The sequence below is a fragment of the Primulina tabacum genome, chromosome 5, assembly GCF_025594145.1.
Source record: "Primulina tabacum isolate GXHZ01 chromosome 5, ASM2559414v2, whole genome shotgun sequence".
In the NCBI taxonomy this organism is placed as follows: Eukaryota; Viridiplantae; Streptophyta; class Magnoliopsida; order Lamiales; family Gesneriaceae; genus Primulina; species Primulina tabacum.
Window position 1 is genome coordinate 28,440,800 of NC_134554.1, and position 72,089 is coordinate 28,512,888.

The 72,089-nt window shown below is 37.5% G+C and overlaps 2 non-coding genes across 2 annotated transcripts; both read left to right on the forward strand.

The window, feature by feature from the left end:
* Positions 1 to 35,952: 35,952 nt before the first annotated feature.
* On the forward strand, positions 35,953 to 36,059 carry LOC142547900 (small nucleolar RNA R71). Its single transcript, XR_012820795.1, has one exon. It is a non-coding gene; the product is annotated as a small nucleolar RNA R71 (small nucleolar RNA).
* A 5,297-nt stretch (positions 36,060 to 41,356) lies between these two features.
* LOC142547901 (small nucleolar RNA R71) lies at positions 41,357 to 41,463 on the forward strand. The gene has a single exon (XR_012820796.1). It is a non-coding gene; the product is annotated as a small nucleolar RNA R71 (small nucleolar RNA).
* The last annotated feature ends 30,626 nt before the right edge of the window (positions 41,464 to 72,089 follow it).

A 72,089-nucleotide genomic window follows, 5' to 3' on the forward strand; every position in this document is an offset into this window, starting at 1 on the left:
ATTAAATCCAAACACACTCCTGAAAAATATTTTGTGTTAGAAAGTTTTTTGAAAATATTAGTCGAACCCTCAAAAAGTCTTCCGATTCGATAAAATTTACGTACCGTTAAAATTAAAATCCTTCCGGTAAAAATACCCAATAAATCTCATTTTTTGAAAATACACTTAAAAACAACTTAAAATAATTAATAAAAATTAATCATATAATAAAAATAATTTTCTTGAAAATTCTCTGGTCTTCATTATTCGCTCGAACGCAAAATGCATCTACAAACCCTAATGCATGAACTTTTAAAATTTCAGGAATTAAATCCTACCATGCAATAATTATGCATAAAGTGCATAAAAAAAATTAAACACATAATTTAAATAAAAATTCTAGATTACATGCATTCAGTTTACATAAATTAAATTCCTGAACCTTACAAACCGTTTCCTAGAAATAGTCTTAGATTACTTTAAACTATCCGGAGATCTTATAGAGATCCAAAAGACAGTCCAAAACTATGACAATTAGCTATACTGTGTACAACGTAATATTGAGGAAATAATTGAGAAACAAGAAGAAATTCTCGGAACATTAAAGGATTTTCAAACAAGAGTCCAAATTTTAAAACAACAACCAAGTTCTAGAAAAAAGATCTCGGAAAGAAGATTACCATAATCCTTTGGTACTGAATCTTTATTATACCAAAGAGAGAAAACCAAGGAATGCCAAACCTTTAACTGACGAAGAAAAAATGATTAATATAATTAAAACTATCTCAGAAAATAAATTAAGCTGATGAAAATTACAAAAAAGATTGGTCTAGTATATCTTCAAGACTTTGCAGAGTCTTTTTTCATCTCAAGGTCATAGATCTGAAATGAACACAACAGGGGGTGAACCTCTCTCAATAACTTGGTCATCTTCCCATAAACTGCCAAGGAAAAGAGTGAAATATCATAATACAAATATGGGAGGACCCAAAAAGATTTCCAAATAGGTGGAGAAAAACACCCAGCGGGAACACGATCAAGGAAAAATCGAATTTTCTTACACCAAAAACCCAATGGGAAGTCTGTTCTAGAACCAATACATCCTTATGTGATTATGCTTGACCTCGATGTACTAGACTTCAAAAACAAAGAGATCTCATAGACGACTAAACATAGGCTATGAGAATTGCAGCAAGAAGACTTGATCTCAACAAAGAATGATTCATAAAACTTTTAGAAATGAGCCAAATGGGATCAGTCAAAATCACATGGGACATGACTTCCAAAAACCAAAGAGTTGGTCTTAGCCGTATAATCTCTTAGTGAGATAGTTGGAAAAATGACTACTCTATTTAAAGCACAATTTATAGAGGTAGTATATATTAACAGTCAAGACACATAGAAGAAAAAAAATACTCAAGCTTTGTATAGTCATGAATTACATGAAATATGTTTAGTGGATAGATATACTATATTATTTACTAAATATAGATAAAATTCAGTGGTCGAAGAAAATGTAGCAATGCAACTTTTCTTCGTCAAAATGTCAACTCTCTGGAGAGAAACACTAATTAAAGGAATATGTCCTTGGCAATCCAGATGTTTTGGCACGGGCGGTCTCTTTTCTCAAAGGAAATTTGGCAGAATGATGTCCTATATAAGCATTAGAAAAGAATTATAAACAATTAAGGGGTACTAATAAATGTTCTTTTATGCTGTAAAAAAATGTCTTCTAACAATTATTGGAAATAAACCACAAAGGCAGAAAATGAAGAGCTTCGAATATCATCCTTATGCCTGAAGTGGAAGTAGTTCTTGGAAATCAAGAATAGTATGGTCTGGAAAAAATTTAGATTTTACAAATTTGAGCAAAGAAATGAACCATCAAGAATTAAGATGTCATCCCAAGCATCGAACTCATTTTAAAGTACAAGAAAAACGCCAACAAAGAAAACTTTTAGAAGAGCTCGAACTCGAGAGCTAGTGAAAGTTTTAAATATTGTAATTGTTGGACACGTGGAGCAAGATGTCATATTTCAACCAAATGTCCAGAAAATGGCAGAAAAGAAATAAAACGCTTCGATCCAACTCCGGATATTGAAGAAACGGTTTATTACCAAGATCTAGTTCAAATATACCAATTTGAATATATTCCTTCAGATGAGAATATATGTGAAAAAAAATATTGAATTAGGAAGAATGTGATGGAATATAATCAGAATCTGATTGAAGACAAGGGTTTTCGACACGAAACACATGAAGATTTATCTGGTTTTTTCATCCATACAAAAATATATCATAACATCGTTCAAAATATTATGAGGGAAATTCCTAACCTACAAAGATATTAACGATTTTCTGCATGACAGATAGAAAAGTTCTTAGAATATCTTGGCCTAAGAAACATAAAGCATCATCCAATATATATAAGATCTCAAAAATGGAAATGTCAATTCAATGGAACTTACATGAAACAGGATGGAAGTGCAATTAATTCTTTATGAAGAAATTAATGAGGAATTACAAAAAAATCAAGATAGAAGTAGCACGAACCATGTACTGGATTCATATAAGAGCAATCCAAATTATGATAATAGCTATTTTTAAAGAATGAATATATTCACCCGTTGACATTTCTATATGCAATAAACGAATAATTAATCTTCAAGATTCAATACAAGGAACAATATCAGGAAATCTATGTGCAGAAAAAATTGTACGAGTAATTTAAACAAAAATTGTCTGCAACCTGACAGATCGAGATTCCAATTGAGCTTTAACATTGCATCAAAATTTCAAATAAAAGAGGCCGATGAAAAATGAGAATATATCATATTCTATTACCTATCAAATTTCATATGTTATATCTAATATACATCACTCAAAATTGTTTATTAGAAATGAGTTTATTGGAATACCAGAAATATTTGAAAAAGTTGATGAAGAAATTTTTCCAAAAAAGAATCGAGTTTCCTTTAATACAGAAAATAGATATTTAAATATAAGACAAACCGATTCTACAAAAGAATTAAAATCTTAAACTGGAACCAAGAAGACTATCTTTTCAAGGAGATAATAATAACAATCGCGGGTGGATAAAAACACATGTCCAAGAAGCCCAATAGGTACTAAAGTTTTCGATAACAGGAAAAATTAAATGTCCAAAAGGATAAAGAGAATTTGAAATATACTTGACATTACAAGAAAGATAAATCAATTTTCTTGTAATAATATATATTATTTGGAACAAACTATTATAGGCACGCATCAAGGAATGATCAATATCGATGAATTGGAAGTTCATATAATAATAATCTCAAGAAAAGAACCATATCAATTTGTTCTTGGGCTAGAGTTTCTCGAGGAACAAAAACTTTGGAAACGTCTAGAGAATGAAATGGAGTTAATGGCAGAGGATAGAATGTGAAAAATACAATGACTACGAGCATATTCTCGATATACATCCCGGTATGAATGTTATATGAATAATATAAGGCAAAATGTTTTAATACTTATATTGATTCAGGAGCTGGAATCTGTATAACAAAATGATGAGTTTTTCGAAAATAATTAGAAGAAGAATTACCTCATATTGTAGGACGAGTTCAAGAAAATCTTATGTAAAAAGATTGAGATGACAAAAATATTAATCGGAGGTGCTGGATAAAGATCGTGGTCTAAGGTTGAAACATCACCGATGTACTTTCGTGAAACATGACCATACATTTTGCTATGAAATAATTTATTGTAAATATTTAAATCATACACACAAGAAAATGAGACAAGAATATTAGTGTTCACAACAACATGTGATCACAAAGTAAGTCCAGAGACTAAGAGATGCATTTTATAGAAAATTTTCAATTCAGGCTCGTAGAAAGCATGTCGATGAAGGAAAAATTTTAAACAAAAAATGAAGGATTTAGATTGTTTGGAGAAACAATGCTTCAATTAAAAGCATGTCAAAACCTCCAACTAGAAGAAATAGAATTCATCGTGATAACTCTACACTAGAAAGATACAAAATTTGAATCAAAAGTATCCCTAGAAGATGTCAAGAAAATGATCAAAGAAAACTAAAATGAAGATATTTTGATATGGTGGGTTATAACCAACTCCAAGACAACCTTAAAATTAAATAAGACAAGAAATATGAGTTCATCATATGTTAGTTTATCCCAATGAACAAAGTAGATCAAAAAAATATGTAGATTATTATCAAAGAACATATAAACTTTTGTTTAATCAAAGGAGCAATATCATCATATAGCATTCCAGGTTTTCCGATATGATATCATTGTGTAATAAAAAAGAACAAACTCATGTTAGTAATTAATAATTATCAAGAAATTAATAAAATTATTGAGTTTGATGGGTATTTTATACCAAGTAGAGAACAATTAATCAATTTTATATGAAATGTAAAAATAATTTCTAAATTTAATTGTATGTTCGGATTCTATCAAATTAGGATTAAGAAAGAAAACAAGAAATTTACAGCTTTCTTTGCACCATAAGGTCACTATATCTGTGATGTATTACCAATGTGATTGGCTAATCACTCCAAATATTTCAAATAAAGATGGATAATCTATTTAAAAATTATTTTAAATTTATGTTTGTTTATAATGATGATTTTAATAACATATAAAAATATGAATGAATATATTAAATATTTAGAGATTTTTTCTAAGGTGTAAAAAAATGACTACTCTTATCGAAAAAGAAGAAAGTAAGGAAAACTGAATTCCTTAGGAATTGGAAATCGATGAGCCAAAAATAATTCTGAACGAACACTTTATGGAAAATGTACATAATTTTTCAGAAAAACTCAAAGACTAGAAACAACTACAAAGTTGTTAGGAGTTGTTAACTTTGCTGGAATGTTTTTATACAAAATCTAGCAAAACAAATGAAAGTGTTTAGTCAATTATTAAATAAGGTTGCAAGATTCCTATGGACAAAAGTATACACAAAAGAATTAAAAAAATTAAAATATATTTGCAAAATCTCCCGAAAATGGTTAATCATCAAGATGAAGATTATCTGGTATTATATATAGGTGTCACTGATCAAAGGCGGGCAGCGATTTTTACAAAACTCATGTCAAATGGAGAACAATCATGCAGATATTGCAGTAAACTATTCAGATGCGAAGCCGTAAGATGGCATATCAACGAAAATGAATTTTATTTAGTAAAAATTGCTATTGAAAAATGACCATTATTTTTACTTGTAAAGAAATTTACATTAAAGATTGATAATACACATGTAAAAGCTTTCTTGAAAAATAAAATTCAATATAAACCCGAGAAAGCTAGATAATTGAGATGACATGCTTTGTGTCAAAATTATATTTTGTATATTTTTATTATTAAATCTCATGAAAATTTTCTTGTAGATTTCTTAACAAGAAATGAACAACGATAATTTCGATGTCATCATGAAAATCCAGATGCATTTGAGGAAACACTTTGAAATGCACTGTCGCTAATCGAATAACAGATTGTTTATAGGACTACATTCAGCTAAGGCATGTGTTGTAAAAGCCGATCCTCTAGACTATTGAGAAGCTACTGGTTTTCCAAATAGAGAGTTTTCGATTACATGACTCTATACCTGGAGCAGGGGATTCAAGTATCTCTAGTACAAGTCCTATTTGGGATCATCTTTAGATGAATCTGCCAAAGAAAATATTGAAGCTCCAAATTCTTGTCTTGAGCCTTAAAGTCAATCCTTCATCTCGGGGAAAGAGATATCAACCTTAAACCTCAAACTGACAAGTGAAAATCTAAGATTGGTACTAACGAGCTGATAGTTTCTCCATTTCAGGTATATCAACAAAACTGAGAGAAATTAAAAATAAGAATAGGTATCAACCCAGCCATAATACTAATATAGCAGGAAAATATCATCGGATATGGATGAAACCAAACTCCTATCCCCAATGAGGTAAAGACATGATATGAATTTGGGGCTATTGTCTCAGTTTCTATTACATCGCCCACCTTCTCAAAAGTCTCTGCACTACCAAAATGGATTCAGGAAGCTGTTCATGTAACATGGGCAAAAAAGGCTATTTGTCCAGATGAGACATTATAAAGCTCAATTTTTTTATTACAACACCATAACTAGTCGGGAAAGGCTCACACGAATCCTTTCATTTAATTAAGCTTAGGAGACCAGACATGACCATCCAGAAGTTCATCTAGGATCCTCAAGAGAATGGAACACCTCTTGTTTCATCGTTTACTGAAGACGACGTTTCCACTCAAAAAGCATGAGGATTATGAGTCTGTCTCACAGAGATGGACACAGTCAAATTTTCATTTAAGTTTTATCAAAATTATATAAATGGATTTATTGTGTTAAATACTATGACATGGAAAACTTCAAATTTTTCTGAAGATATATTTGAAAAGAAAAGAAATCTTCTATGGAACAGAAAGCTGCAGAGTATTAAAGAAACGCGTCGAAAATTCTACAACATGGATCATGTGGGAAGATGGCCAAAATGATTCTATCTACCCAGAATGTTCGAACCAGAAGGAGCCCGAATTTTGAAAGGCTTCTTGGCCCAGATCTGATCGAAAACATAATTCGGAGACAAGTCTAAGTGATGAGGGACCACATAAATCACGATTTCCTTGAGGATCATACAATAGCAAAAGATTCCTCGATAAAGGGAAAAATTGACGTGATCCAACCATTCCATTAGTGGAGGATGAACACTCAACCACCACAACATGATAGACATACAACCAGTAATATACCAACTAGAAGATGGTGGTAGCCACAACTAGCAAATCAATTTACAATTTTGAAATACGGATTTAAAATCCGCTATGACATCTATATATTAGAACAGAAGGAAGATGAATATATCATTCAACATCTTCATTTTTTTTTCAAAATAAAATTTGTAATGTTTTTCGTTTATGCATATTGTAATTCCAGCTACGATAAATAGCTAAACAAGTTTTTCTTCATCTATAAGAGGTTACAATGTAATAATATGTTATATGTTTGAATAAAAGAGTCAACGCTTACTGCCCCTCTCATGTATTAATTTCAAAATTAAACTTATTTACTATACATTCTGAGGTAGGAAATGATACATGAAACTAGAGTTTGAAGATTTATTTGAAATTTTTACATTTTCCTTTAGGGATTCTCGGTACCAAATTCAATAATTAAAAATAAAATATAATTTTGCAATTTGAATAATTAAATCACTAATTAGTATGATATTAATTAGTAGAATAAGACGATGAAATGTGAACTTTATTTTAATAAGTGGTCAATAAAAGTTAAGAAATTTTATCTTTGAAATTATTGATCTTATATAACATAATAAAAACTATTTTTTTTTGTCTTTATTCAAAACAGTAATGTGTATATGATGCAGCTAAAATAAACGTCTAGCGTAGACTGGGGACGTAAGATATACCTAGTTGTTTAATTGACCCACCTAGCCGGTAAACAATCCCACCTAGCTGATAAAGAAATCCACGTAGACAATATACATTTAACCTTGCGGGACGTCACCTGCGTCACTAACACTCGTCAAGACGGCACTGGGAGGGTTCCTGGCGTAGACACCCCGACACTTAAATAAGCAAGCAGTTCGAAGAAAATCCCTGAAAACTTGAATTGTGTGGGAGTTTTTCTATTTATAGATTTTTAGGAGTGTCTAATAGGTTTGGGCTTTCGCAAACACAATCAAATTTTGAGCCTCAATAGTGTTAAAACTCAACAAATAACTAATTGAATTAGACTTATTAAATCCGGCTTATTATTATTAATCCAACAAATAAATAATCGAGTTGGATTAAATTATTAGATTGGGCTTGTACCGATCATAAGCCCCCAACTCTCGAGCAACTTCAGGTAAATGGACGTGATCGATAATATATGTTATGTATGGAAATTAATCAATGAAAGATCAAAATTTTTATGCACGTCTTGGGGAATGATTTTTTTTTTTGTAGTAAAATCGATTTTCTTTATGATATATATTTGGAATGATTTTATTTCCTTTGATTTGAGATGGGAAAAAATATTTCCAACTGCAATAAATATGAGTAGGCATGAAATAAACCAAAAGAAGACAAAACAATTGCAAAAAGAACTATGAGTGGACCGAAATTGCTGACATGAGTACACATTGTCTTTTCCATCTTTTTTTACTTTTGTATTGATTTTGAATTTTCATACTTGCATTGTCATTTTCATCTTTTTGTATTGTGTCTTGTTTTAAGACTTTTCAAACGTGTCCTACTGTAATTTTGATAATCATTTTTCCCTTCTTTCATGTTTGAACGAAATGAGATGGCTTCTCTTGAGTGTTTTTTTTATTGTTTGGGTTTTGAATTGGTGTCAGGCGGAATGAGTGAGATGGTGGAATTGCTCGATTTCATCTGTTGATGTGTTGTATTTCTTGTGACATGGCGGATATGGAGACGAGTCGTTCACTGCTGGAAGGAGGGATGATTGTTTCTGTTCGGTTGAAAGGGCAGTGAATCATCAACGTTTATTTTGGTTGGGTTTGGAGGAAGCACTGTGAAAATCTTATTGTTCATGTCAATGAAGATGGTGGTGATGGTCATTATGCATTCTTCTGCGACCCTGGCTGTGGATGTGTAATTGTGTGCTTTGACATGGATTTCATCGGTATTGTTGGTGTTGTCAAGCGGCTGTGGCATTGATGATCGTACAGTTGCTACTTGTGGCGGAGATCATACCGCATGAAGATGTTTGTGTCTGTGGTGAGTTTCTTCTCCAAGTGCAGGTTCTCGGGCAGTGACGGCAGCGGCGGACCTTTAATCAAAGGTGGTGTTGCTTTTTAGCTGTTAGGAGAAAATGGCATTCTGGTATGCAATCCAGGAGACGGAGATGGTCTTGCTATGATGTTCGGGGATCGGAGCCGTGTTGGATGAATCGCCCGTTGGGGGAGACTAGTGGCATGTTGGTGACAAGATGCAGCCACAACAATGACTGCTGGTGATAGGAGACTAGAGTCTATTTATCTAGGGTTTCATGTTGCTCAACCCATCCTTACTATTATTATTATTCTAAAAAAAAAACATATGGGCTTTATATATATTTTAAGGTTCCGGGAAATTTCATGTCTTTCAGTTTTTGAGAGATCTATTGATTTTATACTTGTTCCCCCATCTTTTTTATGACCCCGCAATTAAATGATGATGACTTTAAGTTTTTTCCATATAATTTTTTATTTCCAAGACTGGTATCGTTTTTGAGTATTTTGATAAATAAGAAAAAGATGGAAAAATCTGTACATGTTGTGTTCCTCGAGGGAATGAGTATTCCTTGCTAATGGCCAATCGTTGGTTTATCTGAATTTTCATAAGTGGCTCTAGCGCTAGTGATGATTCTGATAGTTACTCTTCAAAGTCGGATTAATCCTCTGACTTCTCGGGTGGTTCGGCCTCTTTTAGTGACTCACGACTCGATCTCTAGCCTCTCGTGGGTTTCTTGGGGGATATAAGGCATTAGAGACTCCCTTTTTGGATGGTGACCCTGAATCTAGCGAACTTTTAGGCGGTGACAATAGAGACGCTCTGACTATCCAATATGTTGGGGGGGGGGTGGTTGTTTGCGCGAAGTACTTGGAATACCACCTGAGTGTGACATTAAGGTTCCAGGGCCTTGAGATGACTGCCATAACCCACCGTTGTATCATTTTACCGTTTTTTGAATACTTTACTGGTGGACTGTTGTTTCCTCCGCAACCACTATTAGTGGAATTGGTCAAAAGCCCTGGTTTAAGCTTTAGTCAATTGACCCCAAATGTCATTATAGTTTATTCGAAATTTTGCCGTATGTTTACTTGTTTCATCATTGAACTTTTATAGAGTCGTCGCGTTGGTAATCCCACGAGGTTGGTCAAACCCCATCTTTTTTCTTTTTTCTCTCTTTTTTTGGGATCCTTCGATGACCACATGTGTAGGTGACGATATAAGCATACAAATTCAGAGTATTTCGCATAACAAGTCATCGCTGATAATGGAGAATAACTGACACATTTATTAAACATCATAACAGTTGATATACATGGATAAAATGATGACACAAGAATGAACAAAACATAAGTTATTATTCTTTTATTCAACTGCATCCCTCTATGCATAAAACTTGTTCAAATTTGCTACATTACATGGCCAAGGTATTACTCTCCCATCTTGGTGTTAGATGCGATAAGTTCTCATCTTGACTATCTCTACCACTTTATAAGGGCCTTCCCATTTTTATTCAAGTTTTCCGATAGGGCATAAGACATCAGCTTTTCTCATCACAAGTTCTTCTACTTGGAAGGATCTTGGATCTACACGGTCATTGTAAACCCTAGCCATGCGTGCCTTGTTTCTCTCTGAATGGATTGATGTTTCCTCCTACACTTCGTCGATTAAATCCAAGGACGCTCGAAGGGCCTGATCATTCTCCAGCTACGTGTACTATTTTACCCTTAATGAGGTCTCTCCTATCTCAGCGGGGGATACAGCTTTAACACTTTAAGCAAGATTGAAAGGTGATTCCCCTTTCGACGTGCACGGTGTAGTTTGGTATGCACACAATACGCATGGCTGTTCTTCCACCCAGTTTTTTCCTTTAGCATTGCCGAGACGAGTCTTCAGATGCTACAAAATAGTTAGGTTAGTTACCTCCGTTTGCCCATTAGCCTGTGGGTTGCCAACCAAAGTAAATAACTGTTTGATAGAGAGACCCTGACACCACTCATTTAATTTTGGTCCCGAGAATTGGGTGTCGTTGTCTGAAATAAGTGCTCGGGGAATCCCGAATCTGGATACTATGTTTTTCGGCAGAAAATCTATGATGTTTGTAACGTCTCGAAAATTTGAAGGTCCACGTGAACCACATGCATGAAAGTTATCAAATTTTTTATGTATTTTAATTAAATTGTTTTAATTGTATGAATTGATTATGGTAGGCATGTTTACATGTTTAAAATGTAGTTTTCTACTATAATATATAAAATTGTGTTTTTAAAGGGTATTCCAGACACGATTGAGGAACGGAGACCAGTGACCTTATAAGGAAAAATATTTTTATTAAATGAATATTTTTAATTATTTAACATATGGTATATTTTAATATATATTTTGGAAAATGGGGTATTTGATGTGTTTTTCTGCTCCGAGTCGTATGTTAAATCGACAATCAATTTTTGACGAAAATAGGGACTTTTTGGAGGCTCGGTTAATATTTTCAAAAAAACAACCCAAACAAAATATTTTAATTACCATCTGTTAGAACATTTCATGTTCGCAATCTTTATTTTGATGTTAACAAAATTTTCTATTTTGTTTCTAATGATTTTACCTAAGTGCGCTGAAACTTGAATTGATCAGATTCGAACTGATCAGGTATCGAGCCAAAACTGAAGCTATCGAGACACAAAACTGAAAGCGCCGACTGATTGCCCAAACTGAATCAGTTCAATTGATATATCAAAAACAAGTTCAACCGATTGTCCAGCTCATAGGCTGTTCAGCACAAGAACTTCAGAAACCCGACCAGCTGATGAAGATCTCAACTGATAAAGAGCTCTGCTGACTAGTTCAACTGAAGCAATGAAATTAGCTCAGCTGACGAGCCAACTGATTTCACCACACCAGTTCAAGACCAGTTTAGAACATCAGTTAGGAGCCGACCAGTTTACAGAACACAACAAGCTTATCTGAGTGGAATCCAGCTGTGAACAATGGTATAAAAGCAATTGTATGATCAAAGTACAATAGTGAATGTAGCAGCAGAGCTTAAAGCCAAGAACGAATTCAAACTTCAACGAACATATTTGATGAGTCTTGGTGTACGGTCACATTGTCTCTATAAATACAAGATCAAGACTATCAACAAACAAGTGTATGAAGATCAGAAAAGAAGAGAAAAATAGGGCATGCCAACTACTTAGTATAGAAGCAAAAATCTCAGTGTGTGAGAACACTTTCATGTTGTATTCATAGATCAGTTCTTACACACTCACACACCATCACTCACATATACAGAGAGTTAAGCTTATTGAATAGTTGTGTGAGTCTTGCACAAAGACATTAAACTTGTGTATGTTGTCTTTAACACATAGACGTTAAACAAGTGTTGGCTGGAAGGTGTTGCCTTCAGTCTAGGCTAGGAGTTCAGTTAGGCAGTAGTGTAAGACATAAGCTGAGTGAGTTTGTACAAGGCATTGTATAAATCGAAGTCTTCTAGTGGAACCTACCCGAGGTGGTAGAAGGGGTGACGTAGGATCAGTTGAAGTCTCCGAACATCCATAAAATATCTTGTGTATTTAACTGCTTAACTTTCGTTTTAAAACTGATTTGATCAGTTCAGCTGATATTAGTTTAGTTCTCACCATAATTGAACTGATACAAGCTTGAACTGTTCCCTCTTATTTCAGTTAATCAGTTTACACAAGCTAAAATCTTTAAACTGATCACCTTTCTTAATGAAGGATTACTTCGAGTATTTTCTGCTTGGTTTGAATACCAAACTCGATTTAATTCATCGGTGTTTACATTTTTAGAACATGAGCTATTGCAGCTCATTGAGAATATTATTTTTGAAGCACCCTCGCAGGTGTTAAAACTGATCCATCACAATCAATGGGCATATTATACTAGTTTAATGGGCCTAAACTTGTACCATGTATCTTATATAATAAACAAGGCCCTAAAAACCTAAACATATACACAAAAACACACGCAATCACCACCTAGAAACATACTAGGACTCTCCATCAGCAATAGAACCACACACACACACATGTTTTTGGGATGAAAACCACATGGAAGTCGAAGGAATTCAGCAAGGTCCCTCTCCACCGACGTTCTTCGCATTGCAAGTCGTTTTTTATGCGTAATAATTGCAAATGCACGCCTCAATCTTCCTTCGCTCATCTTTCACACCATATTATATGTTTTGATATATGATTGCATGAAAAACATGATAAAATTTGTATATTTTCGTTTTTATGGCATAAACATGATAAAACTAGAGTTTTTATCTTTTAAAACTCTTGCTTACGATGCACAAAGGGATTGCCATGGTAGGATTACTATAAGGGACTTTTTCCCGCATGTTTAAGGGTCCTTAGGTGCATGTTTAAGTGCTGGACGAGATAAGGTAACATGATGAACGAAAATTGGGATCAAATGGGGCTAGGGTTGTGTTTTTGGTCCTAGGCGAGGGAGACTGCTAGTTGCTGTTTGGGATGGGTTCAAGGGTCCTAAGGGAGACTAGTCATGGTCTTGGAGGGGCTGTGCAAGGGCTGGAAAGTGAGGTCATAGGCTGCACATCGTTTTGGGTGGCTAGGGCATGCAAGGGATCGGGTTTAGGGGCTGGGGCTGCTAGGCTCTCTAAGTTTGGTCCAGGAGTGTATTAATGGTTCAGTCTAGGTCCTAGGATAGCTGGTTAGGGGATGGATGTCGCATATTTTTTGCTTGCAAGCTCATGGTTGTCAAGTTTTAATAATATGGAAGTAAAGTATTTTTCCCACGAGGAGTGTGTATATAAAAATATATCAGTTCTTGTAATTAAAAATAGTCACGATTTTATCTAGAAAATTCAATAAAAGGTTTGGTTTGCCGAAAATGAAGTAATTGAAAATAAATATTAATCTAATAACCGAATAGAGAAAATATCTAGAGGAGTGATTTCACTAAGTTTCCACGATAATGATTCTTGGTTAAATTTATACTCATGAATTCCAATTATTTAATGGCCACGAACACTTAAATATTTTATTTCCCCTTTCCTAGTGACGAATAAAATGTATCATTAAAAATTCAATTCAAACATTCCTATTAAAAATATAAGTTTAAACGACAAATTCAAACAATGTTCTTACCTAGGACTCGCTAAAGTTATATGCCTTCTGAACATTATAAATATTCAACGACGTGTCTCTAATGATCTATAATCCTAGTCCCTCTCTTGAGTTATAGAATCAATCAGACAACAAACAATTTATGGTCAGTAAATTGCAGTCGAATAAAAACAAAGAAACACAATTAAACCAAAATAAAATTCAATCATATAAAGAACCGAGTATAATTATCGTATCCACAAAGCTACATCATCCTCTATACTGGAAAATTAATTCATAACGAAATCTAAACAAAAACAAAACATGTTCAAAGATTTAGACATCGCACCACAAGAAATTAAAGAAGCGAAAGATTAGATGACAAATCAAAAGTGGCGTCTCTGTCCCCAGATTCGTCGTTCTTCGTCTTCGTGATCGATCTTTGCGCTCCGATTCTTCGTCTTGTGCGTCCTCTTGTCTGTCCTTGCATTTTCTCTCCAAAAACGGCTCTCCATTTGCTTTGAAACCCTATTTTCCTCTTATTCTCGTGCACGTGCCGTAAACGAAAGCCCATTATGTGCTTCTCGCCGCCATTAGCGCCACGGCGCTGCTCAGGCGCCCGTCTCTCGAAGGTGTTGTGCCTAGGCGCTCTTGAAGGTGTGGCACCGCACAGCGCCTAGGCGCTTGTCTCTCAGCAGTGTTGTACCACGGCGCTGATCTAGGCGCTTGTTGCTTCGCGACGCTACCTCACAGTGCCTAGGTGCTTGATCCTCGTAATTCTGGCGCTGCGGTGCTGCGGCACCATATTCTCAATAAATCACATCCAGAAATGCCCCTAATTGTCATCACTCAACCAATAGTCGTTTACCTCCTGCACGACACAAAAACAACGAATACAAAGCGTAATTCTGTTCGAAACTAACATAATTTAAATGGATTAACATATAAATTAAGTGCAATTCTTGCACTTATCAAACCCCAAACTTGAACTTTTACTAGTCCCGAGCAAAATAAAAGTAAGAATTCAAACAAAACTTTAATTCTAACAGCTATAAGTCATGGATATGCAAGCATTGACATTGGCCTCCGACTTATACATTTTCATGTAGTTTATATTTACTCAAGAGTCAAGTGCGTGTGTAATATTTTAGTGTTCATTTACCAAATCGAATGCCCAAATAAATCCACAGTACCAACTCGCCTTATAAACTCAAGAAATCTTCAGCTCAGTGCAACTCACACTTCATTAAAATACAAATTCACTTACACAGATCATAAAGACCTTATTGGTGATTATTTGGCTCATAAGATATTCAACACAATTACACCCAAAAATGATGTCACACAATGAGATGCTGACATGCAAATGATTAAAGTTCATACTTGATAACTATGTTTCTCAGGTATCCATAAGCTTGACTTGAACAACTTTTCTCCACTAGTATATTGGATAGATGTGACAAGGTTAATAGGTTTTGTAGGCTTGTAACGTTAGGCTATGGCTCATGGCTACAATAAAAGGTATGAAAATCAAAATTTGAGAGAAATATTTAAATTTTCCTCATTTTCACTCTCATTTCATTCACCATCACCTTTTTTTTCTTCTCATTCATATCCTCCATTTCTCATATTTTTTCTTTTACACCACTTTTTGATTCATTTTTTTTTACACATTTATTTTTTCTATTTCTTTTCGAGGAGTATTTGAATCATTTCAATGCCAATGAACTTATTTATCTCAAAATTAGGTAGGATAATAAATGTATAAGTTTCATTTGGTAGTTGTTATGGGATATAGAATAGATACAAGTGGCGGCTAATTATATGTCATTGACACACACCACTTGATTTTTAGTAGGCTTGAAATGGGACACAAGGGATATTTCTTGTTTATTTGGTAGGCTCGAAGGCTCAAACGGTTCCGATGATTGCCTAAATCATTCATATGTCACATATTATCCGTATTTCGCCTCGAAAAGGGGTTAAACAAGCTCTAGATTACCGTCAATCCATTATTCATCTCATACAAACCAAATCACATGCATTGTTCAAACCAAATGATATATGAGATAGGTGCACAAACAAAAGTCAAGCATCTCAATCAACTCGAGGCTCAATGGGTTAACAATTGACGATAAACAATGAAAACCGGCCCAAAGATATTGAGAAAAATTGCCTTGATCATCTCTGTGTTTGCAAAATGTCTGTCACTGTCATGTGAGAATTACGAAAAATCAGATTTCCATTATGTATTTAACATTACAGGTATGTAAATTATCTCTAAGTATCGATAATATCAACATACATGACAGTGCAAAAAATTTGTCACTCCCAAGTTATCATGAACACATTTATTCAGAACCACAACTTCATTTTCATCATCGGTCACATAAGGACTTATCCATGACTCTTTTCCAATGACTCTATAATGCAGTAATAAAAATAAAATTATTTTATTTTTTGTGTGTGCAGGGAGTAACTAATAATGCAGTGCAGTCCTCAAAACGAATTAATAACTCAAAATCAAATAAGCGAAGCAAAAAACAATAAGAGAAGCAAAAAGAAAAAAATTAACGACCACGCCCCAAACTTAAGTACGTGCATTGTGCTCAATGTACAATAATAAACCAAGAAAAGCATGAGATCACGTACCTTGTACAGCGAGAATCAGGACTCGCTATCCTCGCTCGAGTCATCCTCCTTGTCCTCATTATATTCAGCATCATCTTCTATGGGTCGGTGTGAAAATGCTGACAGGGGTGGAAAGCGCTAGTCGCAGGGAAGCGCTGCAAAAGCACACGAGTAAAATTGTGAATGTAATCCATGTGCTCGAGTGTGATCCGCCACTGTCTCCTCATCATGCGCTCTAAGTCATCGAGACACTCATGTGCGGTTTGTCCCTTCCCTGCATGTTCCTGTCGTGCGTGTGGTACCTGTGGGACGGGATGTGACTGTCCTCCACTCCATGAAACCTCACCTGGATGACTCTCAACCTGCCTCTGTCTTTTATCTCTCGGGAGCTTCCCAACAAGTAAGATATCGCCTTTTTTGTGCAACACTAGCTCACTATCATCCCATGTAACCCCCGCTAATTGGCAGAGATCCGTGATGGTCGAAGAATTGGGCATGCTAACTGTGAAGGTGCCCCGTACAGTGTAATGCCCGAGATTTTGGTTATTATAATCGGAAATGATTTGTTGATAATTGAGGTGATTATAGATTGAACGGATCAGACCGAAAAAGCCAAAAAGAAGAATTGATGTATGTGCGAGGATGAGCCCTCACGCATATGCGCGACCCCGTCAGGCGCTTATGCGTGAGATAGGCAGAAGACCTCGCGCATATGCGCGGAACGGACCGGCGTATATGCGCGAGGGTGGCAAAGAGTTGTGAAGAGCCTCGCGCATATGCGCTGAGTGAGGGAGCGCATATGCGCGTGTTGCGGTGATGCTACGCGCCGAGACATATTGTCTCGCGCATATGCGCCGAGGTAGGTCGGCATATGCGCGAGACGTGCAACGTATAGATCGAGCCACCTAGCCTTGAACATGCAGGACATATATATATCAAAGTTCATTCCTTTGAAGCATTCAGAAAATTAAAGAAACGGAATTCAGAGGAAAGCTTTGATTCTTGATACTAGAATTCAATTTGTGAAAGATCCGTTGGTCAGATTTTCAATCCGACTTCGATACTGTGTTTCTATCGACGAGAGCTTCAACTGAACGTAAGTTTTATTGATTTCTATGATGTTTTGAAATTATGATATTGAAGGAATCGGATATGACTCATATATGGTGTTCTCGATATGTTAGACATCGTATAATCGAAACTGGATTGAAGAACGGATACCGTATGAAATTGTTATGATTTTCAGAGTTGATTTGATTGAGATGTGATATCAGATTTGTGTTCTTATTAGTTATGAGACGTTGGGATTAATATCTGACTGATATTCTATCGCTGGGTATATTGAGATTGTGCAGCTATGCTGTTGAAACAGAATTTGATTGAATTCTAATTATATCCAGTATTGATTTGAGTGGTGTATTGATCCACGTTATTGTCATTGCCAGATTTAGTATTCACATATTTGGATTCGAGACTTCGACTTTAGCAGATTAACAGAAAGAAAGGTATAAATTAATGTTGATCTGGGATTGTACAACTCGAGTTTTATTTAACTTGAGTTTCCCAAAATCACATACTGAATTGCCATTGCCTCGATATGTTGCAATGTTTGAGATTGATAAGCTTATTCTATTGATTTATAGTTAAGCATATGTTATGTGAGGAGTCATGGGCGGATATGCCTAGTCCTTGGGCTGATGTGCCTGATATTTGGCGGAGATGCCAATTGGGCGGATATGCTTAGTCCTTGGGCTGATGTGCCTTATATTTGGCGGAAATGCAAATTGTTAGGATATGCCAAGTCTGTGGCGGATATGCCAAGACACCGGACGTTTGGTCATATCGATGTTGTCTAGGAGTAGAGCAACTCCTATTGTCGAGATTCGATATGGACAGGACCAAAGTCCGTAAATAAGAACGTACCGCCACCGCGATCGGGAGAGTAGGTGGGAGATTGTTGCATTCTTATTTAGATCAGGATCCCTAGACTAGGAATGAGTCGAGTCAGAGAGTATGAGTCAGAGTTTGATTTACAGACTAGAGATGAGTCGAGTTTGAGATGACGAGTCCAGAGTTTTTTTAAAGCTTTATATCGATTCATGTCTTTCAGATTTGATACATGTTATTGATATTGATTTCATGCTTTTATATATGTTATATGATTGCATGTATACATGATTTATACTTGGAATGTATTTCTCACCGGAGTTATCCGGCTGTTGTTGTGTCTGTATGTGTGCATAACAACAGGTGGGACAGGATCAGGATCAGGAATAGGATGATAGATTACGGTTAGCGTGGAGATCCGGGCTCAGAGGTAAAATATGATTCAACACTTGATGTATAGTTGTTGAAACCTAGATTGAGATAAAGAGATGTTGTACAAGACCTGTACTTTTATGTTGACATGTATATCAGATTAAATACATTACGTTTCCGCACTTGCATTTTAGAAAAAAAAATTTTATGTCCCACACTACTTAATTGTTATATTGAATCTTAATAATGATTAAGAAAATGAATTAGCGTCCTGGTCCCCACAGCAGGTGGTATCAGAGCAGTAGGTTCCTTAGACTGAGATAGGAGCTACTGAGCGGGGTAGAATGAGTTTTTTTCCTTGCTTTTATATGTTAGCATGATTTCTTGCTTTTATACATGTTTACCTGATTATCTGATTTGATTATAAATATGTATTATTTGAGAATGAATCAGAACCGATTCTTGATCAACAGTAAGATGATCAGAGGAGGACTGAAACAGGTTTGTTGTATTTGGTTACTAATCCTTTTGGTATCAGATATACCTCCTCGAAGAATCCCAGAACAGGGAAGTACCTTGAATACTCCGATGGATGAGACGGTAACACCGAGGGAAACACTACCGAAGAGCTCTTAGTTGTTTGAACAGTCGACTTTGAAGGGCACTGAGACATCTGGTGATTTTGAGAGTGGTGATAGTAGCACTGGGAAGAAGAAAGATCATTTGAAAGCCAGAAGAAGACAGTTTAAGAAATATGGTAGTGGTTCATCCAGCTCAAGTGGTTCACGACAGAGCCAGAATTATACCGGGGTCTATTGTAGCACATGCGGAGGGAGACATCCGACAGAGCAATGCTACGGAGTATATTGTAGTTGCAACATTTGCAAACAGCCGGGACATTTTGCGAGAGTATGTCCACAGAGAGGTTCCCGAAGATCTCAGGGAGCAGAATCAGCTGGATCAGTGGCTCAGACTGATAGACGATCACTAGTTGTTGACTCTTTCCAGCCACCATCGACTACTGCTCAGTCACAACGGAGGCCAGGAGGAAGACAGACAGTTAGCCAGCCTCCGAGACAGCAGGCCGAAGTATCTGCTTTGACAGAAGAACAGGCTCAGGAAGCATCAGATGACGTTGTTGCAGGTAACTGTTATTGTGTGATTATCCTGCTTATGTATTGAAAGATACAGGTGCTTCTCATACATTTATATCTGAGCGATTTGCATTGATTTATGCATTGCCTGTTGAGTTTTTATCTGCTGTAGTATCTGTCTCTTCTCTTTTTGGGGAAAGTTTTGATATCAGTGAATGCTGTGAAACATTGTATGCTACAGTATGACGGCCATGAGATTGAGTTAGACTGTATTGTACTTGGGTTATCTGATTTTGATTGAGTATTCGATATTGATATGCTGATCAAGTACAGAGTGACCGTTGATTGTTTCCATAAGATTGTGAAATTCAGACCTGAGATGGCTAAAGAGTGGAAATATTACGGTAAGGATTCTGGATCGAGAATTCCTTTGATATCCGTATTGTTTATGACTCGATTATTACAGAGAGGAGCGGAGAGGTTCTCTGTGTATTCAGTTGATTTACTGAAATCGAGCCCATCATTGGCTGATTTGCCAGTGGTATATGCGTTTGCTGATGTCTTCCCAGATGAGATTCCGGGTTTGCCTCTGATTCGAGAGATAGACTTCAGCTTTGAGTTGATGCCAGGTACAGTTCCGATTTCTAGAACTCTGTACAGAATGGCACCGATTGAACTGAAAGAATTGAAGGAACATCTGGAAGATTTACTGGCCAAGGGTTACATGAGATCGAGTGTTTCTCCTTGAGATGTTCCAGTATTGTTTGTTAGAAATAAGAATGAGTCAATGACACTTTGTATTGACTACGGGCAACTGAACAAGGCTACGGTAAAGAATAAATACCCTTTGCCTCGTATTGATGACTTATTTGATCAGTTGCAGGGTTCTTCTGTTTATTCCACGATCGATCTGAGATTTGAATATCATCAGCTGAGAGTCAGAGATTCTGATATTTTGAAGATAGCGTTCAGAACCAGGTATGGACATTATAAGTTTATTGTCATGCCGTCTGGGTTGATTAATGCTCCAGCTGTATTTATGAGTTTGATGAACTGTATATTTCAGAAATATCTTGATGATTTCGTGATTATTTTTATTGATGATATATATTGATTTATTCGAGTAATATGAATTGATCATGCCGAACATCTGAGAATTGCATTGAGAATTCCGAGAGCTGAGAAATTATATGCCAAACTGTCGAAATATGAATTCTGGTTGAGACAGGTTGTATTTCTGGGGCATATTATATCCGGAGACGGTATTTCTTTTGATCCCAGTAAGGTTTAAGCCGTGATCAATTGGCCGAGACCGACATCTATATCAGAGATACGCAGTTTTATGGGTTTAGCAGAATAATATTATCGATTTATTACAGATTTCTCGAGTATTGCTAAGCCTATTACGCAACTGACTTAGAAGAATGCTCCATTTGTTTGATCAGAAGACTGTGAGTCCAGTTTTCTTGAGTTGAAGAAGAGACTGATCAGTGATTCGATATCGACTATCTTGTCAAGTACTGGTAATTCTGTTATTTATTGCGACGCTGCTCACAGAGGATTGGTTTGTGTTTTGATGCAGCGAGAATATGTTATTGCTTATGCCTCAAGACAATTGAAGCCACATACGTTTCGCTTCCCAATTCAGAATCTTGAATTGGCAGCCATCGTATTTTAACTGAAGATATGACGACACTATCTATACGGTTAGAAGTTTGAAATCTATTCTGATCACAAGAGACTAAAATATCTATTTTCACCATCAGAATTGAATATGAGGCAGAGAAGATGGATTGATTTATTGAAAAATTTTGATTATGAAATCAAATACAATCCGGAGAAATCTAATACAGCAGCGGATGCACTGAGTCAAAAGGTATATTCTTTATCTTTATCGACGTTTGGTGTTTCAGATATGATAGGAGATTGATGTCTTTCTGGATTGATATTTGAGACAGATTGTCAACCGTTGAGACTATATACTATTCGAGTTAAACCAGAGCTGATTTTGAGAGTTAAAGCGGCTCAGAAAGTTGATCAGAACGTTCAGAACTCGATATCGATGGTCAGAGTAGGGCATTGATCCGAGTATCAAGTACGTGACAGTGTAATGTATGTGAATAATCGTATTGTTGTGCCAGATATTTATGAATTGAAACGACAGATATTGTCAGAAGTGCATAGCAGTCGATTTTGTATTCGTCCTGGTGGCAGAAAAATGTATATTGATTTGAAAAGACAGTTTTGGTGGAAACAGATGAAAGCTGATATTGCTGAATTTGTATCCAAATGTCTGAATTGCCAACATGTAAAAGCAGAAAGAAAGAAACCAGGAGGACTGTTACAGAGTTTATCTATTCCTGAATGGAAATGGAATCACATTTCCATGAATTATGTAACGAAGCTACCGAGATCCTCCCGAGATTGTAATGCGATTTGAGTTATTATTTCAGACCGTGATCCTCGGTTTACTTCGCACTTTTAGCAGAGTTTACAGCAGGCTCTATGTACGAAATTACATTTGAGTACCGCATATCATCCACAGATCGATGGACAGTCGGATCGGACTATCCAGATATTGGAGGACATGCTTAGAGCTATAGTGCTTGATTTTAGCACTAGTCGGCAAGAATCTTTGCCACTTTGTGAATTTTCGTACAACAGCAGCTATCAGACGAGCATAGAGATGGCACTGTTTGAAGCATTGTACGGCAAGAGGTACTGATTTCCTCTATATTGGGATGACGTATCTGAGGTACCTGAGATTGGACCTGATATGATACGAGAAATATGATAGAATGAGTGAAGCTAATCCGTCAGGAAATGAGGATAGCTCAGAACGAAAACTATTCCGCTTATGAAAATTCAGTGGAGTCGATATGGCATTGAAGAAGCTACTTGGGAAACTGAATCAGATATGAGACAGAGGTTTCAAGAGTTATTTCATTGATGTGAGTCTTCTTATCTAGATTCTATTCTTCATTCCTTATTGTATCTGATTTGTTATCTGAGTTGATTGCCTATGATTTCGTTGACGAAATCAGATCTTAAGGGGGGAGAAATGTAATACCCGAGATTTTGGTTATTATAATAGGAAATGATTTGTTGATAATTGAGGTGATTATAGATTGAACAGATCAGACCGGGAAAGCCGAAAAGAAGAATTGATGTATCTGCGAGGATGAGCCCTCGCGCATATGCGCGACCCCGCCGGGCGCATATGCCCGAGGTAGGCAGAAGGCCTCGCGCATATGCGCGGCACGGACCGGCGTATATGCGCGAGGGTGGCAGAGAGTTGTGAAGAGCATCGCGCATATGCGCCGAGTGATGGCGCGCATATGCGCGAGTTGCTGTGATGCTACGCGCCGAGATATATTGTCTCGCGCATATGCCCCGAGGTAGGTCGCGCATATGCGCGAGACGTGCAACGTATAGATCGAGCCACCTAGCCTTGAACATGCAGGACATATATATATCAAAGTTCATTCCTTTGAAGCATTCAGAAAAAGAAAGAAAAGGAATTTAGAGGAAAGCTTTGATTCTTGATACTAGAATTCAATTTGTGAAAGATCCGTCCGTCAGATTTTCAATCCGACTTCAATATTGTGTTTCTATCGACGAGAGCTTCAACTGAACGTAATTTTTATTTATTTCAATGATGTTTTGAAATTATGATATTGAAGGAATCGGATATGACTCATATATGGTGTTCTCGATATGTTAGACATCGTATAATCGAAACTGGATTGAAGAACGGATAACGTATGAAATTGTTATGATTTTCAGAGTTGATTTGATTGAGATGGGAGATCAGATTTGTGTTGTTATTGGTTATATGACGTTGGGATTGATATCTGACTGATATTGTATCGCTGGGTATATTGAGATTGTGCAGCTATGCTGTTGAAACAGAATTTGATTGAATTCTAATTATATCCAGTATTGATTTGAGTGGTGTATTGATCCACGTTATTGTCATTGCCAGAATTAGTATTGACAGATTTGGATTCGAGACTTTGACTTGAGCAGATTAACAGAAAGAAAGGTATAAATTAATGTTGATCTGAAATTGCACAACTCGAGTTTTATTTAACTTGAGTTTCCCAAAATCACATACTGAATTGCCATTGCCTCGATATGTTGCAATGTTTGAGATTGATAAGCTTATTCTATTGATTTATAGTTAAGCATATGTTATGTGAGGAGTCATGGGCGGATATGCCTAGTCCTTGGGCAGATGTGCCTGATATTTGGCGGAGATGCCAATTGGGCGGATATGCTTAGTCCTTGGGCTGATGTGCCTGATATTTGGGGAAATGCAAATTGTTAGGATATGCCAAGTCTGTGGCGGATATGCCAAGACACCGGACGTTTGGTCATATCGATGTTGTCTAGGAGAAGAGCAACTCCTATTGTCGAGATTCGATATGGACAGGACCAAAGTCCGTAAATAAGAACGTACTGCCACCGCGATCAAAAGAGTAGGTGGGAGATTGTTGCATTCTTATTTAGATCAGGATCCCTAGACTAGGAATGAGTCGAGTCAGAGAGTATGAGTCAGAGTTTGATTTACAGACTAGAGATGGGTCGAGTGTGATATGACGAGTCCAGAGTTTATTTACATCTTTATATCGATTCATGTCTTTCAAATTTGATACATGTTATTGATATTGATTTCATGCTTTTATATATGTTATATGATTGCATGTATACATGATTTATACTTGGAATGTATTTCTCACCGGAGTTATCCGGCTGTTGTTGTGTCTGTATGTGTGCATAACAACAGGTGGGACAGGATCAGGATCAGGAATAGGATGATAGATTACGGTTAGCGTGGAGATCCGGGCTCAGAGGTAGAATAGGATTCAGCACTTGATGTATAGTTGTTGAACCCTAGATTGAGATAAAGAGATGTTGTACAAGACTTGTACTTTTATGTTGACATGTATATCAGATTAAATACATGACGTTTCCGCACTTTCATTTTAGAAAAAAAAATTTATGTCCCACACTACTTAATTGTTATATTGAATCTTAATAATGATTAAGAAAATGAATTATCGTCCGGGTCCCCACATACAGCCTACAAACGAAGTTCTTGGATCGGTTGACTACTGGAATAAGTGTTTAGAAGTGGGGGTTGAATAAACACTTTCGATTATGTATCTTTTGAAAAATACAGTGTCAGTTTTGTAAGAAACTGAAACTGGAAATCTTGTCAGTCAAGGACAATCAGTTTAACTGGGAAAACAGTTGCGGAAGTAAACTGATTGAAAGATAGAATATGTAACTGAAATAAAATGACACACAAGAGTTTATGGATGTTCGGAGATTGATCCCTTCTACGTCACCCCTTCTATCACAAGGATATGATATTTACTAAAAGAATTTGATCAAATAAGTTTGTATAGACCCACTTCAGTTTTGGACTTAACAATGCCAAAACTAAACTCTTAGTATACACTTTTCTTACAGTTCGTAAACTGATCTTAGCACAACTTGAATGAATATACAACAAATGACTTGCGCTATTTCAGCTCGAAATTTAGCCTTGAATGCTATTGATATTTTTGGTAACTGTGAGCTTATGAATGTTTTTGAGCAGCCTAACAACAAGATGAATAAAAGCTTGTATATATCATTCAACTGCTCTTCTCGCCTATTTATAGGCAACTCTTCAACGGTAACAATAAATACAATTTGATTCTTTATAGCCGTTGTTTGCCACTTCAACATTCTTCTGACATTTGTACACTGTAGACTCTGAAATGCGGCGTTCCACTACGAATTGCAGTCTGTTTGTACTATTTGTCGTTTGTCATTCTCAAGTGATGACGTGTACAGTTGAAGGATCAGCTATCAGTTTGATTCTGCTCAACTGATCAGTTCGATGTAGATAAGATTCAGCTGGCTTCAGTTGCTGTTGATAATGTACGCATTAATCTTTAGCTATTGGCAACTATCAGTTAAGCTCATTATCCTTTGATCGGTTATTCCAATAAGTATAAATTCTTAGTTTGTCGAACCACCAAAACTTAATTTCCAACAATTTCCCCATTTTTGGTGTTTGACAAAACTTGTAATGTATGAACTGATCAGCAGAACTAAAGATAGAGCTCCGATTTTATTGTAGATAAAATAACTCTTCTAATGTACAGATTTGTACAAAGAATAAAGAAATAAGAATCTTCAACAAATGAACTGAGATAAGTTGATCTTCATACATTCTTCTTCTTTCCATTTTCTTCTTCTGTTCTCTCAAAACTTTCCCCTTTTTGTCAATCACATCCACTTTTCTTGTTAAAATGCGGACATCTGCTGCAATATCTAATACGGCATTCAACATAATGTGTTGCAGCAGGTCAATCCTTTTAGTGACTTTTTCTTCAAGAAAGTCAAATCTCCTGCCGACTAGTGCTTGAGTTTGGAAGTGAGATTCAGTCGACAGCTTGTCTTTCTTGATATTATCCATCTGAAGGTAGAGATCAGTCACACTTTTGCTAAGCTTGTCCAGTCTCTCTGTTGTAAATTCATAGTTTGAATTTAGCTTCAGGGTATGTGCAAGCTGAGTAGATTGTATAGCAGAAATAGCATTCATCATACTGACGAGATTTGATTGAACGGTTTGGAGTTCTTCAAATAGAGCATCAGAGTCTGAAATTCTGGGAGACATGGCTTCGGAAAATTTTGGAATCTGTTCCCTTTCTGGTGAAGAATATACAACCATCGTTCTGTCAGGTGGTTTTGTTAAATGCATAGCTATTTCTGGCATTCCTTCAGTTGTAAGTTCCTGGGGAGGAGATGAGACAGATAGAGGAGCAAAAGAATTAGAAGGTTCTGTAATTGGTTCATTAACTGATTCTTCAGTTGGTTGTTCAGTTGGCGGAAGAACCGGTTCTTCAGTCGGAACTGAATGCAGTTGATCCACTTCAGTCGTGTGAATGACTGCTTGCTCAGATTGCTTCAAAACTGCTTGTTCAGTCACAACACCTGACTGAACTGACTCTGTCGGTTGTTCAAACAAGATTTCTTCAGCTAATTCTTTAGAAATGACAGCTTGATCAGCTGGTTTTTCAGTTACATCTTCAACTGATCTAGAAGTGTCTAGCTGAGTATCTGAGGTCACTGATTTGATGACTTCATCTAGATTGGCCAGAGATAAATCAGCTTCGGAATAAAGCGGTGGATCAACATTAGAAGAAAGGGGTGCTAAAGATGAGGATGAAGCAGCAACTGGGGTAGAGGAAGCAGCAGGTAGTTCTTTTGAAGGTTCTTGAACTGATGGTTAAGCTGCCTCCTCTGATGTATCTTGAGAGGCAGCTGGGAGGATCAGTTCTTGACCTGATTCCCAGTCTTTGATCTTTATTTGCAATAAAATCATATCAGAGTCCAACTGATCATATACGGCTTTGTCATTGAAACTAGTTGGACTAGTTGGATCATAATTTAATCGCAACTGAGTAACTATCTGCTGAAGTCTCTTCACTCTCAGTTGGTTGAAGAAATAATGCTTACGTTCCAAAGCATGAACGATTGTAGGGGACTTTACTACCTTCAGAACGAGATTCTCCAAGTCAACAAATCTTTTTAGAGTGGATTTCTTCTGAAGTTGCTTAGCAAAAATTACTGTTCTGAATTTTACCCATTAATCATAAGCATAGAGCTTGTCTTCTGCAAAATCATTGATCTCTTGCCAAATAAGATCAATATGTGTTTGAACAGCATTGGTTGGCTTGGGCTCTTCATGCAATTTCCCCTTGCCCTTTGGATAAGTTAAGACATGAGAAAGGCTCAACCCTGAAGTGGTTTCATCTAGTTGTTCTCGGATCACTATCCCATTTGGTCTTGCAAAAGGTAAAGGAGTATAGCCAGAAATAATGATTAAAGGAGCTTTAACTCCAGCAAGTTTCTTTTTATCACCAGATTCGGTGACCTTATTCTTTGGTAGAATTCAGGATAAGGGCAACTGAACCTCAGTTGAGGGTTCAGTTAGGATTGCTTTCAGTGGGACAACCTTGATAGGTTGTTCAGCTCCAGACAGCTTCAATCTATCAGTTGGGATTGTCCCAACAACAGTAGTAGGCTTGGTCTTTAAAGTACGTGGCTTCTTCACAACTTTGGGTGAAGAAGTCTTTTCAGATTCAGTTTAGCTGACAATCAGCTTACGCTTGATTGTTTTCTTTTTAATCTCCTTTCGAGCCTTCTTGACTGATCTGGGAGCTGCATATGTCCCAATTTCCTTCTTCACCTTAATGAACTGCTCAGGTGACATGTCCAATTTCTGTTTGGGCGGCTGGATAGACTTGGCATTGAAAGTTTTTATCTTTGATGACTTTACAGAGTCATCAGCCATCCAACCTTTAACTTTCAGCACATGGCTGAGCTGCACCGCAAAGCCTTTGGACTGTTTGGCAGTTTGAAACATATTTCTCAGAATATTGAAGATGATGTTTCTCCAGTTCATCTTCCTTCCAGTCATTATCGCAGTCATGGCTTGAAATTTTTCGAGAGTGAGGGCAGCAAATGATCCTGCCTTGGCTAAGATGCCCTTGGCTACAATATTAGCCAGTAGTTGTACTTATGGCATTAGTTCCTTATTAGGATCAGAAACTTTGATCTTCTGACCAGCAGCAGAAAGGGTAGTTTGCATCTTCTCAATATCAGATGCCTTCACCTCAGAAAGATTGATAAGTCCGTCGGTTGGTAGATGGAAGAGATTGCAGAAAAACTCCTCCTCAATAATCAGTAACTGACCACTTACAGTCGATGCAATATGTCCTTCTTGAGTAACATAGCCAGTAGCGTAGAGTTATTGGATTTCTTTGACATAGATTTCCCTGGAAGATAATCCCAAAAACTGCTTTAGATCGGCTTCTTCCAATTTCAGAAAGATATTCTTGATTTCCTCCTCTTTCATAGTGAAGATAGAGTTGAAGTCAATCGCCATTGCATTCATGAGATGAGCAAGGGTCTGGTTTGCCATTTGATTGCTTGAAATCTGCGAGAAGGAAGATCTGCTTTGGATAGATTTTAGCTCTTGAAATGCTGAGAGTGCTCGTAAAGAAGAACTGAATTGAAGCGGGGAAGATGATATGTGTTGGTGACTGTTCAAATTTTGGACACGTGTCAGTCCAAAAAAGAATTTGATTTGAAAACGTGTGTTCGTGTGGTAAAAACGTGTGTAACAAATTGATGGTTTACGTGATTCCACGTTTCAAAGTACTAGTCATTGAAAGACAATTTTTAATGCTAATATAAGCAGTCACATCGGTTGATTTGGGATAAAATACGATTAATTAGTTAAATTACGTGAGAAGATTAGATAAATTATCAACTGAACGATCAGTTGTGAAACTGAATCATTTCAAATGAAAATTCACTAACTAATGTCTTCTCAGTTAACTTCTTAAAATCGATATTCCCCCTAAATAAGTGCATATAAAAAGACGAAGATTTAAATGTCAAAAACAACGTAATAAATCTTGTGCTTCAGAGGACGAAGCGCGGAGGGTAATGATTACATCTCTTCAGATGCTTTGAACATGCGCTTATAAATAAAAGCAACAAAGTTGGTTTAAACACATTAGCAAAGATATATCACGAGATATAATGGCAGGTCCAAGTAGTTCAAAGGTTCTCGATTTGGTTGAAGAGTTCAATGAGTCAGCTTTCGAAGCAAGAATGATTGCTATGGAAGATGAGGTCTTCCATAAAGTTCTCCGCTTTTGGCAAAAACTCCAAGATCTCATGCTCAGTCTACAGGGAGTAGAAAGTGCCACCTCCAAACAGGTGGCACTACTGATGAAATATCGGCGGCGCTTGCGCGTTGCTGATGAGGTGGATATCTTCACTGAAGAAGGTGTCTACCTATTAATTCTGAAGAAGGATAAATGGAATCTGAAGCGCATAGCGATTTCAGAGGACTTTTTGAAGACTTTCACAGGGGCCATATCTGGTTGGTTGACCTCGTGGAGGTCTGCTGTTAAAAAAGAAGTTAAACTTGTACGCTCAGATTATTATCAATGAAATGTTAATCTATTTTATCGTTGTCTCTTTACTTTCTGCAAACAGACTTAATATCAGTTGAAAAATATATAACACACTGAATACAGCAAAAGATATGAGACTTACTGACATCAGTTGAGAAACGGTTAATGAATGTTCTGATGAGCTACTTAACTTAAACTAGTTGATAAATATTTAAATGAAAGATATCATACCGAATAGCTAATCAACTGATGAAAATAACCATAAGACTGATTAAGATAAATCAATTAAATCAAGTATATTGCGAAAGTGAGAAAACATAGTCTCTGGGAATGGTTTTGTGAAGATATCAGCAGCTTGTTGTTCAGTTGACACATATTCAAGTCTGATAGCTTTCTTCAAAACATGATCTCTGATGAAGTGATGCCTGACATCAATGTGCTTGGTCCTTGAGTGAAGAACTGGATTATATGTAATCGCAATTGTGCTCGTATTATCACAGAATATGGGAGATTCTTTAGCGTCAACTCCATAATCTTTCAGTTTTTGCTGAATCCATAACAGTTGAGCACAACAGCTTCCAGCAGCAAGGTATTCTGCTTCAGTTGTGGAAGTTGCTATGGATGTTTGCTTCTTACTGAACCAAGAGATCAGTTTTTCTCCAAGAAACTGACATGATCCACTAGTGCTTTTACGATCTAGCTTACATCCTGCATAATCTGCATCTGAATATCCAACTAAATTGAAAGAGGAGTCTTTAGAGTACCATAATCGCACATTTTGTGTGCCCTTAAGATATTTTAAAATTATTTTATCGGCTATAAAATGCGATTGCTTAGGATTTGCTTGAAATCGAGCACACATGCAAACAACAAATACAGTATCAAGACGACTAGCAGTTAGGTACAATAATGAACCTATTAAACCTCTGTATAGTGTCGTCTCAACTGATATTTCCCCTTGATCATTGTCTAGTTTGACTGATGAACTCATGGGTATACTTGCAGTCGAGCATGTTTTCATACCAAATTTCTTGAGAAATTCCTTAGTGTATTTTTTTTATTGATGAAAGTACCAGTTTCCAGTTGCTTTACTTGCAGAACGAGAAAAAATGCCAGTTCTGTTAGAGTAGGTGCCCGTTGAGCCAAGTGTTGGCCGAGGGTTCATGATTAAACTCTATGTATAAACAGTCTTTATTTTAATAATATTTGAATTTATCATTTTGGCACTTCTTTATCTGTATACCCATGCTAGTTGCATAGATAAAGTCCTTGAGTATACAAATAGTAGAAAGAATATGAGATGCTCATATGATGAGTATCATGAAACTCATATTTGGAATACTGTATATTCTAAATAGTTCCTAGTCGATTCAGCCGCCGCTAAGAAGGATATAGGCCGCTAGAGTTCGAGACTAGTATCTGCGATGTGAGTACCATGTTTCATTGGTAGGGGACATTGTGATGTCCGAGCATGTGATCGAGCAAAACTTGCACAGTGAATAATCCCAAAATTTATTTTCTAAATGAAAGCTCGATTTAAATATCGCAAGTGCACGATAGTCAAGTTATAATAAACGTAAGTAAATACGAGTATCGTTCCACAAGGACTGCGTTACACTATTTTTTATTTTCAAGTAAAATTTCTTTAGCAACGATAAATTGAGTTGATGATTAAACTAATGTAAATTAAACAATTAAAATAATTAAAATGCAAAGAAAACGTACTCAAGAACGCAATGATTAATTTGGATTAAATCAAATGAGAAATGAATTTGTTGGGAATTATCAGTTCACCTACCGCTCGTGTTTAACTAATTACACTCGACTTTTACTCGTGCGTTCGACGGAATTCCCTAGACTAATTAATATACTATGTCGAGCTATATTAATACTAATAAAAAACATGCAGTACTCAAGTGTCCTCAAATATTTAACAGTTCAAGATTGCATTACATTCTATGGAATCCACTAGCTTTCATTCGGGTGAACTATCACTATCGACACGTACCCAATTCCGTATATCTACTAAAATTGTAAATCCGTGGTTTATACTATTTGATCGTATTGTTAACTATTCTATCGAACTCTTCAACAACATGAAATAATCAAAGGAAGTTAGCTAGGCTTCGATCGAAACAAGAAATAACAATAGCATAAACAAATCACTAATAAAAACGTCGAGAAATAATGTTAAACACCGAGTACGGGGTAGGATCCCCTCAAATCCCAACAAATCTAGAGTTTAGCTACTGAAATTCATGATAAAAACCAACAATCAATGTAAGAAATAAAATACTGAATAATGAAAATACTAAAGATGACGATGGATGACGGCCACGACGCGTGGAAATCTCGAGGTCTTCGAAATCTCCTTTGCTCCTAGCCTCCTCTCCAAGAAAAATGATGAAAAGTCTGATAAAGTGTGTCAAAAAACGGCTGATCTCGTGTGTTAGGTCTTGGTGTAGGATAGAGTCCCTCAAAATTTGGAAACAAATCTTTCTCAATCTCGCTTCTCGCTAAGCGAGACACTTGCGCAAAATAATCCTCGGCCAGACCACAATGCTCGCTGCGGCGGTCACTTTTGACCGCCCTAGCGAGACCTCTTCGATATTATGCCAAAGTTTCTCCCACTTTTTGGTTCAATTCCTACCAAATAACCACAGAATACACGAGATTAGTCAAATGCTCAATAATGCTAAAAAAATGCAAAATTCAACTAAAACAAACTAATATGATGCATGAACGCGACTCAAAACCAACACTAAAAACACGTAAAAACGAGTCCTATCAACCCCCTCATACTAAACTTTTGCTCGCCCTCGAGCAAAATAGGTTAAAGCACGAGATTCTAAACAAACAAAACAAACACAAAATACTCAAACAGGAAATAACCAACACAAGTAAATGTCAATGGTGAGTTAACAACTGTTATGCTCATGCCTCAGTGAACTTTCCCACATACAAATTATAATCAAGTCAAATCACAAACGAATACTCATTCTCATCTACACATAAATCTCGACACTAATTTGAACGTGTGTGTGTATCATGATCGGTCTAGTCATTCGTACTTCAAATAGATCAATCATCCGATCATGCGAGTCACTCAATTAGCACTTCAATACAAGTCTCACTAGCATGCACCCCCGTGTCCATTTATCACTAACCATAATTTGAACTTTATTCGATTCTTAAGTGCAGAGAAGGGTGTCGAAAAGAAGGAAAATAAGCTCAAGTGGCTAACAGTCGAGAGTACACCGATCATTTTCATTGTGCAATCGTCAAGACTTTTCGTCTAACTTTCCTCGTCTCCTTACATCTCCAACTTTTAGACTAGGAATAGAATTTCATTCCTTTTATTTCGGCTCCCCCTCACCTTACATCTCCACCATTTTTTTCTCTTTTTTTTTGAATGCACAATTTTCACACATGTACTCCCTAGGCTAAGAATATATAACTTTGGATTGCAGCTGGTTAGGGGTATGATATTTTTATTCAGTGCATTGAAAAAGGGGTATATGTAAAGTTCAAGGCAAATCACATGTTCTCATTCAAGGTCCCAATTAGTGACTTATTTTCACGTGTTTACATGCTAAATCAACTCATAAATGATGCCTTTCAAGTTAACCACACAAAACCTTCAGATTTCACCATTATTCCTACAAAATTCTAGTCCCCACACATATGTGCTCAAAAAGTTCAACTTTGTGCCAAAATTCATGCTTTAACAATCAAGAGTATCATTCATGAGGTGAGCCAATCAATACTTTTGTATACTATCAATTCAACATCATCATTGGCTCATACACTATGTCTTCTCACCATAAACGACACCAAACATGCAATACTATAACGGACTAAAAACAACCAACTCAACACCATCAATACTAAAAACACCAAATAAACTCCCATAACTGAAAATTGACACCACCAAAGTAATATAAACTCCACCAAACAAAAGAAATGCTACGAATTTAAAACCAATTAACTAAGAAAAACATAACAATATACCCCCTCATACTAGAGTTGTGCAATGCCCTCATTGCACAAAACGAAACAAACACTAAAAACATAAAAACTCATGAATGTGAAGGCAAAGACAGAATATGCAAAATAAAAAGAAAGGGGAAACAGTAAACTCCCCTGATCAGAAATCATCCTCCTCCTCATTCTCCGGCGGTGGAACTCCCTCTTCAGCTGCTGGGTGCATATGATAATTGTACTGAAACTGGAAGGGTGGCGGGTATGCTGGTGTAGGTGGCCGTCCGGAGAAGAAAATCTTGTAGCCTAAGTGCTTCCTTGTGGAGGGTATGGACCAAGATGGAGTCTTTACCTAGAGATGTGGAGGTAATGGTTTGAGCTCCAAAGTAGGTGGCTCCTCTAGGCTTGACTTTTGAGGTATTAAATCTTTTCTGTCTCCCAATTCCTCTAGTCTAAGCCTCACTTGCTTTCTCCAAGGTGGAATGGCATTCAAATGAGCTAGCATCTCCATCTTTTCCTCGTCTAGCTCGTCCTCCTGCTTTTCAGTAGTGAGAGTGGCCTCCAATGGTTCTTTCAATCCATCCTGCACACAATCACAAACAAGCGAATCCAAGACATCAATACGAAAGCAACTATCATTGTGCATTGTGTGCTTGAGAGTATTGAAAACATCAAAAATAATTTCTTCTTCTCCAACTCTCAGTCTCAATTTCCCCTCCTCAACATCAATCAGTGCTTTCCCTGTAGCCAGAAACGGTCTCCCTAGGATTAAAGGCATCTCTAAATCTTCCTCCATGTCAAGTACCACAAAGTCTGCAGGAAAAATAAACTTATCCACTTTCACCAGAACATCTTCGATAATCCCACGTGGATACTTGACAGATCTGTCAGCCAGCTGCAACGACATCCTAGTTGGCTTGGGTTCACCTAATCCCAGTCTCCTAAACACAGAAAAAGGCATCAGATTAATACTCGCACCAAGATCACATAAAGCTTTATGAAAATTAATGTCACCAATAATGCAAGGTATCGAGAAACTCCCTGGATCTTTTTGCTTCGGAGGCATCTTGTTTTGAACTAAAGCGGAGCAATTTTCGGTCAAATTCACCGTCATATGATCTTCTAGCTTCCGCTTATTTTCTAAGATATCTTTCAAGAATTTTGCATAACTTGGCATATTCAATAAAGCATCAGCAAAAGGAATGTTAATATGCAATTTTTTAAATATCTCAAGAAATTTACCAAATTGTGCATCTAATTTAGCTTTCTTCATTGCTGCAGGAAAAGGTGGAGGGATAACAATTTTATTCTGTGCAATAGGTGTAGATGTAGAGTTAGAAGACTTACCTCCTCGATTTTTCACCTCATCCTCACCGTGCTTGGTCTTTTCCTCATTAGACCCGAGTGTTTTTCCACTACGCAATTCCACCGCCTTCACATGTTCTCTTGGGTTAGTTTCCGTGTTGCTTGGTAAAGTTCCTTGCTCCCTATTAGCAATCAACTTAGCCAATTGTCCAATTTGATTCTCTAACCCCTTTATGGATGCATCTTGGTTCTGAAATCTCGTCTCTGTTGCAGAAATAAATTTAGTCATCATTTGCTCTAAATTGGACTCTCCTCCCGAGATGGTTCTGGCTTGAATCCTTGGTGCATCACATATGGTGGACCTCTTTGTTGGCGATGTTGGTTGTTTTGACCTCCCCATGAAAAGTTTGGGTGATTCCTCCGTCCCGGATTATATGTGTTCGAGTAAGGGTCATTTCTAGGACGGTTCTGGAATCCCACTTGTTTTACCGGTGCTCCCTCAGGCACATAGAATGGGTTGTCATCTTGGCAATCCTGCACATCATGCTCACCCCCACACCTATCACAGAAAATTTCTTGCAGACGCATAGCCGACCCACTCATGCTCATCCCATCAATCTTTCTATTCAAAGCCTCTAACTGTGCTGAAACCGCCGACAAATCATTAACTTGATTAACTCCAGCACCTCGTCTCTGCCTATCGGACTGAGGATGATAGCTACTAGCAGCCATCTCCTCCAATAACTCATATCCTTCCTCCGCCGTCTTTCTCAGTAAGTTACCACAGGCAGCAGCATCTATCATAGTACGGTTAGGAGTAAGCAGACCGTAGTAGAAAGTTTGAACAACTAACCCAAGAGGCAGCTCATGGTGTGGACATCTCCTCAACAAGTCCTTGTAGCGCTCCAACACCTCGTAAAGTGACTCTTGCTCATATTGAGCAAAAGTAGTAATGTCGGCTCTGAGCTTCATAGTCTTCGACGGAGGAAAGTACTTGATCAGGAACGCCTTTGCCATATCTTCCCATGTAGTAATAGACCCTACAGGCAAACAGTTTAACCACGACTTAGCTTTATCTCTCAGTGAAAATGGAAATAAACACAAACGAATAGCGTCATCAGACACGCCATTAAACTTAAAAGTATCACAAATTTCAAGAAAGTCAGCTATATGAGAATTAGGATCGTCAAGTGCACTTCCCCCATATTGGACAGTGTTCTGAATCATCTGAATGATAGCTGGCTTGATCTCAAACTGATTAGCTCGGATGACTGGTCTTACGATGCTTGGACGTGCTCCATCAAGAGACGGCTGTGCATAATCCAACATCGGTATACGCCTTGGCTCCTCTCTTTGTTGATCGCCTTCCATTCTTTCCTTCGCTCTTTGCTGCTGTAGTCGACGTCTAGTTGTGGGTTCGATCTCGGAGTCAAAAGGCTCAAGCTTAAACTCGAGTGATCTTCGCATGCACCACAAGAAAAATCTGAAACACAATGAGAGTATCAAATAACAATAAAATAAATAATACTAAAGAATTTAACTGAAAAATAAAAAATTGTGAATCAACAGTCCCCGGCAACGGCGCCAAAAACTTGATCGAGCAAAACTTGCACAGTGAATAATCCCAAAATTTATTTTCTAAATGAAAGCTCGATTTAAATATCGCAAGTGCACGATAGTCAAGTTATAATAAACGTAAGTAAATACGAGTATCGTTCCACAAGGACTGCGTTACACTATTTTTTATTTTCAAGTAAAATTTCTTTAGCAACGATAAATTGAGTTGATGATTAAACTAATGTAAATTAAACAATTAAAATAATTAAAATGCAAAGAAAACGTACTCAAGAACGCAATGATTAATTTGGATTAAATCAAATGAGAAATGAATTTGTTGGGAATTATCAGTTCACCTACCGCTCGTGTTTAACTAATTACACTCGACTTTTACTCGTGCGTTCGACGGAATTCCCTAGACTAATTAATATACTATGTCGAGCTATATTAATACTAATAAAAAACATGCAGTACTCAAGTGTCCTCAAATATTTAACAGTTCAAGATTGCATTACATTCTATGGAATCCACTAGCTTTCATTCGGGTGAACTATCACTATCGACACGTACCCAATTCCGTATATCTACTAAAATTGTAAATCCGTGGTTTATACTATTTGATCGTATTGTTAACTATTCTATCGAACTCTTCAACAACATGAAATAATCAAAGGAAGTTAGCTAGGCTTCGATCGAAACAAGAAATAACAATAGCATAAACAAATCACTAATAAAAACGTCGAGAAATAATGTTAAACACCGATTACGGGGTAGGATCCCCTCAAATCCCAACAAATCTAGAGTTTAGCTACTGAAATTCATGATAAAAACCAACAATCAATGTAAGAAATAAAATACTGAATAATAAAAATACTAAAGATGACGATGGATGACGGCCACGACGCGTGGAAATCTTGAGGTCTTCGAAATCTCCTTTGCTCCTAGCCTCCTCTCCAAGAAAAATGATGAAAAGTCTGATAAAGTGTGTCATAAAACGGCTGATCTCGTGTGTTAGGTCTTGGTGTAGGATAGAGTCCCTCAAAATTTGGAAACAAATCTTTCTCAATCTCGCTTCTCGCTAAGCGAGACACTTGTGCAAAATAATCCTCGGCCAGACCACAATGCTCGCTGCGGCGGTCACTTTTGACCGCCCTAGCGAGACCTCTTCGATATTATGCCAAAGTTTCTCCCACTTTTTGGTTCAATTCCTACCAAATAACCACAGAATACACGAGATTAGTCAAATGCTCAATAATGCTAAAAAAATGCAAAATTCAACTAAAACAAACTAATATGATGCATGAACGCGACTCAAAACCAACACTAAAAACACGTAAAAACGAGTCCTATCAACCCCCTCATACTAAACTTTTGCTCGCCCTCGAGCAAAATAGGTAAAAGCACGAGATTCTAAACAAACAAAACAAACACAAAATACTCAAACAGGAAATAACCAACACAAGTAAATGTCAATGGTGAGTTAACAACTGTTATGCTCATGCCTCAGTGAACTTTCCCACATACAAATTATAATCAAGTCAAATCACAAACGAATACTCATTCTCATCTACACATAAATCTCGACACTAATTTGAACGTGTGTGTGTATCATGATCGGTCTAGTCATTCGTACTTCAAATAGATCAATCATCCGATCATGCGAGTCACTCAATTAGCACTTCAATACAAGTCTCACTAGCATGCACCCCCGTGTCCATTTATCACTAACCATAATTTGAACTTTATTCGATTCTTAAGTGCAGAGAAGGGTGTCGAAAAGAAGGAAAATAAGCTCAAGTGGCTAACAGTCGGGAGTACACCGATCATTTTCATTGTGCAATCGTCAAGACTTTTCGTCTAACTTTCCTCGTCTCCTTACATCTCCAACTTTTAGACTAGGAATAGAATTTCATTCCTTTTATTTCGGCTCCCCCTCACCTTACATCTCCACCATTTTTTTCTCTTTTTTTTTGAATGCACAATTTTCACACATGTACTCCCTAGGCTAAGAATATATAACTTTGGATTGCAGCTGGTTAGGGGTATGATATTTTTATTCAGTGCATTGAAAAAGGGGTATATGTAAAGTTCAAGGCAAATCACATGTTCTCATTCAAGGTCCCAATTAGTGACTTATTTTCACGTGTTTACATGCTAAATCAACTCATAAATGATGCCTTTCAAGTTAACCACACAAAACCTTCAGATTTCACCATTATTCCTACAAAATTCTAGTCCCCACACATATGTGCTCAAAAAGTTCAACTTTGTGCCATAATTCATGCTTTAACAATCAAGAGTATCATTCATGAGGTGAGCCAATCAATACTTTTGTATACTATCAATTCAACATCATCATTGGCTCATACACTATGTCTTCTCACCATAAATGACACCAAACATGCAATACTATAACGGACTAAAAACAACCAACTCAACACCATCAATACTAAAAACACCAAATAAACTCCCATAACTGAAAATTGACACCACCAAAGTAATATAAACTCCACCAAACAAAAGAAATGCTACGAATTTAAAACCAATTAACTAAGAAAAACATAACAATATACCCCCTCATACTAGAGTTGTGCAATGCCCTCATTGCACAAAACGAAACAAACACTAAAAACATAAAAACTCATGAATGTGAAGGCAAAGACAGAATATGCAAAATAAAAAGAAAGGGGAAACAGTAAACTCCCCTGATCAGAAATCATCCTCCTCCTCATTCTCCGGCGGTGGAACTCCCTCTTCAGCTGCTGGGTGCATATGATAATTGTACTGAAACTGGAAGGGTGGCGGGTATGCTGGTGTAGGTGGCCGTCCGGAGAAGAAAATCTTGTAGCCTAAGTGCTTCCTTGTGGAGGGTATGGACCAAGATGGAGTCTTTACCTAGAGATGTGGAGGTAATGGTTTGAGCTCCAAAGTAGGTGGCTCCTCTAGGCTTGACTTTTGAGGTATTAAATCTTTTCTGTCTCCCAATTCCTCTAGTCTAAGCCTCACTTGCTTTCTCCAAGGTGGAATGGCATTCAAATGAGCTAGCATCTCCATCTTTTCCTCGTCTAGCTCATCCTCCTGCTTTTCAGTAGTGAGAGTGGCCTCCAATGGTTCTTTCAATCCATCCTGCACACAATCACAAACAAGCGAATCCAAGACATCAATACGAAAGCAACTATCATTGTGCATTGTGTGCTTGAGAGTATTGAAAACATCAAAAATAATTTCTTCTTCTCCAACTCTCAGTCTCAATTTCCCCTCCTCAACATCAATCAGTGCTTTCCCTGTAGCCAGAAACGGTCTCCCTAGGATTAAAGGCATCTCTAAATCTTCCTCCATGTCAAGTACCACAAAGTCTGCAGGAAAAATAAACTTATCCACTTTCACCAGAACATCTTCGATAATCCCACGTGGATACTTGACAGATCTGTCAGCCAGCTGCAACGACATCCTAGTTGGCTTGGGTTCACCTAATCCCAGTCTCCTAAACACAGAAAAAGGCATCAGATTAATACTCGCACCAAGATCACATAAAGCTTTATGAAAATTAATGTCACCAATAATGCAAGGTATCGAGAAACTCCCTGGATCTTTTTGCTTCGGAGGCATCTTGTTTTGAACTAAAGCGGAGCAATTTTCGGTCAAATTCACCGTCATATGATCTTCTAGCTTCCGCTTATTTTCTAAGATATCTTTCAAGAATTTTGCATAACTTGGCATATTCAATAAAGCATCAGCAAAAGGAATGTTAATATGCAATTTTTTAAATATCTCAAGAAATTTACCAAATTGTGCATCTAATTTAGCTTTCTTCATTGCTGCAGGAAAAGGTGGAGGGATAACAATTTTATTCTGTGCAATAGGTGTAGATGTAGAGTTAGAAGACTTACCTCCTCGATTTTTCACCTCATCCTCACCGTGCTTGGTCTTTTCCTCATTAGACCCGAGTGTTTTTCCACTACGCAATTCCACCGCCTTCACATGTTCTCTTGGGTTAGTTTCCGTGTTGCTTGGTAAAGTTCCTTGCTCCCTATTAGCAATCAACTTAGCCAATTGTCCAATTTGATTCTCTAACCCCTTTATGGATGCATCTTGGTTCTGAAATCTCGTCTCTGTTGCAGAAATAAATTTAGTCATCATTTGCTCTAAATTGGACTCTCCTCCCGAGATGGTTCTGGCTTGAATCCTTGGTGCATCACATATGGTGGACCTCTTTGTTGGCGATGTTGGTTGTTTTGACCTCCCATGAAAAGTTTGGGTGATTCCTCCGTCCCGGATTATATGTGTTCGAGTAAGGGTCATTTCTAGGACGGTTCTGGAATCCCACTTGTTTTACCGGTGCTCCCTCAGGCACATAGAATGGGTTGCCATCTTGGCAATCCTGCACATCATGCTCACCCCCACACCTATCACAGAAAATTTCTTGCAGACGCATAGCCGACCCATTCTTGCTCATCCCATCAATCTTTCTATTCAAAGCCTCTAACTGTGCTGAAACCGCCGACAAATCATTAACTTGATTAACTCCAGCACCTCGTCTCTGCCTATCGGACTGAGGATGATAGCTACTAGCAGCCATCTCCTCCAATAACTCATATCCTTCCTCCGCCGTCTTTCTCAGTAAGTTACCACAGGCAGCAGCATCTATCATAGTACGGTTAGGAGTAAGCAGACCGTAGTAGAAAGTTTGAACAACTAACCCAAGAGGCAGCTCATGGTGTGGACATCTCCTCAACAAGTCCTTGTAGCGCTCCAACACCTCGTAAAGTGACTCTTGCTCATATTGAGCAAAAGTAGTAATGTCGGCTCTGAGCTTCATAGTCTTCGACGGAGGAAAGTACTTGATCAGGAACGCCTTTGCCATATCTTCCCATGTAGTAATAGACCCTACAGGCAAACAGTTTAACCACGACTTAGCTTTATCTCTCAGTGAAAATGGAAATAAACGCAAACGAATAGCGTCATCAGACACGCCATTAAACTTAAAAGTATCACAAATTTCAAGAAAGTCAGCTATATGAGAATTAGGATCGTCAAGTGCACTTCCCCCAAATTGGACAGTGTTCTGAATCATCTGAATGATAGCTGGCTTGATCTCAAACTGATTAGCTCGGATGACTGGTCTTACGATGCTTGGACGTGCTCCATCAAGAGACGGCTGTGCATAATCCAACATCGGTATACGCCTTGGCTCCTCTCTTTATTGATCGCCTTCCATTCTTTCCTTCGCTCTTTGCTGCTGTAGTCGACGTCTAGTTGTGGGTTCGATCTCGGAGTCAAAAGGCTCAAGCTTAAACTCGAGTGATCTTCGCATGCACCACAAGAAAAATCTGCAACACAATGAGAGTATCAAATAACAATAAAATAAATAATACTAAAGAATTTAACTGAAAAATAAAAAATTGTGAATCAACAGTCCCCGGCAACGGCGCCAAAAACTTGATCGAGCAAAACTTGCACAGTGAATAATCCCAAAATTTATTTTCTAAATGAAAGCTCAATTTAAATATCGCAAGTGCACGATAGTCAAGTTATAATAAACGTAAGTAAATACGAGTATCGTTCCACAAGGACTGCGTTACACTATTTTTTATTTTCAAGTAAAATTTCTTTAGCAACGATAAATTGAGTTGATGATTAAACTAATGTAAATTAAACAATTAAAATAATTAAAATGCAAAGAAAACGTACTCAAGAACGCAATGATTAATTTGGATTAAATCAAATGAGAAATGAATTTGTTGGGAATTATCAGTTCACCTACCGCTCGTGTTTAACTAATTACACTCGACTTTTACTCGTGCGTTCGACGGAATTCCCTAGACTAATTAATATACTATGTCGAGCTATATTAATACTAATAAAAAACATGCAGTACTCAAGTGTCCTCAAATATTTAACAGTTCAAGATTGCATTACATTCTATGGAATCCACTAGCTTTCATTCGGGTGAACTATCACTATCGACACGTACCCAATTCCGTATATCTACTAAAATTGTAAATCCGTGGTTTATACTATTTGATCGTATTGTTAACTATTCTATCGAACTCTTCAACAACATGAAATAATCAAAGGAAGTTAGCTAGGCTTCGATCGAAACAAGAAATAACAATAGCATAAACAAATCACTAATAAAAACGTCGAGAAATAATGTTAAACACCGAGTACGGGGTAGGATCCCCTCAAATCCCAACAAATCTAGAGTTTAGCTACTGAAATTCATGATAAAAACCAACAATCAATGTAAGAAATAAAATACTGAATAATGAAAATACTAAAGATGACGATGGATGACGGCCACGACGCGTGGAAATCTCGAGGTCTTCGAAATCTCCTTTGCTCCTAGCCTCCTCTCCAAGAAAAATGATGAAAAGTCTGATAAAGTGTGTCAAAAAACGGCTGATCTCGTGTGTTAGGTCTTGGTGTAGGTTAGAGTCCCTCAAAATTTGGAAACAAATCTTTCTCAATCTCGCTTCTCGCTAGGGCGGTATATTTTGACCGCCCTAGCGAGAAGTCCTCGAATAAGCTTCCTCGAGCATGTCCCTGGTTTCGCTGGGGAGGTCACTTTTGACCGCCCTAGCGAGACACTTGCGCAAAATAATCCTCGGCCAGACCACAATGCTCGCTGGGGCGGTCACTTTTGACCGCCCTAGCGAGACCTCTTCGATATTATGCCAAAGTTTCTCCCACTTTTTGGTTCAATTCCTACCAAATAACCACAGAATACACGAGATTAGTCAAATGCTCAATAATGCTAAAAAAAATGCAAAATTCAACTAAAACAAACTAATATGATGCATGAACGCGACTCAAAACCAACACTAAAAACACGTAAAAACGAGTCCTATCAGCATGCAGATAGGTGCTCCTTGTAGAGTGCACTGAACAACCCTCCATAAAAGGACTTTCCAAGTGGTTCTCACTTATCGAGTGGAAAAGTCCTAGTTTATGGTTGTACACCATTAGTCCTTATGACCCGGGACAACATTGAGACTCTATGTGCTAGAATTACACTTTGACTTGTTTACCGACTCTCATGGGGTCATCAGGTGGCAAGGTTGGGTGTTCTGTCGAAACATATAGGAGTCGATGCATTGTAGTCGGGGATTCACCGCTTACCTTCGGGTATGGATATCCTATGTGTTCTCATGTATATGTAGTTTGAAATATCTGATCAGAGTATGGTGGTAATTAAGAAAGGGGTTTCTTAGATTACACCATCAATGCAACTACGACATGACACATAGTATCGATTCATTGACAACTCTCGATAAACCAATGGTTGTCGAATCGGTCGGGATATATGAGTTGAAGAGACCGTACTGTACGCTAACCATATTTGAATGGTTCTTGCAGGCACTATCATTTGATACCTAGGAAATCATGTAAGCGATGCTGCTAGGCGTTTAACATGATTGGTTGGATACTATTAGACTTGGGTTCTGACGTTCTTATTATCAAGGAGTTGATAAATAAGAATGGAGCAATTGGGGTATGCTCATATAAAGACATGTTTAGTCCGAATCACATGGAGATGTGAACCCACGGCTAGTTGTATCAATGAACCATTGAGGGCCACACAAGTACTAGCTTTCTAGATCCCGTTGAGAAGTAAAAATAGTTCAATGTGTTGAACGGCTTATAAATGAGTTTATAAGCGTAGAGAAAAATAGAAGTATGACTTCTATGAGAGAAATGTAATTTTTAATTTATGAATGTGTTCCTAAATTAAAAATAGGCCAAGTGAATAATATACTTGAAAATTGTGATTTTCATAAACATTAATATGGACTAAATTAAATTAATTCAAATGTTGAATTAATTTAACATTAGTGGGCCTAGTAGAGTCCAAATAATTAAATTAATTCAAGTGTTGAATTAATTAAACACCATTGGGCCTTGTAAAGCCCAATTGGAAATAATTATTTAACTAGTAGGCTTGAGTAAAATCAAGTAAACTATAAATGGGCTCAAATATGTTTGAGACAAATTTAAATAGTCCATGGGCTTTGTAAATGTTACAAGCCCACTAGGTTTTGCATGCTTGGGAGGTGAAAGGGTGTGAATACTTTTGATTAAAATATTGCATGGCATGCAACTTTTTTTGGATCAACTTTTTGCACTACCAAGACAACTCATCCTCCCTCATTCAACTCACTCACTTGGCCGAAACTTCACCTTGTTTTCTCTCCAATTTTTGTGTTCTTCAATTGTTGAAAACACTCATTTCTCTTTGAAAAATCCTCTTAATTTTCTAGTGCAAATTAAGAGGGGATTTAACTAGCAAGTGGTGGGCCTAATTTTTGAAGGAAGGAGCTTGTAGACTTGTCATCCTTGAAGAGCCAAGTTGTTTATAACTTGGTTGGTGCCATTCATCAATCTCTTGAGATTGATAGGTAAATTCTAAAACACTCTATGTATGATTTTTGGTGTTTTATTGTATTTGCTACACAATATCATGAGGTGGCCGAAAATTTCTTCATGAAAAATCAAAATTTTTAACTTCCGTTGCGCTTCCGGTCACCGTAACCGATCCCCTTTCAAGTTCACCCATCATACTCTTCTAGAATTTTTCCTGCATCAACTTTGCAAACTTCTTGCATAATTTAGGGTTAGTTGACCCAAAAATAATATCATCAACATAAATTTACACAAGTAAAATATGATCATCTTTAGAAAATTTGAACAAAGTCTTGTCAATTGATCCCACAATAAAGTCGTGATCAGTTAAGAATTTTGAGAGAGTTTTATACCAAGCTCTTGGAGCTTGTTTAAGACCATACAATTCTTTGTTCAAATGGTAAACATGATCAGGAAATGAGTGATTGATAAAACCTGGAGGTTGTTCAACGTAGACTTCTTCTTGCAACTAACCATTCAGAAAGGCACTCTTCACATCCATTTGATAGACTTTAAAGTTCTTGAAGGATGCATAGGCGAGGAATAATCTGATTGCTTCCAGTCTGGCAACTGGTGCATATGATTCATCATAGTCAATTCCTTTTTCCTGCCTATACCCTTGTGCTACAAGTCTTGCCTTGTTGCGTGCAACTGAACCATCTTCATTCAGTTTATTCCTGAATACCCACTTCGTACCTATAATAGTTTTGCAAACTGGTCTTGGAACTAAGTCCCAGACTTTGTTATGGGTAAACTGATTTAGCTCTTCTTGCATTGCATTTATCCAGTTAGGATCAGCAAGAGCTTCATCAGTTTTCTTTGGTTCAAATTGCGATACAAAACCGGAATGAATGAACAAATTAAGCATTTGCTTCCTTGTCCTTACCGGATCAGATGGATTACCTATTACCAAATCTGGTGGGTGAGATTTCTACCATCTGAGTTCACCATTTGTTGTATCAGCAATTGCTTCTATTGGCAACTGAACAATTTCAGTTGTGGGAGGCAACTGAACTGTTTCAGTTTCAGTTGGAGCTGTTTCAGTTGGTAACTGAATATTATTTGTTCGCGACTTCCTGTTCAACTGATTGATCCACAATTTCAGGTTCTGGTATTTGAAGAATGTTTCGATTGATACGATATTATTCTTCATGATCATCCTCCAAACTGATATCTGTAAATCGATCAACTAGCTCAACTGGATCAGTTGTCTTATCAGTTAATAAAGTTTCATCAAAAACAACATGTATAGACTCTTGAAAATTCAATATGCTCTTGTTAAAAACTCTATAAGCTTTGCTGACTGAAGAATATCCCAGAATTATTCGCTCTGCAGATTTAGCATCAAAGGCTTTTAAATGATTTTTGCCATTGTCAGGAATGAAACATCTGCATCCGAATATTTTAAAGTAAGAAACCACACTTTTTCGTCCATGCCAGATCTCATATGGTGTTTTCAAATGATTCTTATTAATCATTGATTTGTTATGAGTATAACATGCAGTGTTTACTGCTTCTGCCCAAAACTTTTGAGAAATACCAGAATCAGCAAGCATTGTTTTAGAAGCTTTTTTTAGGGTCCGGTTTCTTCTCTCAGCTACACCATTTTGCTGAGGAGTTCTTGCTGCTGAGAGCTCATGCTTAATTCAATTATTTTCTAAAAAATTTGAAAGAGTTTGATTGATAAATTCAGTCCCTTGATCCGACCTTATTCGATCAATCCCAACTGATTTTTCATTTGATAATCTTTTGAAAAGCTTGATCAGTTGTACAACAGTTTGTTCTTTAGATTTGAGAAATTTGATCCAAGTAAATCTTAAAAAACCTTCTACAACCACCAGAGTGTATTTCATTCCCCCTAAACTCATGACTGGTATTGGACCAAAAAGATCCATATGCAACAGTTCTAAGCATCGGGAAGATGATTTACAACTTCTGTTTTTAAACGAGGATCTTACTTGTTTACCAAACTGACATGCTGAACAAATTTTCTCTTTTGAAAAATCTATTTTGGGCAAGCCAGTTACCAGATTGTTGTTACTCAGATAGACAATAGATTTAAAGTTTTAAGTGATTCAATCTCTTATGCCATAACCAATTTTTAGAAGATTTAGAAGCTATGAAGCAAACTGGTGCATAAGAATGTTCATTCTAGCTAACTTTGTATGTATTTCCACATCGATTGCCAGTTAGAATGACTTCATCAGTTGAGTTTTTAACTGAACAAGTGTGTTTATCAAATTGTACTGAGAAATTATTGTCGCATAACTGACAGATGTTTATCAAGTTATACTTCAAATTCTCAACTAGCAATACATCTTTAATTGTAAAATTACAGTGGATAAGCTTACCCTTACCCACAGTCTTACCTTTGGAGTTGTCCCCAAAGCTGATGTTTGGTCCATTGTATTTTATCAGTTTGGATAGCATATTTGCATCTCCTGTCATATGTCTTGAACATCCATTGTCTAGATACCATGTGGATTCTTTGATTATACCTGTTTTCTGTAATCACACACAGAATATAATTTTGGTAACCTTATTTATTTGGGTCTTAAATTTATTAGTTTTTTAGGATCCCAGACTTGGATTAGTCTAACTGACCTTCCAGTTGCAGTGTTCCAGATTACTTTTCCAGGCTTTTGGTTGTTGGGTGTGTGAAATGAGGGAGAAACAATATGATTTTTGTCCTTTTTCAACTGACTGTTCATTTGATATCATTTCTGAACTGGCTTTTGGTTGTAGTAATTGGAATAGCCATTCCTAGAGTACTGTCTTTTGTAACTGAATCATTTAACTGACAAGTTACATGAGTCAGTTGAACTCTAATAGCCATATCCAATACCATACCTTTTGCCTTTGTTCATACTTTCGATCTTTTGAACAGCCGGTTTACTTGGCTCTGAAAATTCATTTTCCACAGTTGATTTTACAAAGGTAACATATTTTCCTTTGCCTTTATTCAACTTTGGCTGAGCATCATTTGCAGAATAATCAATTTGACTGTTAAATCCCAAACCGGTTTTATCATCAACTGATTTTTGAGCATTCTGCATTTCAGTTAAAGTAACTGACGACTTGTTCCAAGCTTGTATCAGTTCACAATGTTTTAAAATTTTGATTTTCAACTGACATATCAAAGCTTGATTCTCATTCAGTTCAGCTTTCTGCTTTGCGATCTCCCCTTTTAGATTCAACACTTCAACTGATTCTTCAGTTTCAGTTTTATTTTCTTTGGTATCATTTCTCTCACCTTTGACTTTCTCGAATGATCGAGGAAGTTTTTGATACTCATTTACCATGTCATGCAGGGTGGTAATGAGTTCCTCTCGTGTAAAATTAGTTGAGCTAAAATCAAATACCTGTTCGCTAGCGGATTCCAGTTGGACATCATCTGCCATTAGACATTTTATCTCTTCTTCATCTTCAGTTGAGCTGCTTGAGTTATCTGGTTTTGATTCATCACTATCAGTTTCAGCCCATTTGGATTTGCTCTCTTCAGCTAAGAACACTTCCTGCTTCTTTCTGAATGATTTCTTTTCATCCTTAGTCATTCTTCTATGATCATAGGACTTCTTCCCTTTATCAGTTGACCCTCGACTGTCCTTGTTTGGTCTAGGATAGTCTGTTATGAAGTGTCCAGGTTTACCACAGTTGTAACACACATAGGATTCTTCTTTGGTCTGGTTCTTCTGGAATTGCTTCTGAAAGTTTCCTTGATTCTTTCTCATGAATCTTCCAAATTTCTTGATAAAAAATGACATTGCATTATTGCTCAATCGATCAGCAGTTTTGTCAGCTGAACCAGTTGGTTCCAGTCTCACTGCAGTTAAAGATGTTGTTGCAGATGGTGTAGAAGGCTCTCCTTCTCTGGTATGCAATTCAAATTCGTAAGCTTTAAGATCGGCAAACAAATCGTGGAATTCGATCTTGTTGAGATCTTTCGACTCCCTCATAGCCATAGTCTTCACATCTCATTCCTTGGGAAGACCTCTAATAACCTTCAGTGCTGCTTCTTTGTTTGAATACATTTTTCCTAGTGCATTCAGCTCATTGATGATTCCACTGATCCTTTCATCATAGTCATGCATAGATTCACCAACTTTCATCTTTATGTTTTCAAACTTCTGAACGGCAACTGATAATTTGTTTTCCTTTGTCTGCTCATTGCCTTCGCATAACTGGATAAACTTTTCCCATATTTCTTTGCTGGTTTTCAACATCTTGATTTTATTGAATGTGACTTTATCCAGCGTTTTGTATAATATATCTTTGTCCACGTTGTCCAAATTTGCTTTTTTTTTATCCTCAGCAGTCCCTTCATCTCTGGGCTTTTCAATTCTATGAGGTTCCCCATCTGTGATAGCAACTGCTGTGTTGCCTTTCAATATTTTCATCGGACCTTCAGTGATGACATACCACATGTCATCATCTTGTGCAGCTAAGTGAGCCTGCATCCTGATTTTCCAATCATCGAAGTCTTCTCTGGAAAACATAGGGATTTTATTGAAAGATGCCATGGTAATGAATTTAATGAATGAAAGTATTCTTAGACAAGATTTAACAAGGCTCTGATAACACTTGTTGGATCGGTTGACTACTGGAATAAGTGTTTAGAAGAGGGGGGTTGAATAAACACTTTCGATTATGTAGCTTTTGGAAAAAACAGTGTCAGTTTTGTAAAAAACTGAAACTGAAAATCTTGTCAGTCAATGACAATCAGTTTAACTTGGAAAACAGTTGCGGAAGTAAACTGATTGAAAGATAGAATATGTAACTGAAATAAAATGACACACAAGAGTTTATGGATGTTCGGAGATTGAATCCCTCCTACGTCACCCCTTATATCACAAGGATAAGATATTTACTAAAAAAATTTGATCAATACAAGTTTGTATAGACCCACTTCAGTTTTGGACTTAACAATGCCAAAACTGAAACTCTTAGTATACACTTTTCTTACAGTTCGTAAACTGATCTTAGCACAACTTGAATGAATATACAACAAATGACTTGTGCTATTTAAGCTCGAAATTTAGCCTTAAATGCTACTGATATTTCTGATAACTCTGAGCTTATGAATGTTTTTGAGCAGCGTAACAGCAAGATGAATAAAAGCTTGTATATATCATTCAACTGCTCTTCTCGCCTATTTATAGGCAACTCTTCAATGGTAACAATAAATACAATTTGATTCTTTATAGCCGTTGTTTGCCACGTCAATATTCTTCTGACATTTGTACATTGTAGACTCTGAAATGCGGCATTCCACTACGAGTTGCAGTCTGTTTGTACTATTTGTCGGTTTTCATTCTCAAGTGATGACGTGTATAGCTGAAAGATCAGCTATCAGTTTGATTCTAACTGATCAGTTCGACGTAAATAAGATTCAGCTGGCTTCAGTTGTTGTTGATAATGTACGCATTAATCTTTAGCTATTGGCAACTGTCAGTTAAGCTCATTATCCTTTGATCAGTTATTCCAATAAGTATAAATTCTTAGTTTGTCAAACCACCAAAACTTAGTTTCCAACATAAGTCATGATCACCCGGCCTGCATTCACTGTCTTGCCGGTGATGATAGATTAAACCAATCTTGCTTTCGTTTTCGTCACATCAGAAATATGCCCAGATGGCATCAACCACGAAGCGAAAAAATGATACCAGTTATATGCCTCCTTGATCATGGATGTCATTGGGAACATGACCGGGGCTTGCTGATTATTGAGCTTCCAAACCGTGCCCGGCTCACAATGTGCGGTGATGATTGCCTCATAGGGATAGGCCTCTCTCATGAATCTCGTGTACTCGTCAGTGTCATAATCAGGCATCGATTACAACATGTTGATAGTCTACTGTCGAAATTAACCATCTGTTCTCTGATTTTTACGTGATAGTCCTCGTGCTTGACTTTTAAATTTGCAGAGAATCCCTGAACAAGGGACATCACAGCATCTGTAGGCGGCTTCACAAACTCATTCCATTGCAAATACGGAGCCAGAACTAATGTCTCACAACCCGGGACGCTCTGATCCATCCCCCTTTCCGCTGCATGTTTTTCTCTTGCAGTTTTATATAATTTTGAGCGGCGACAGCATCCCAGAATCGTCGTCTATCAAAACCAGTAGCAGAAAACTCACCATCCCTAGATTCAACATGCTTACTCTTCTTCTTCGGCGGCATGCTTTAGCTCAAATAATAACCTCGCTCTATAGCATTTGTCCCTACAACAATGCCTCGGAACAACGATATTCCAACAATATATCTACCATAATATCAACACAATATATCGATCACCACTTCCCTATAACATGCAATGCTCAATCCAACAATCCTTAATAACAAACTCACTCGGGCAATTTATTGAATATCTTTCGTGCACAACTTCAAGAATTCTATTCAATCAAATCCAAAGCAATAAAATCAAGACTTACGATACCAAAGATATTCACAATGCTGCACTTGGATGATGAATTTTGTCCAAGAGTTGGGTGTTATTCCTAATGGAGTTGATCCAGTCCCGGTGTACTGCGACAACACTGGTGTCGTTGTGCGAGCAAAGGAACCAAAGTTTCATCAGCGATCCAAACATATACTGAGGAAATTTCACATAATTCGGGAGATTGTGGGAAGAGGAGATGTATCAGTCGAAAGAGTCCCCTCTGCAGATAATGTGGATGATCCACTTACAAAGCCCTTGCAAGGACCATTGTTTGAGAAGCATCACGAAGCAATGAGATTAAATTTTATGGGTAGTTGGCTCCAAGGCAAGTGGAAGATTGTTAGAGTAGATGCTCTGTAAGACAACTATTGGTTATGAATTTTATTGACTCGGTTTTAATAAACAATCTTTATTTTAATATAATTCATTTCATGGTTTGTTATTTCTTTATCGGTATACACATGTTAACAACATAGATAAAGACCTTGATTATACTTAAATACAAATGAATCGTAATTCGATATTGAAACTCATTTGTAAACATTGTATGATCTAAATTCGTTCTTAGTTGATTCAGCCGCCTAAAATATGAATAAAGGTCGCTTGAGCTCGAGACTAGCATATGTGATGTTGTGTATCGTGTTTCTTGGAAAGGGCATAGAGATGTCCACACATGCAGATGGGTAGTCATATGATGATATACCGAAAAATCCTCCCTTGGACTTTCCAAGTGGTTGTCATTAATCGATAGGATAAATCCGTGGTTATGATTGTATACCATTAGTCCTTACGACCCGGGACAACACTGGGGCTCTATATGTTATGGCTGTACTTTGACTCGTTTACCGGCTCCAGGAGAGTCATCATGTGGCGAGATTGGGTACAGTTGTGACACATGTAGGAGCCAGTGCATTGTAGTCGGGAATTCACCGCTTACCTACGGGTGTGGATATCATATGTGATCTGATGAAATAATAGTGCATGGAATCTCTGGCCAGAGTATGAGATATACGCTAGAGAAGGAGTTCTACAATAGTACATGCGATGCCACAATTTAAATGTGTCACATAGTTATCTAATTATTATGCAACCCTCGATGAACCAATGATTGCAGATTCGATCGTGATATATGAGATTAAGGGACCGTACTATACATTAATCATAAACGACTGGTTCTTGCAGGTACTATCTGTAATGGCCCAGATTCGACGACTGTCCTCACTGTATCAAGACGAGTCTTTCCAGCGTGCTTATGTCCTCACTCACACCCACCCTGAGAAACTTCCCAGGAGGTCACCCATCCCAAAATTGCCCCAAGTCAAGCACGCTTAACTTTGGAGTTCTTATGTGATGAGCTACCGAAAAGAAGATGCACCTTCGTGATATGAGTAGAGTACAAATCAAATCTTTTAAGCCCTCTTCAACTGTACAGTCCATTACATTGAACAGTAACGCCCCGAAAATTTAAAGGTCCATGCGAACCACATGCACAAATTATTAAATTCTTTGTGTATTTCAATTAAATGATTTAATTGTATTAATTAATTATGTTTTGCATATTTGTATGTTTAAATTATATTTTTATATATGGTTGCATTAAAATGTATTTTAAATGTTATTCGAGTTGCGATCGAGGAATGGAGACCGAAGGTGAAAAATAGAAAATGTTTTTATTGGAATAATTGCTTTTAATTATTTAAATTATGGGTGATGTTTTTTCTTATTTTTGAAAATATGGGGTTTTGAGATGATTTAATACGCCGGGACGAAAATTTTATCGGTGTTGGTTTTTCATCATAAATGCGAACTTTTTAGCAACCCGGCTATTTAATCTACAAACTATTTTACCAAAAACTATTTTAATATTCTATTTAAATCCTAATTAAACTAATGGGCCTAATTGATGGCTTAATAGGCCTAAAAGCCTTGTTAGTGTTAATTAGTATATAATACATGATTAGCACCCCAAAACCCTACAATTCATACACAAACACACGGCCACAACTCTGAAAAATTGCCCCACCCTACACGGCACACACATGCTTAAACATTGAAGGAATTTTCGAGAATTTGCCAAGGGTGATTCAAGCCAAAGGTCTTGCTCCGTTCTTCGTCATCGTCAACGGTTTTTCGTGCGTTAAATACGCAAAGGCACGCCATATTCTCCCTTTACTCATCATCACACCATATTATGTGATTTTTTTATGAATTTGCATGAAAACAAGTCATCCAACCTTTAAATTTCGTAGCCATGCATATAGGTGTTCAAAATCCTTGCTTTTTGGTTCCAAAAATATGTTTTTATGTGTTAAAAGGGGCTGCCATGAATTAGGATATGAGTTAGTATGTATTTCCACAAGTTTAAAGGTCTTGAATCGCACACAAAAGCAGCAAACCAGAAACGTTCAAAGCTGGAACCAAATTGATCACTTTTCTGTCATGGTGCTTGAGGGGATCGGTTGTAAGGGATTGGCTACTGGGCTTGGGTTCGGTTGTGACCAGAGCTTGGCTAGGGTTGGTCATGGTTCAAGGGAAGAGTCCTAGCCACGCTAGGACTCGAGACAAGAGGCTGGGAAGGAGTCCTAGCAAGCTAGGACTCCAACCCGTAAGCTGCTAGGAAGTTGCGCAGGTTTCAGCAACATGGCAGGAAGAGTTGGCTCGGCCTGGGGGCTCTGGGCTTGGGTAGGTCAAGTTGTTAGGGCCCTAGGAGAGTGCTTGGGGTGCTGGTTCAAGGGGTGGCTCGATGGTTAGAGGCCCAGCAACAGAAACAAGAGTTATAGTGCAAGTGGGTTTCTCGGCCAGGTTGTGTTGCTGGGATGTATGACTTCGGTTTTCAAGCATGGGGCTGAGTCCTATGGGTTCTAAGGGTGCAGGAGGGTCCCTAGAGGGGCTGGTCATGAGTTGGTGCAGGGTGGCTCGATGGGGCTCGAGCCAAACACAAAAAAACGAGAGGTAGAAGCTCTTGGCAGCAAGTATGCGTGAGGTTGCTGTCAAGCTTCAGTGGGTGGCTGCTCGCGTCCAGGGGTTTGGGTCGGTCTGGGCTTGATCTGGGCGTTGTTCAGGGAAGGTTAGGGTCATGGGTGGTCGGTGGTTAAGGGCTGGTAGAGTCCTAGGCGGCTAGGAGTCCCAATGCAACAAGGACACTACAAACACACACACGTGCAGAATTTTAGGTCGACTTCCAGGACGTTTTTGGTCGGGCTATGGCTGGTTGTTTGGGCTTGGCTTGGTCAGTAGGGTCCCTAGGTGGATTGGCTAAGTTTTGACTCAAGGTGGCTCGGGCGTGGCTCGGGTAAATTAGGAGATGGCTCGGTGTGTTCGAATAGGTGTCAAAAACGAGATTTTAAGAACTAAAAATGGAGCCATGGGTTCACGGGTGTGGCTCATGACTTGGAAGGGTAGAATAAATCATAAAAAGGTTATGGTAAAAATTTGGGATCAAAATAATGAGTTTTGGTTTTATTCGGGATTTAATCGCCGCACGAAACGCTAATTAACGAGTTAATTGAAAAGCCTAGTTTAAACTTTATAAAATTATGGAAAATTAGGTTTAAGCTTAAATAATTATTAGAAGTCTAAGTTTTCAATTTGGGAATTTTATATTAAGGTTTGGTTTAATTTGAGATTAAAACGCATTAATACGTCACATTTAAAGATTAATTTAAAAGTCATCGAATTAAGCTAAATAAAAATGTGAGAAAATTCATGTAGGTTTAAATAATTATTTGGGACATGTTAGAGTCAATGGAATTAAGAAAAAGTCCAAAACGTGAAATTTTACGTCTAGGGGTAAAATGGTCTTTTTGCACCTAAAAATTAGTAAACGTCATGACAGTGCCCTATTTGCTTTTTTATATGTTAATATGATTATGTAACATGTTTATGAATTTTTATATGTTGAAATATGATTTTTAAATGTCCATGGATTATTAAGGGTTAAATTGGTTATTTAAAAGATATGTTGCATGCTTGGTTTAAAAATAAAATGATATTATATGCATATTTTTATAAGTGATGGAAATACGACATGTTGAAGGATGTGAAGGGATTGTGACTACTGAATATGTTGGAAATATCGTGAGGGTTATGGTCCCAGTGGGAGCCCGACGATCGTGTTTCCTTGGATACGGATACGAATACGTGATACGAATACGAATATGTTAATACGTTGGCCAAGGCCCAGTTGACCGGTGAGAGTGTTGCTGGTGTCCCCGCCGCCCAGTACTGTGGTTTCTTTAGATGGATCCATCGCCCAATACGTTTAAGAATACGAGTCACAATCAACGATCTGAATTCAACCTACACGAACATGAATACGAATATGAATATGATTATATTGATATGAACATGACATGAATATGAATATGTTGATATGAATATGAATATGTTTATGTTTTTATGAAAATGTTTTTATGCATCATGAAAATGTTTATGAAAATGGTTATCTTTTAAGTTTATGCATCTTCATGAAAATGATATTTTAAGTATAAGTATTTTTCACTGTTATATGTTAACTGTATTACGTATTACTCGTTATCAAGAATATGACGTGTTGAGTCGTTAGACTCACTAGGTGTGATTGATGCAGGTGATATTTATTATGAATATGATAATGGAGGTCTTGATGGTTGACTTGACTGGACTGAAGGTGCACATAACCCGAGGACCGACGTTAGTTTTTCGCACTAGTTATTATTTATGATTTTAAGTAATGTTAAAGATATTTTTACGACGTTTTATTTATGAGTGGTTTTTGAGAGGTTATAGTATGGGCTATACTTTTCAAAGGTTAGTTGGTTGATTTATTTTAAAATGATGTCAAAATATTTTATGCTTGTGTATGCAATTCGGCCGATGCTATGTGAGGTTTTAAAAAAAAAAATTTCTAGTACGTTTTAAGAAAACGAATAAGCAGACGTTTCACTATCAGTGATACCTGGGGAATCATGGGACGATGATACTAGACGCTCTTACCATTATTCGATGGGTTTAATCAGAAATATGATTTCTGACATTATCACGATCAATTGTTAATACATCGAATGGGGCAAATTAGGGTAAACCCGAATAAAGGATTATGTCCTGAATCACAAAGAGTTGTGAACCCACGGCTAACTGTATCCCTGAATCATTGAGGTTCACACAAGCACTGGATCATTTGTTCCCATTGAGAGAATAAATTCATGGAGTTGAATTTATATTATGATATAGTAAATTCAAGGAATTGAATTTATGATAATTAAATTTTGAGAAAATAAAATCAAGGAGTTGAATTTATAAAATTTGATAATTTAATTTATTAAACTCAAAAATTGAGTTTATTAAATATTAAATTTTGGAAGTGATAAATTCAATGAGTTGAATTTATAATTTAAATATTAAATTTAAATGTTGAATTTATAATGAATTTAATTTATTAAGCTCAAAAGTTGAGTTTATTAAATATTAAATTAAATATAGTTGGAAGTATGTTTAATGGGCTTGTAGGAGTACGAGTCCAACATACTGAATAATTAAAATTCTTAATGGACTTTGATTAATTAATTAAACTAGTTGGACTAGCCCAATTAATTAATCAAGCCCATTAATGTTAATTACGATAACTAAGTCATGACTTGATTATAAAAGAGAGTTGAGAGGCCATAACTCTAGCCACCACAACACACTAATTTTCGAAATGGATCCTCCCTTTTCTCTCCAAAATTTGGGCCCTCTCTTTTTGAAAAGGAGTTTGAGCCGTCTCTCAAACTTTGATCTCTAACGTAAAATTTCTTCTAATTTTTCTAGTGCAAATTAGAAGAGGAACAAATATTCTAGTCGTAGATCTAAAGAACGTTCGTAGGGAATTCATCAAGAGCTATCTCCGCTAACCCCGTAATAGTTGGAGCCGTGTGAATCTCTCACCAAAGATATAAAGTTTAAACTCCATATGAATGTTTAATTATAAAAATCATACGAGTGCTTAAACAAGTATTTTGATTGTCAAAATAAAATAAAAGTTTTAAAACTTTCGCTGCGTTTTGGGCACGAGAAAACCGAGATCCAACACTATCTCCACCCAAACCCCCATCATTACTCTACTTAAAGCCACAAATGTCCGAAACATGTCCCATGTTATTGCATTTGTCACAATATTTCGGTTTCAGTTCATATTTAAATTTGAGCAAAAACACTTTTTCCAGTCGGCAATTTAACCAAGTACTCCCATAATCTTTGTTTCTTAGCATCTAACTCAACTAGAACACCCCATAATCTTTGTTTCTTAGCATCTAATTGACGGCATAGGTAGAACCCCTCTTGGAAATTGAAAGTTTATCCGTATGAATTGGTTTTCCCACTACCGACGCTGTTCGACTTAATGCTTGAGTTGTCCAGCAATCGGCCGGGAGTCCATAGATTTGAAACCAAGATGGAAGGAAGACCATATCATCCTTAGTAAGTAGAAAACAACTCAGGAGATTCTTCGAGAACAATTGCCTTCCCAAAATCATGTACGATCCACCATTCAATACATTATCCCTCTCCACCTCACTTGAGAATTGAAATTTAATCCATCAATTATCCTTGAAGAAGAATTTCACATTATTACCCCTTCCTTTCACAAAATTTAGCACACCACAAGGACTAGGACTAGGCCTAGGCCCCATCACATATCCAATAAGCTGTCTCAGTTCTTGAACTGCCCATCTATGGGCCATTGGTATCCTGTCAAACGGCTACTTCACTATCTAGTTGACACTCTTGATTATAGAATTTATAGTCTAATGCTTAGCAAACAATCTCCATCTACTCTTCATGCCTTTGCCGATGTTGATTGGGTTGGTGATCCTATTGACAAAACCTCGACCTATGGTTTGTCTTATCTTTATTGGTGTCAATCCAATCACTTGGAGTTCCAAATATAAAAAGACGATGATCGAACTTTCACTTAGGCAGAATATCGAGCGGTTAATAGGATATGATAAATGAATGATAGATAATTAGAGTGATAAGAAAATGGAAAGCAAGGATAAAAAATTTAACATGATAAGTTATTGTTATTTGATGTGATTTTAAAATTGAGGATTAATTTTATGTATTTATTATAATGACCAAAATACTCTCGATTTTATTTTTCTTTCTCCTGTATCTTTTTTAAAATTAAATAATTATTATTGTTATTGTTATAACTACATATATATTTACTTTTCAAAATAAAAACAAATCATCACTTAATATGTTGCCATCAATATTTCTTCAAACATTATTTTTTCTTATTCAAATTTACGCATATTAAATCATTTGTGACAAAAAAAAATTTTAATTATTATTTCTCATTATAAATTTAACCCAAATTTTACATCCTCCCTCTGACACTCCCAAGTCTCATCTAATTCCTTCTATGCACTCTCGTCTTTTCCCATCTTCTTTCTTCTTCCTCCTTAGTTTATGCTATATATTAAATTTTCATATCTATTTTTGACAAAATCTTTCTTCGAATTCTAAGTCGTGCTAAAGGTTCCAATCTCATTTTGTTTTACCGAGCTTTACATTTGTGTTCTGATATTTCTTGTAAATAATGGCGTACATCGAAAAAAATACATTTTGAGTGATAAATAATTTAAAGATGTTGACAAATAATATAATATGATAAAAATATATTATATTTGGTATGATTATAATATGGACAAACTTTTAACAATTCCTCATTTCTTCTCAACTTTCTCCTTACTCTCATCCCTTTATTTCTTTGATTTAACTCTACATTTTTCTAAAATTTTCAAAAACATCCTCAATCTTCATGATTCTGGTACATGGCATTGTTATACATATCGAACATGTTCTTAAAAGCATAGCCTCAAAGACATATAGTTACGTAAGGTTTTCAGGCTATATATTATATTCAGATGATCAATTTTTTATTTTTTTATATATGGCCCATCATGGTTCTATATAATAAATTAAACAGTTTACCTCTTTGACCAGAGTGTCTTTGGGTTATGTCCACCGAGTTTTATAGACTGCTCTTCACAGCCCAACCACACAATCGCAACCGATGGTTTCTGACGTAGATTCCTTCAACAGCACTTAGCACAAACTGTTTCGTTTCCTACCTCAGTATGTATAGTAAAGTAGTTCAATTTGAAACTAATACATGAGAGGGGTGACCGACAATTTCGGTTGGGAATAAATCTAGCAAGCGGACTACGTCAAGTTATAGTATTTGGAGATGAGTCCAGGTATCGTACCCACAGATATCGATGTTTAAATACTAGAATATGAACTATTTTTCCTAATTTAGGCTAATAAAATTCAAATGATGTGAGATAAATTAATTAAAACTAAATAACACAATTTAAAAAAATTAACTAAAGCAAAACTAATCCAAACTATTAATTTAGACGAAAATTCAAATTATTTAAAGACGACTAAGGCGCACAACGGTACCGAGACAAGTTATAATCTACGTGTCAAATTCATATTCAATAAATTAATTATTTAATTCACGACGGAATTCCCAAAATTATTTATTAAACGATTCCTCGAATTAAAAAACTTAATTAAATCTAACATTCCAATTATTCCTAACTGAATTTAATTAGATTCAACCGCATTAGATCGCTGTGAAATTCCAGTTTTTCAACCTAAATTCGCACACTGAAATTGTAATACCCGAAAAAAAACCAATATGCGTATATATGTGCATAATTTCTATTATTTAATTTTAAATGGTTATTTTTTTAAGAAATGATTGATTTAATTGCATTTAAATCATTTACGTTATTTTTAAGGATTTTAAATCGCGTATTTCAAATTTTAGCTTTTTAGATATTTAAGCGAGATCGGACCGGAGATAGAAAATCGGAGATGAATTTTATGATCCAAAAATATTCCTAAATTTATTCCGAGCTAAGAAATAATTTATTTTGTTGAAATCAAGTGGATTTAAGTCTATTTTAATTAATTAATCACCAATTTAATTATAGGCTTCTTAATTCATCTAGATTGTGCTTAATTAACTTTTAATCAAGCTTATCTAACATAGGATTCTACTTAGCAAAGCTTAAATAAAATCTTACACTAATTGAGAAGACAAGTCTCGGTCATCTCCACTCCACACAATTCCAATGAATACCATTTAACTCTCAACAACAAGAAAACAAAGGCCAACCAATCAACATGCATGTTTTTCCCCCCAACTTGGCATCATTTACTCCCCCATGCACACCATATTTGACCACAAGCCTTCACCATCTTCTTCACTTTCCCTAGAACGAAATATTAGAGAATTAGAAGCTCTCATTCTTGGCCAAGACAACAACAATAGCAAGGTTTCTTCATTTTCGTTGCCGTGTCTCCCGATCCGACGTATTGTGTTGTTTATTGTAAAAACAACTTAAGGCATGTCTATATTATTTCTTTGCTCTTCAATCAAGTTATATATCTATTTTTAAACCATTACATGTGCTTGATCCATGACAAAACCGAAATCATGTCAAGAACAATAGAAAAAATCTGTGCAGAATGTTTTCTCGGCCATCTTCAGGCTTCACGGTTGTTGTTGGTTTTGTGATTTCAGGGGTTGGCTCGGTTCCAGGCACTCAAGGCTGCATCTAGACATGTACTAGGGCATGTTGGGGTCATGTTAGTTCATTGATTCCAGCCCCTACACACTGGAGGAAGAGATTTGACAGCAACTTCCCATAGCTGCCATTTCGAGTCTCAATTTCTGATTCTTGTTTGTCTAAGGCAAGGGTTCGGTTCTTGGTTGGCCTAAGGCCTATAACCATGGTTTGAACACTTCCTTAGCATGTCTAGGACATGACCAAGATGACCTTTCATGGCTTGGTTCATGGTCCCATCGGTTTTAAAAATAAAACAAGAACAGAGCCCCATCGGTATTCATTTTTCTGGTTTTAGTTGTGTGTGTTGAGTTTCGAATTTATGGTGTCAAGGGGGTTGTGGTTGGCTTCTAGCCCTTAGCCATGACTCATACAACACCTTATCATGTCTAGTATGGACCATGGTTAACCTCATAACCATTGGATCCTTCATTTGACAGCAAAACAAGCAAGACACCCCACGCGTGTGAGGTGTGTTCTCGGTTTGAGCTTTATATTGTCCTAGGTGTTTGGGTGGATCTTGGTTGGCTTCTAGCCCTTAGCCATGGTTCACACAATACCTCATGGTGTTTAGATCAAGCCATGGTTGATCATATGGCCACTGGAATGATACATGACAGCAAGAACAAGCAACACTCCCCACGGTACAGCATATGTGTTCTCGGGTGAAGCTTTGGAATATTTTGGGTGGTTGCTTTGATTGTGGTTGGCCTAGGGCCCTTAGCCATGGTTCAAACCACACCTTAGGATGTTGGTAAGATGCTCTGGTCGGTGGTTCAAGCCCCAATAGCCATTAGCCTTGTAAACAAAGCAACACAAGCAAAGCAGCTGCCGCTGGAATTTTACAGCAGCTTGGGCTTCGGTTCAGAGGTCATGTACGAGTTCTTGGTTGGCTTTTAGCATATGGCCTTGGACTGGACAGTACCTTGTTGAGTTAGGAAGGTCATGTTTTTGGCCGTTTGTGATTTGGTTAAGTTTAGAGGTTGTACGAGAATTTACGGTGCAATGTGCCAAAGTGACTCTCGAAAGAGCGTTTCATGATTTTGGCCTCCATGCACAATTTTCGTGTATTACAGCCCTTGGTATATATTTTCCAGTATTTTAGGTGTATTTTAATCATGACTAATCGATGGTTCGATGTTGGTTCGATGTTGATTCGAGTTGGTACGGAGTCATGGTTAAATACTAAGTTTGTTGGACGTAATTGTCTCGTTTTTAGTTTGAATATGAAGTGTTGGTCAAGATGAGATTATTTGCATGTGTCTCATGTTAGAATTAGGTCGTAGCGAGCCTATGAACGATCCAACTCAATTGGTAAATTAAAACAGGATAATAGTTATATTACGTGCATAAAAATAGAAAATGTTTATTTTTGAGATATATGCGATATGTCTTGTGGCCACCTTACGCTTATGGGATTGCTTCACCTGGTGACTTACGACCGGTTTACGATTATGTATGGGTACGGATATCCAGTCCAAGGGCTGTGATGATCTCTACCGCCCAGTATACAGTGGTTTAGTCTGATCAGACGTGCATGTTATGATATGGGCCACTTGCGTAGAACATGATCTCTACAGAAAAATTACGATATGATATGTTATGACATAGCTCTATCGAGCAAAGCTTTTACGTATGATTTTCAGATATGCACGTATTTATAATTTCTCACGATACTATTTTCACGTTACGCTTTACGATACGATATTTTTACGTTGCAGGCGATTTTATGATATATTTACTTGTTATTCATGATATATGCATGCTGGGTCTTTAGACTCACTAGACTTGATTGATGTAGGTACTGACGATGCAGAGGCTGAGGGCGGGGACCAGTGAGTTAGCTCGGATCGGCGGTAGTACGAACCCGAGGACCTCACATTTAGTTATTCAGTTTTATGTTCAAACTCTTGTTATAACTTTTATATATTTTAAGTTATTGTTTAAAACATTATTCAGTTTCCGCTGCGATGTTTATGTTAAACCGTTGGGTTATTTTATGAAAGATTTTATACGTTGCAAGTTTATTTATTTAAAGAGAAAATTTTTAATAATTCCGCAAAATTATGAATACGAAATACGGGCCCTCACAGTTGGTATCAGAGCCAGGTTTCTTGTAAAGGGTTGTACTTACTACTGATCTCGAGAAGCTCACGAAGTCACGTCTTAAGTCTGTAAGTCCTACTTTCACGTATTACAATTTTTTTTACCATGAAATAGTTTACCAGCATGTTCTCCTGAAATATTTTATCAGTATATTCTCATAAAAAAAAATTTATGTCAAGATTATGTTTTAGCAAATATATATTTAAATTTCAAGAAAAATAGTAGAATTATGCATGATTGGTTAAGTAAGGATTTTACATGGTACAGTATGCGTCCTAGACGATCTATTGACCGCCTGAGGGGTGCTGAGAGCGAGGCTGATGAGACTCAGAACCGTTATGAGGATAGAAGTCCACCGCCACCTACTCCACCACCTGATATGCATACCCAGATGATGGCGGGTATGACTCAGTTCTTCGCACAGTTTGCGAGGAACAATGCTGCAGCGGTAGCAAGGCCGCCTAGACCCGAGGCTATATATGAGCGGTTCATGAGGATGAACCCGAAGGAGTTCACTGGGACGTCTGATCCCATGGTTGCTGAGGGATGGATTAAGTCCCTAGAGGTTACTTTCAGATTTATGGAGCTGGAGGATTTGGACAGGGTCCGCTGTGTGACCTATCTTTTTGGAGGAGACGCCCGTCTATGATGGGAGGGCACATCTGTAGCTCTGGATCTAGCTACTCTCAGTTGGACGCGCTTTAGAGAGGTATTCTTCTCTAAGTATTTTACTGATGACGTGCGTTCGAGGTTGACCAGGGAGTTTATGACCCTGAGACAGGGTGACATGACTGTTACGGAGTTTATCTGTAAGTTCGAGAGGGGTTGTCACTTTGTACACCCGATCGCGAACGACGAGGGTGCCAGACTTAGGCATTTCATGGATGGATTGTGGTCGATCTTGCGCCGTGATGTTAGGGTTGCTGGCCCTACGACATATGAGGTCGCGGTCTCTAAAGCTATTGCTGCAGAGCAGGATCAGAGAGATATCGAGAATGACCGCCAGGGTAAGCGGCCATTTCAGGCGCCCCACCGCCCTCCTCAGCAGCAGCAGCATAAGAGGCCTTTCCATGGCCCATCAAGGAGCAGAGATCAGCAGCAGCAGCAGGGACGTGTGGTCCCGAGGAGGCAGGAGTACCCGGTCTGTGACAGGTGCACACGCCGCCATACTGGAACTTGCATGTATGGCTCTGGGAAGTGTTTCAAGTGTGGCGGTACTGGCCATTTGCTAAAGGATTGTCCTCAGGGGACATTGCCTACTCAGGGCAGAGTGTTTGCACTCCATGCAGTGGAGGCGAACCCAGGGACTATGCTCTTGACAGATATCTTAAATATTTAAGTTTATATTTGGAAAAATTTTAGCATATTTTATTCAGCGTTTTGGGATTAATTGCTTTGAATTATGGGGTTATAAGATTTGAACTTAGAAATTGTGATAAGGTTGCATGTTCTATTCGGGTTGTTTTGGGGAATATAAGTTAGAAGAACTTTGACCTTTGCATGTCCATAGGATTAATTCTGGTAAATTATTGGGTTTAGATAGTTGTTCCAACCTTTCAGGAAGAATATTTACAGGCGGAGCTTCTACGAACGCCTTGATTTATTCAGGTGCCACTCATTCATCCATATCTGAGACCTTTGCGAATTCCATCGAGGTCAAGACGATTGAATTGGATGTGGCGTATTCTGTGTTTATTCCATCTGGCGAGGAGATGGCAGCGACTAGCGTAGTACGAGACATAGACCTCGAGCTTCATGGAAATCTTGTCTATGTGGATTTGATCGTGCTGCCAATGCCAGAGTTCGATATTATCCTTGGGATGGATTGGCTGCACAAGAACAGAGTACTTATTGATTTTCAGCGGAGATCTGTTCTAGTACGACCGCTTGGAAGGGAGCAATTCCTATTTGAGCCTGACCGGTACTTTAATTTTCCTATCATGATATCTTGTATTCAGGCTAGGAAGCTCATGCATAGGGGTTGTCGAGCATTCATTGCGACCATTATATCTGTTCCCGAGGTACCCAGCCAGTCAGTTGCAGAAGTCCCAATTGTCAGACTTTTCAGACGTTTTTCCCGATGACGTCTCTGGTAGACCACCTGTACGAGAGGTTAAGTTTTCGATCGATCTTATGCCAGGTACCGTGCCTATCTCTAAGGCGCCATACAGATTAGCACCGTCAGAGATTGTTGAGCTCAAGAAACAGATTCAGGAGCTTCTTGACAAGGAGTTTATTCGCCCGAGTTTCTCTCCATGGGGCGCGCATGTCTTATTCGTGAAGAAGAAAGACGGATCTATGAGGCTTTGCATTGACTACAGGGAGTTGAACAGGGTTACAGTGAAGAATAAATACCCACTTCCGAGGATCGAGGATTTGTTTGATCAGTTGCAGGGAGCCTCAGTATTCTCCAAGATAGATCTGCGTTCCGGATATCACCAGTTGAGGGTGAAAGAAGCCGATACTTTTAAGACTGCTTTTAGGACTCGTTATGGGCACTTCGAGTTCCTTGTGATGCCGTTCGGTCTGACGAATGCGCCAGCGATCTTCATGGATCTCATGAATCGTGTATTTCAGCCGTATCTTGTTCAGTTCGTTATTGTATTCATAGATGACATTCTCGTCTACTCAAAGAGTCAAGAGGATCACAACAGGCATCTGACCGCAGTATTGCAGACGTTGCAGAGGCACAAGCTGTTCGCTAAGTTCAGCAAGTGCGAGTTCTGGTTGGAGAAAGTGGCGTTCCTAGGCCATATCATATCTAGCAGTGGCATTGAGGTAGACCCAGCGAAGGTTGCGACAGTCAGAGATTGGGAGGTGCCGCATAGTGCATCAGAGATCCGTAGTTTCCTTGGTCTAGCATGATACTATCGGAAGTTTATTCAGGGTTTCTCCTCTATCGCAGTTCCACTCACGTCATTGACTAAGAAGAATGCTAAGTACGTGTGGAGTGATGAGTGCCAGAAGAGCTTCGATTCTTTGAAGCAAGCTCTTATTTCAGCGCCGATCTTGGCCATGCCTTCAGTTCCCGGAGATTTTGTATTGTATACCGATGCTTCAAAGCTCGATCTAGGCGCAGTGTTGATGCAGCATGGGAAAGTAATAGCGTATGCTTCTCGTCAGTTGAAGATCCACGAGAAGAACTACCCTACTCATGATCTTGAGTTAGCTGCTGTAGTATTTGCCTTGAAGATTTGGAGGCATTATATATACGGAGAGAAGTGTCAGATCATTACCGACCACAAGAGCCTCAAGTATTTCTTCACGCAGAAAGAGTTGAATATGCGTCAGAGGCGTTGGTTGGAGTTAGTCAAGGATTATGACTTTGACATTAGCTACCATCCTGGTAAAGCTAATGTAGTAGCGGATGCTTTGAGCCGAAAAGTCGCAGTGATAGCTCATTTGACAGTTCAGAGACCTCTTCAGAGTGAGATTCAGAGATTTGATCTAGAGATTTATACTCGAGATAGAGTTCCCCGTCTATCTATCTTGACGATTAAGTCTTCTTTATTTGACCGTATTCGGAGCGGTCAGTCATCTGATGAGCAGTTGGCGAAGTGGAGGCATAGAGATGAGGTGAAGGGCAGTGTTTTGTACACAGTGAGTGATGGCATTGTTTGTTATCAAGATAGGATATGGGTTCCTAGCAGTGATTCTATTCGAGCAGACATATTAGCTGAGGCCCACATGTCCCCGTACTCTATTCATCCTGGGAGTACGAAGATGTACAAGGATCTGCTGATGTTATATTGGTGGCCCGGTATGAAGAGAGAGATCCGGAGATTTGTATCCGAGTGTTTGACTTGTCAGCTTGTGAAAGCTGAACATCAGAGACCAGCCGGCTTACTCAAGCCACTTCCTATTCCCGAGTGGAAGTGAGAGAACATTAACATGGATTTCGTGGTTGGTTTACCGAAGTCGGCTAGAGGTTCGAATGCTATATGGGTGATTGTTGATCGTCTTACCAAGTCAGCGAATTTCTTGCCTATTAAGACGACTTTCTCCATGATTTAGTATGCCGAGTTATATATCCGTGAGATAGTCCGATTGCACGGTATCCCAGTCTCTATTTTTTCTGACAGAGATCCGAGATTCACTTCCTCATTTTGGAAGAGTCTGCATTCAGCGTTTGGTACGAAGTTGTTGTTTAGCACAGCTTTTCACCCTCAGACAGATGGTCAATCAGAGAGAGTTATTCAGATCTTGGAAGATCTTCTCCATGGTTGTGTTATCGATTTCTCAGGGAGCTGGGAATCGAAGTTTCCATTAGTGGAGTTTACCTATAACAACAGCTTTCAGTCGTCTATAGGTATGGCTCCTTATGAAGCACTGTACGGAAGGAAGTGTAGATCGCCTATTCATTGGGATGAAGTAGGCGAGAGATCAGAGTTAGGACCAGAGATCGTTCAGCAGACTGCTGATCTAGTAGTCGTAATCCGTGATAGGATGAGGACTGCTCAGAGTCGACAGAAGAGTTATGCCGACCGGAGGAGGAGAGATCTAGAGTTTGTCTGTGACCATGTTTTCGTGAAGATAGCACCGATGAAGGGTGTCATGAGATTCGAAAAGAAGGGGAAGCTTAGTCCGAGGTTCATCGGACCATTTGAGATTCTCGACAGAGTTGGTACATTAGCATATCGTGTTGCTCTTCCGTCGAATCTGGCCGGAGTACACAATGTGTTCCATGTGTCGATGTTGAGGAAGTATTTAGAGAACCCTTCTCATGTGATGAACTTTGATCCGTTGCAGTTTTCTCCGAACTTGTTTTATGAAGAGAGACCAGTGCAGATCTTAGACCGTAAGGAGAAGAAACTTCGGAACAAGGTGATCAAATCAGTGAAGGTCAAGTGCCTTAATCATTCCGATTAAGGTCAAGTGCCTTAATCATTCCAGATTTATTCGGTTAGTTCTAATTTCGAGAACGAAATTTTATTTAAGGGGGGGAGTGTTGTAATACCCGAAAAAAAACCAATATGCGTATATATGTGCATAATTTCTATTATTTAATTTTAAATGGTTATTTTTTTAAGAAATGATTGATTTAATTGCATTTAAATCATTTACGTTATTTTTAAGGATTTTAAATCGCGTATTTCAAATTTTAGCTTTTTAGATATTTAAGCGAGATCGGACCGGAGATAGAAAATCGGAGATGAATTTTATGATCCAAAAATATTCCTAAATTTATTCCGAGCTAAGAAATAATTTATTTTGTTGAAATCAAGTGGATTTAAGTCTATTTTAATTAATTAATCACCAATTTAATTATAGGCTTCTTAATTCATCTAGATTGTGCTTAATTAACTTTTAATCAAGCTTATCTAACATAGGATTCTACTTAGCAAAGCTTAAATAAAATCTTACACTAATTGAGAAGACAAGTCTCGGTCATCTCCACTCCACACAATTCCAATGAATACCATTTATCTCTCAACAACAAGAAAACAAAGGCCAACCAATCAACATGCATGTTTTTCCCCCCAACTTGGCATCATTTACTCCCCCATGCACACCATATTTGACCACAAGCCTTCACCATCTTCTTCACTTTCCCTAGAACGAAATATTAGAGAATTAGAAGCTCTCATTCTTGGCCAAGACAACAACAATAGCAAGGTTTCTTCATTTTCGTTGCCGTGTCTCCCGATCCGACGTATTGTGTTGTTTATTGTAAAAACAACTTAAGGCATGTCTATATTATTTCTTTGCTCTTCAATCAAGTTATATATCTATTTTTAAACCATTACATGTGCTTGATCCATGACAAAACCGAAATCATATCAAGAACATTAGAAAAAATCTGTGCAGAATGTTTTCTCGGCCACCTTCATGCTTCACGGTTGTTGTTGGTTTTGTGATTTCAGGGGTTGGCTCGGTTCCAGGCACTCAAGGCTGCATCTAGACATGTACTAGGGCATGTTAGGGTCATGTTAGTCCATTGGTTCCAGCCCCTCCACACTGGAGGAAGAGATTTGACAGCAACTTCCCATAGCTGCCATTTCGAGTCTCAATTTCTGATTCTTGTTTGTCTAAGACAAGGGTTCGGTTCTTGGTTGGCCTAGAGCCTATAACCATGGTTTGAACACTTCCTTAGCATGTCTAGGACATGACCAAGATGACCTTTCATGGCTTGGTTCATGGTCCCATCGGAGTTAAAAATAAAACAAGAACAGCGCCCCATCGGTATTCATTTTTCTGGTTTTGGTTGTGTGTGTTGAGTTTCGAATTTATGGTGTCAAGTGGGTTGTGGTTGGCTTCTAGCCCTTAGCCATGACTCATACAACACCTTAGCATTCTTATCATGGACCATGGTTAATCTCATAACCATTGGATCCTTCATTTGACAGCAAAACAAGCAAGACACCCCACGCGTGTGAGGTGTGTTCTCGGTTTGAGTTTTGTATTGTCCTAGGTGTTTGGGTGGATCTTGGTTGGCTTCTAGCCCTTAGCCATGGTTTACACAATACCTCATGATGTTTAGATCATGCCATGGTCGATCATATGGCCACTGGAATGATACATGACAGCAAGAACAAGCAACACTCCCCACGGTACAGCATATGTGTTCTCGGGTGAAGCTTTGGATTGTTTTGGGTGGTTGCTTTGATTGTGGTTGGCCTAGGGACCTTAGCCATGGTTCAAGCCACACCTTAGGATGTTGGTAAGATACTCTGGTTGGTGGTTCAAGTCCCAATGGCCATTAGCCTTGTAAACGAAGCAACACAAGCAAAGCTGCTGCCGGTGGAATTTTACAGCAGCTTGGGCTTCGGTTCAGAGGTCATGTACGAGTCCTTGGTTGGCTTTTAGCCTATGGCCTTGGACTGGACAGTAGATTATTGAGTTAGGAAGGTCATTTTTTTGGCCGTTTGTGATTTGGTTAAGTTTAGAGGTCGTACGAGAATTTACGGTGCAATGTGCCAAAGTGACTCTCGAAAGAGCGTTTCATTATTTTGGCCTCCATGCACAATTTTCGTGTATTACAGCCCTTAGTATATATTTTCCAGTATTTTAGGTGTATTTTAATCATGACTAAATGATGGTTCGATGTTTTTTCGAGTTGGTACGGAGTCATGGTTAAATACTAAGTTTGTTGGGCGTAATTGTCTCGTTTTTAGTTTGAATATGAAGTGTTGGTCAAGATGAGATTATTTGCATGTGTCTCATGTTAGAATTAGGTCGCAGCAAGCCTGAGAATGGTCCAACTCAATTGGTAAATTAAAACAGGATAATAATTATATTACGTGCATAAAAATAGAAAATGTTTATTTTTGAGATATATGCGATATGTCTTGTGGCCACCTTACGCTTATGGGATTGCTTCACCCGGTGACTTACGACCGGTTTACGATTATGTATGGGTACGGATGTCCAGTCCAAGGGCTGTGATGATCTCTACTGCCCTGTATACTGTGGTTTATTCTGATCAGACGTGCATGTTATGTTATGGGCCACTTGCGTAGAACATTATCTCTACAGAAAAATTACGATATGATATGTTATGTCAGAGCTCTATCGAGTAAAGCTTTTACGTATGATTTTCAGATATGCACGTATTTATAATTTCTCACGATACTATTTTCACGTTACGCTTTACGATACGATATTTTTACGTTGCAGGCGATTTTATGATATATTTACTTGTTATTCATGATATATGCATGCTGGGTCTTTAGACTCACTAGACTTGATTGATATAGGTACTGACGATGCAGAGGCTGAGGGCAGGGACCAGTGAGTTAGCTCGGATCGGCGGTAGTACGAACCCGAGGACCTCACGTTTAGTTATTCAGTTTTATGTTCAAACTCTTGTTATAACTTTTATATATTTTAAGTTATTGTTTAAAACATTATTCAGTTTCCGCTGCTATGTTTATGTTAAACCGTTGGGTTATTTTATGAAAGTTTTTATACGTTGCAAGTTTATTTATTTAAAGAGAAAATTTTTAATAATTCCGCAAAATTATGAATACGAAATACGGGTCCTCACAGAAATCGAATACTATTTCTAATCAATTTAACCATGTGTTGATTGATGTGTGAAGCAAATATTAATCTATCGCCTTCCGGTTTTAGATTAACCAACAAATATTCAATTTAATTAGCCAGATTAAAAGAACACGTGATAAACGACATCAATCAATGAATAAAAATAAATAATAAAATTGAATCAAACTCAAAACATAAAAAATAATCTGTCTCGGCCCTAGCGTGGCCTTAGTCTATAAAAATCTACTCATAAACTAAAAATAAAATTCAAAATCAGTGTTTAAATTCAATGAAAAAAACATAGCTAAGAAAGAAAAAAAAATTCTCAGTGATTTGTAGCGTGTGGGAGGAATTCCTCCAGCTTTTGTCTTCTGTCTTCCTCCCTTCTTTTCCTTCTTCCGTGCTAGTGCTACTTCACAGTAGCTTCTGTTCCTTTCTTCCGCGGTCTTCTGCGCATCTTTCTTCCTGTACGTTCTTTTATCCTTATCAATGGGTCTCTTCCTCCAAATCTTTTTAAGTCCATCTCAAATAAAAGAAAGTGTAGATAAGATCTTTATCAATATTTACATAGATTTTTCAAGATTTCAATATCATCAAGGAATAAAAATATTTTATTTTCTTTCTTTTGATATTTTTTTTTGAAGTCTTGTAAATTCATCTTTTATTCCAAATTTAATCAATTTCCTCTTTTATTCAAATCTACAATTATTAATTCAATTAAGCACATAATTAGGGATAAAAATATAAGATAAGGGCAAATATTATTAAATCAAATCCCCAAAATCTTTTCAAGATTTTGCCTTATCAGTCCCCCCACACTTAGCCTTTGTTAGTCCTCGAGAAAATCAAAAGAATAAAAATATTATGAAGGAATATTCAATGATTCACCACACAAAATGACACA